Here is a 72,089-nt window from a genome sequence, read left to right on the forward strand (position 1 = left end):
GCCCATGTCCTCCCTTCAGCCAGTTATTGTTCTGGACCATTTCCCTAGGAGTGGTATATCCTTGGGTGAGGCAGATCTCTGAAGTCGAGAGTAGTTCTCAGTGAAGGACACAGCTGTGAGCCGTCAGCAGCTGATAGTCCTAGACACTGGGGAATGGCACATTGTCACTAAACAGGGCATTGGGGCAGTGCACGACAGCACTCAGGACTCTACACCCCTTGTACTGCTCAGATCTACTTGCTTCTTTTAAGTTTGTCCCATGTGGGAACAGCTGCTCTAGAATTTTGGTTGGTCTGGTTTTGAGGGAAATTTACATAAGATGGTTCTCTTATGGTTCTTTTATGTGGGTTGCTCTTGAGGTTGTAACTAATAGTCATGATAGCATCATCCCCTCCTCCCCAACCCATTCTAGATTCAACTCATCTTTGGCTGGGGCCTTTTGGGTTGACCCCGACCTTTATTTCTGAGGGTTGTGAGACCCTGGTTACCATGACCTTCTCAGACCATCATTGTTGATGTTCATTTACCACTAAAACTGGACACAGAAGCACCAGCAGACTCCCTGTAGATCACTCAGACACTAAATGTATTTTTCCCTGCTCTCTTGTGCAACATTAGTCCTAACCCTTCCTGATGGTGAGATCAATAATCCCTGCAGGGATGGTGACCCTTTTCCTTGCTCTCACACCCTGAAGTAATGGAGATGGGAACCCCAAACTCCCAAAGTGAGCCATTGAGAGTATTGGTAAGTGTGGCCACTCCTACTCAGCCTCATGGGACACATCAGCATGTAATGGTGATTGATTGAGGCTGTATATTCTCCCCGGAGAATGACAACCCATCCTCACAGGGGATCATCTACAAAAACCATCTTTGAGAGGCATGCTCTCTCAGACTGTCAGCTGCTACGGGGCGCAGTATATAACAGGACGTGTGGGTTATTTGTGACCACTTGACCTTACTTCCTTTTCTATAAAGTAAGTCCCTTGGCCTGCAATAATGTTGATAGAATTCTTTGTAGACAGATGAAATAAATACTTTACAAGTCCTCAGGTCATGGCCAAGGCCTGTGGACGGGACAGACAAACTCATATTGAGAATGTGTGTTGTTCCAGTCAAATCAACTGTACCAAGTGAACAGTGTTCTCTTCAAGGGATAATGCCATGTCAGAGCTTAGTGCAGATCTATTGCTGGCAGGCTGGACATGTGGCAGCAGTGGCAGCTAAGTGAGGATTGGTGAGAGGAAGCTCTTGCTCTTGGGCCCATATATGACCTCCATCTCTGCCTTGGAGCTACTCTGTTCATATATCACTTATACCAGCTCTGGAGTGGTTGACACGAACTTGCTGAGTCATTCCGTCTAGCTTGTTGTTCAAAGCCTCTTTCCACAGTGGACACTATTTGGTGGGCATTAAGGTGTGATATTCTTTTGTCATTCTTTCCTGATCTCCTTGTCCCTGCCTTTCCAATCCTTCTCCTTCCAAGCCCTCACTAACCAGCTGGACCACTCATGATTGCTCATGGATCTTTACATATTCTTGCCTTGGGCCTCTTCTTTTCCCATAATTGGGTGACCAGCTATGCTGCCTGGATCTCTACCTGTGAGAGAATTTTCCTTCCCTGCCATTTCAGGGCTGCTCCCAAAGAGTGCAGCTGCCATCTGTTTTTGATAAACTGACAAAAGCTGAGCCATCCACGAACCAAGGTTGGCCCTTTCCTTTCCCCTGATCATAAGGGAACCTCCCAAACAGCCATTACTATGAGGTAGAGGAAAGCCAATGCAAAAGTGATGGATACCAGGTGATATGGACCACCTGTTCACACAGTCTACTTGTACCTTCTGACCCTATTGTGCTTAATCTAGATGTATAATTTCTACCCTTTGATGGATTGCTGCTGGGCCACTTGACCTAATGACTTGATGAGACTACAGAATCCAGTTCAGGATGGGCAGCTGTGGCCATGTGGTTACTTGATTTCCATGACCAGATGTTCCATTTGCCAAGATCCAGTCTTGGACAAGATCCAAGTCTTGTCTCTTTGTTCCTCAAATGGTATAACATTCTCTGCTACATGGGACATAGCCTTGTTCCAGAATCTTCAAAGTCTACTTTATAATTCTCCTACTAAAGACTAGCATAAACTACACAAAGCTACCATTCCCACTGTGAATAACTTTAGCATCTGGGTCTTCTGAATCACATGGTCCACAGAGCAGAGCTACATTCACGATTGCCTGGACCTGCTGCTGAGCCCTTTTCTGCCTTGGGCCCCACTCAAATCCCATGGCCTGCCATATCGCCCTGCAAATGTGTCAAAGTGTAGAATTTTCTCAAGTGTGGTATATGCTGCCAAAAGAATACCAAAAGGCCTACCAGGCATTGTACTTCATTAATAGTGGGAGGTATGAGATGCAATAAATCATCCTTTACTTTGGAGGGCACCTATAGGTGGGAAGGGACTGAATCTCCACATAATTCTTCTCCCACTCTTTGGAATGAATGTGCTACTGAGTCCTCCCCTGCCCCTTCTCCTCATCTGGTCTAATTAACATTATGCCATCAATATAGTGGACTAATGAGATATTTCATGGAATATCCAGACTTAACTTCCATTAAGTCCAGATCCCTTTGGACTGCATCTGACAGAGACTAAGGAAGTTAACACAATGCTGGGGCAAGACCAGACATGTGAACTGTTATCTATCCCATGTGAAGGTGAGCCATTTCTGATCCTTTGCCTTAATAGGGGTGGATGAGAACTGACTCATCAGGTCAATGGCCACATACTACATGCTGGAGGTTAATCTAACAAAGATACTGCAGTCAACATGGTAGCTGTACTTGGTGTGGCTACTTGGTTAGGCTTGTGGTTATTCACTACTGATTTTTCTGGAGGCCAGACTGGTGAATTATAGCATTACACAACCATCATGCCTGCATTCATTACATTTTTAAAGTTTGCACTATTCTCTGGCATTCTCCATGGAGTGGATCATTGTTTTTTACTTCCTTCTTGAAATAGGGTGGGAGTCATTTACAGTTTCTTGGTCTTTCCTACCTTATAACCTTTTAGCTTGGGTTTTGTCACCTACCAAGGTCCCCAAATATCAGTGTCAATCTAAACCCTGTGACCAACATCCTTAAGAGGACTGGGAACTCTCTTTTACCTCAATGCACAATCACTTCAGTAAATGGCAGTAGATCCCATTGGGGAAAATCTGCTATCATGGTCAATTTCACGTATCCCTTGTTGAGGCCATGGTGCTCAGGTGTTTGGTCAACCACCAGTCTAAATACTGTGAAGGTATTTTTAAGACATGATTAACATTTAATTCAGTAGACTCTTAGTAAAGTAGATTCTCTCTATAATGTGAGTGGGCCTCATCCAATCAGTTGAAGACTAAGATTGAGAACTAAGACTGGTTTTCCCGAAGAAGAAATTCACCTTAAGATTACTATTTCAACTTGTTCCTGAATCCTCAGGCTGCTTGCCTGCCCTATGGTTTTCAGACTTGCCAGCCACCACAACTGCATGAGTGAATTCCTTAAAATCTCTCCCTCTCTTTCTCTCCTCCCAAATGAAGATAGCAGGATGGGCAGAGGGAGAAGTCACCTACCCTGAAGTTGCAACTGACACCTCAGGAGATCCTTTAAGGAAATCTGAGTCAGCCAGTCATTGGCTGCAGGGTATCCCTGCGAGGAAACAGAACTCTGGGGGGAGCTCTTTCCTGTAGCTGGGAGAGATGCAGCTATGAGCTGTCAGCAGCTGACATTCCCAGATTCTCAGAGATAAATGGACGAGCCCTGAAGTGGGGATCTGGGGTGGAAAGCACAGTATCCCCCATACTACTGTTCCATGAAAGGGTGCTTGGCATAGAAAACAAATAGACATCCACTCTAACCCAAAGAAGTGGATACAATCTGTCTAGGTGTAGCAGATGGTGAGGTCATTTCAGCTGGGAAAAGGCCTGGACATGGGAATGAGCATGGAATATTCTGATGTGCAAGTAACCCAGTGAGTAGAAAGAGCAGGGAAAAACCAAAAGTCAGTTTAGGGTATCTGTAATAAGAGAAAAGGCATCATTTTGTCAGCCTCCGATTGGGAAAATTTTCCTCATATCTAGGTTGTTATGAAGATCCAGTGAAATTGTAACTTATGAAACCAAAGGAATAAAAAGAATAAAGCAAGGGGAGCCTGGGTGGCTCAGTAAGTCAAGCGTCTGAGTCTTGATTTTGGCTCAGGTTATGGTCTCAAGGTCGTGGAATCAGGCCCCACATCAGGCTCTGCCCTCAGTGTGGAGCCTGCTTAAGATTCTCTCTCTCCTTCTCCCTCTGCCCCTCCTCCCTCCTCTTTAAAAAAAAAAAAAAAAAAGGTCGTGGGGACACTAAAACAAGGATTGCAAATTGTAATGTCTACAGGAGCTGGCCAGGCAACATAAATAAGTAAAGCAGGATGAATTTTATTTTTTCAACACAGACACACGCGTATAAACTATGCCCCACCTCTGCTAGCCCATATAAAGGCTTTGAGCAAAGGAGAACACGACTGCCTCTCTGGGCTGTCACAGCCCAGTGCCAGGGGCATGGCTCGCAAGCAAGCCGAGCAGGAGCTGTTTCAGCTGTTTCACACCTGCTGTGCAGGGCAGATGCCACAATTGTTAGGCAGCCCCGCTAAGGTGTCCTATTCCATTTTTCTTCAAACAAGTTGTCTTTTCTACCTTTTATTTCAGGAAGAACAGCAGACACAGCAGGTAGACACCAGGGACATTGAGCCTCAGCACCAGGGTGACAACAGGGAATGCTGAGGACTGAGGTAAAGTGGCAACATCATGCTCCACTGTGCCCTGCAGGATGTGGGTTTTGTGTGGCCACATCCCTTGGTTTGTGACAATGTCAAGAATCTGGATTCTCTTTTCTTCTTGTGAAATCTCCTGCTTTCTCATTGCTTGCCAAGTTGTTTAAAAAGAAAAAAAGAATGGTTCAGTCTAAGCACAACATCACTGCTGGCTGCTGTTTCCCATCTGCGGACCATCCATTTGCAACTCGTCAGTTCAATAATCACGACCAGCACCACCCCCCAGCTACATTTGGGGACATGCTCAGAGAAAGAGTGGGGAGTTTGTGGAGCTGCTCTTGGTAAGAGCATCCTCTTGGTTTAAATTGGAGCTGGAAGTGTTTTCCTCAGTTCAAAGCCAAGTAAGTGAGAAAAAAGTCAAAAAAGATAAAGATGCTGCAGAACAAAGTGTTCAGGGCGGAGATACTGAGAGCGGAGTGCATCAGTATCAGAGGAAAGCACTTTCCTGGAAACTGCTAAATGGGTGGCAGGCCTCCTGTTGAGTCCATCGAAGCAAAGCAAAACCTTCTGGGGAATAAAATGATGAGCACTTCTTTATTTTTATTTTTTTAAATTTTTATTTATTTATGAGAGTCACAGAGAGAGAGAGAGAGGCAGAGACACAGGCAGAGGGAGAAGCAGGCTCCATGCACCGGGAGCCCGATGTGGGATTCGATCCCGGGTCTCCAGGATCGCGCCCTGGGCCAAAGGCAGGCGCCAAACCGCTGCGCCACCCAGGGATCCCACTTCTTTATTTTTAAAAATCTGAACCCCATACCCGAGAGGTCTCAATGATTATTAGTAAGGGTTCTCCAATTAGGGGGACCCACTGACAACCTCTCCCATTTTCTGCTATCAAAATGAGAATTGGAAACCAGCACATTGTCTTCTCTCTGGATGGGGAAGGGGCGTGCATCCATCAGCCTAGGACTCAAAGGCCAGTGTCCTGGAAATGCATTAATCAGAGTTCTTTATTGCAACCAACAGAAAACAAGTCTGGCTACTTAAAGGAAAAGAGGATTTATTGGAAATATGATAGGGGAGCACGGAGTCCACCCGGGGGCCAGAGGGTAAGGGAAAAGAGCCAAGATAAAGAAAGCCCTGGGGCCAGGCACCCAGAAACCCCACTAAGCTTATGACTGGAGCATCCAGACTGCTATTTAAAGTAAGATTCCTTATAAACAGTGCATAGTTTTTTAAAAAATACAAAACCTGAAGTTGATCCAATCTTTATTTTTTTTAGATTGTTTTTATATTTAATATAATTGCTGATATGTTTGGGATTAAACTTATTACAAATTTTGTTTCACTTTTTAATAATTCTTTTCCTCTATTCTCTTACGTTCTTTTTCTTCCAGCTTTCTAATTTTTATGAATGTACCAAGTATAATATGAGGTCTATGGTTATTTTACTTCACATTTCTCTAGTTATTATGTTCTGAGCATCCTTAATATGATTCTTGGTCTTTCAGATTTCCTTCAATGAACTGCCTCCTCACATTTTTTTTAAAGTTTTATTTATTTGAGGGAGAGAAGGAGAGGGTGTGAATGGGGGGTGCAGAGAATGAGAGAGAATCTCAAGCAGACTCCTCCACTGAGCATAGAGCTCAACATGGGGCTCGATGTCCCGACCCTGAGATCATGACCTGAGCTTAAAATCGAGAGTCAAACACTTAACTGACTGAGCCATCCAGGCACCTCCTGCTTGTTCACATTCTTTGCTGAACTTTCAACCAGGCTCTTTCTTTTTCCTTGCTCATTTGCCAGAGCCCCTGGTTTAAGGTGGACATCCATCCCTTGTTGGTTCTAAATATTGCATGTATCTTCTCCTAATCTGCTAATTTTGTCCATGGTATCCTTTGTTGACTAGGAATTGTTTTTTGGAGGAGCAATCATATCCACCTATCTTTTCTGCTTTCCACCTTTCTTATTATTAGACCACTAATATTGTCTTCCATTAAGTTGGTACATAGGGGAGTCCTTCTTTATAATATTAACTGGAGCCCAGGGTTTTTTTTCCCATATCAATAGTGAGTTAGTCTGTCCTTTTCTGACTGGTCTGTAACAGTTTTCTTGAAATACGAAGTTCACAAAGATCTGTCCCTGAGTGCTGCCTTCTGCGCCATTGATCTATTGTTTTTGCTGCAGGCCAGCAACAGACTGCAGCTCTTATCATGGCTTTTTAGGGGACATTAATATCTAGCAATATCTAGGGAGGCAAGGCTCCCTTCTTTTCTTATTCAAAATCAGCTGTGCTATTTGTGGTCCTTTTTTCCTCCATGTAAATTTTAGAATAAGTCTAGTGAATCTGAAAAAAATTGTCCTAAATTTTGAGTTAGAGTTGCAACCAATTTACTGATTTGGGGAATAGGATTGAGCTTTCATGTATTCACAAGAGCATAGGATATCTTTCTGTGTATTCATGTAATCTTTTCCATCTTTTTTTTTAAAGATTTTATTTATTTATTCATGAGAGACACAGAGAGAGGCAGAGACATAGGCAGAGGGAGAAGCAGGCTCCCTAAGGAGAGCCTGAGGCAGGACTCAATCCCAGGACCCTGGGATCATGACCTGAGCCAAAGGCAGACCTTCAACCACTGAGCCACCTGGGTGCCCTTCCACTTTTATTATAGTTTCAAGGTTTTCTCTATAGCAGTTTTGCCAGTTCTTTGTTACGTTAATCACCAGGTAGTTTATATTTGCTGTTCATGGTTCTTGATTTGTATTATACTTCTTAACTTCTTTTTAACCAAGTACTTTTATAATCCATTGATTCTCATTTAATAGCATATTGGGTATACATTCTTTTACTATTTTTTAATGGTTATCCTAAATTAATACACACCCTTAACTTATTAAAGTCTACCATAAATTATTAATCTGCCCCTTCCTCGAGTGCAAGGACCTTAAGATATTTGAGCTACATTTATCCCTCTTTTGCTTTTCGTGCTATTGTTATTGAGTATTTTGTTTCTTAAATCCCACAAGATATTATTATTGTTAGAATTAGTGTTCATATTTATTTATCTACATTCTTTTTCCATTGTTAACCTCTACCTGGGACCATTTGCTTTCTGCCCAGACTCCCTGTAGTATATCCTTCAGTGTAGGTCAGTAGCTGACAAATTCTCTCAGTACCTGTATAGATGTGAATGTGTGCTTAAAATGTCTTTATTTCACCTTTATTTTTTAAGGCTAACTTCTCTGGGCATAGGCTTCTAGCTTGGCAGTGTTTGCTTTCAGTGATTTGAGAATAACACTGTCTTCTACTTCCATTGATATGTGGTTAAAAAAAAAAGCTGTTGGTCTTACTATTGTTTTTTTCAAGAAAATCTTTTTTTTTTTTTTTTTTTTTTTTTACGTGCTTTAGGACTTTTTTCCTTTTTTTTTTCCCCTAGCAATTTCAGCAGTATGATTTGCCTATGCCTGGCTTTCTTTGTATTCATCCTGCTTGGGATACACAGAGCTTAGTAACTCTGAGATCTGACATTATTCATTAGTTTGAAAAACCCTTGGTCATTATCTCTTCAAATATTTTTTGTAGATCCATTCCCTCCTCTTCTTCAGTGACTGAATTTATGTATAATTTATGTGAACCATAACACTTTTGTGTTCTTTCTTGTATTTTTAAAATCCACCTGTTTAGAGGCACCTGGGTGGCACAGTCAGTTAAGCATTGGACTCCTGGTTTTGAGTCAGGTTGTGATCTCAGTATCATGAGATCAAGTTCTGCATCAGGCTCTGAGCTTAGTGAGCTCTCTCTTTCTCTCTCTCCCTCTGCCCCTCCTCACATGCTCTCTCTCTCTCTCTCCCTAAAATAAATAAATAAATCTTAAAAAAATAAAACCCACTTGTCTTTTCATATTCCTATCTGATTACTTTCTTCTGATTTGACTTCCAATTCACTATTTCTCTTTTCAGTTTTGTCTAATCTGCTGTTAAGCTTATTCCTGAGTCCTTAATTTTAGTTATCATGATTTTTACTGATAAATTTTCCATTTTATTCTTGTAGCTTGCATTTCTTTGGACTAAATTTTCCATGTTGTTTTTAAACATTTTGAATATATAAATCATAGTTAAAATCTAATTCTAATCATTTTAATATCTGGATTGCCCATGAGAATATTTCTATTATGTGATTTTTTTTCTCTTGGTTTTTGGTCTAGTGTACTTTTGAATGCCTAGTTATATTTTTTTTTTGAAGATTTTAATTTATTTGAGAGAGAGAGAGAGAGAATGAGCAAGGGGAGGGGTAGGGGAGAAGCAGATTTCCCACCTAGCAGGGAGTCAGATGTGGGGCTTGATCCCAGGACCCCGGGATCATGACCTGACCCGAAGGCAGATGCTTAACCAACTGAGCCACCCAGGCACCCCAAGGTCATTTTTAATTGAATGTCCGCATTTTATATGACAAATGTTTTGTGACTCAATATACTATCTTCCATTTTACTTGTGTTTGGGGTAAGCAGTTGCATGAGGGGCAGATGACTTTAAAATGACTTGGGACTGAACTGATCTGAAGTTGAATTTTAGCACTTTGGAGAGCTGGTCTATTTCTGATTCACTCCTACTTCAGGGTATCATGTGAAAGTTTGGGGTGTTTGCTGGGATCTCTCTTTCTTGGTGGTTATTAAACATCAACTTTTTTTTAATTTTTATTTATTTATGATGGTCACACAGAGAGAGAGAGAGAGAGAGAGAGGCAGAGACATAGGCAGAGGGAGAAGCAGGCTCCATGCACCGGGAGCCCGACGTGGGATTCGATCCCGGGTCTCCAGGATCACGCCCTGGGCCAAAGGCAGGCGCCAAACTGCTGCGCCACCCAGGGATCCCTAAACATCAACTTTTGTCCCCAGCTTCATGTATATGACAAAAGTTCTGCTCAGCTTTCCAGGCTCTAAGTCACTGCTTTCACTTAATTAATAATTAATTGCCTCAATGGAAGGTGCAGCACTAAACAGGGCTCATCTTTCTGGATTTCCTTTCTCTCTGGAATTTTGACTCCTCAAGTCCTCACTATTTCAATATTTCTAACATTGGCAAACCAACATTTCTTTTTTTCTTAAGATTTTTTATTTATTTATTCATAGAGACAGAGAGAGAGAGAGAGAGAGAGGCAGAGACACAGGCAGAGGGAGAAGCAGGCTCCATGCAAAGATCCTGACGTTAGGACTCGATCCAGGGTCTCCAGGATCACACCCTAGGCTACAAGGCGGCACTAAACCGCTGCACCACCAGGGCTGCCCCAAACATTTTCTTTCTGGCTTTTTTGGTCTTTCTCAGTAAGGAGGTAGGTTTGAAACAAACTACTCATTCACATTCATTTATGTATCATATATCAGGTAGAGATGTACAACATAATCCTTATTGTGGGTCTTCATCAAGACAAACGGAAACACACTGTTTTAAGCCACACTCTACTGTAGGCTCTGTGCTTTATAGTCAGTATGATACACAAGAAAACACACTGGCTTTGGAATAAAAGACTAGGGTTTATATCCTGTCTCTGTCTTTACCGAGTTGTGTTAAACAGGCAAGACACTTACGCTTCACCCTCTGTCTGATTATCTGCAAACTGAAGAATTTGGGTAAAACGTTCTGTGATGTCCTTACCATTGTTTTTTTCTCACCTTCTCTAATTCAAAAATTGCTTAGACTTCTGTTTGTCACTTTCGCACATAGAAGTAATGGAAATAATAATAGCACACAAAGATGCATATTTCTCACATTTTGATGCCTCTGTAGTCAGTGTGCCTTACAGTTGACAGCATCTTATAAATACTACCAGTTGGTCGTGACTCTGTGGTCATGACCTGTGAATGTGGAAACTTGGTCATAGCCACACACAGTCATCACTTTGCTTAACTGGGTCCATCGTCAGTACTACCATATTGAATTTAGTTGCCACTTAAAAACTCCTCAGAAAGATAACAATCTGTTTTAGGATTGCAATGAAAAGTCATCATGAATGGAGAAAGACCCAGAAAAGAGCACTGGAGCATAAACTGGATATTAGTGTATGCAGCAGTTGGCTGAATCAAAATAAGCTACACGTATGTTTCTCAGAATCTCTAGCCCTGTGAGATTTCAGGTTAGAAATGACCAAAAGAGGAATCTGCACAACATTTAAGAGATGGAAATGAGGGATGTTTGGGTGGCTCAGTGGGTTAAGCATCTGCCTTTGGCTCAGATCATGATCCTAGGACCCTGGGCTTGAACTCCATACCAGGGCTCCCTCCCTGCTCAGCAAGGAGTCTGCTTCTCCCTCCCCCTGCTAGTGTGTATGTGCTATCTCTCTCTATCTCAAGTAAATATATAATTTTTTTTTTTTAAAGGGTGGAAATGAAGCAGTTGCCATTACTGTCAGATGGCCCTTATGGTCAGATGCAGTGAAAGGGCCTACAGATTCCAGCTCTTTCTTTGTTTTCTCCGCTCCATTCATATTTATCCCTGCTGCTGACCTTGCTGATCAACAATGGCCTCAGTCCACCACCAGACACTTAGCTGCAGAAGCAGTGAGTATGCAGAAGTGATAGCTTCTCGCAGATGTCTCCACAAGCTCCTATCTGGGGTGACCTAGAAGCTTTGACTTGTCCCTCTGTGCCAGCATGTCAGGTGGGTTGGCTGCTGAATCCTCTCTATGATACGTTGTGGACTCTTACTTCCTAATGTCTTCCAGAACCATACATGGTCGTATTCCATGCAACTTACTGGCTCTATTCTCGTGACTGAACCCTGACTCCTACTATGTAGCAATCCCGTCATTGCATTAGTGTTCAAAATTCTTTATTGTCTTGGAAAGCAATAACCAAGTGCTTTACAGATTCTAAGAAATGAAGATTACTATGGTAGATAGAGCTATTTACATTTTGTACTGTGATTCATGCAAAATCCTTGCCTTTCACCCATGAAGCAATAAATGGAAAGTGGGAGACATTACCAAATCCTTTTGAGTAGATGAAAGATATGAGCAGTGAGAGGCTGCCATGACCCATGTTGTATCTCATGGTTCAACCTTCAAGGTAGTGACTATGGTAGTTAGAGATGGCCAAGTCCTTTGTCCTTGTGTGTGCATGCTGCTCCATTAAGAAGGGAGTCTAGGGCACCTGGGTGGCTCAGTCTGTTAAGCGTCTGACTCTTGATTTCAGCTCAGATCATGATCTCAGGGTTGTGGGATCAAGACCCATAACAGGCTCCGCACTGAGCATGGATCCTGCTTGAGATTCTCTCTCCCTCTGCCTCCCCCCGCCCCCCCCAAAAGAAAAACAAATAAGAGAAAGAGAGAGCAGTCTAATTTCTCTTCTCTTGAATCTGGGCTTGAGCAACAGAAGGCAGCAGAAATGTTCTGGGATTTCTAAGGCTACATTATAAGAAGCCTACTCTTCCTGGATGCTTCCAAACACTCTCAGGACACTCCTGTAAATAGCCACCATGCTGTGACAATGTCCAAGTCATATTTGGAGGCCACTTGCTGTGCTCCAGCCAATGGTTCAGCTGATCTCCCTGTCAACAGCCCACATCAACTTCCAGGCATGTGAGGCAGCCATCTTGGATGCCTACCAAATGTCTGATGGCTACAGCCTCAGTTAAACCCTTACCCCAGCTACACCACATGAGAGACCCCGAGGGAGAGCCACTTAGAGGAATCTAGTCAACCCACAGAACTGTGAGATATCATCAAACAGAGATTGGATTAAGCCACTAACTTTTGTGATAATTTGCTTATTTGCTTTGCAGCAATTGATATGCAGAACACTGTCAACGTTTAATTGGCATTTTTTCCTTTTTTTAATACTAAAAATTATACGTGTTTAAAATTTTTGGCATCTCACATTTGATGACACGCAGTAATGATTTTCTCACGTATTTCACAGGGTTGCTTTGAGAATCCAATATTTTTACTAAGCTGGATCATAATGTAGCTGTTCGTGTAGTTCTGTGGAATTCCTGTTGCTCCACATCCTCGCCAGCATCTATTGTCAGTTCTTGGGATTGGGCACCAATTCCAAACACAGAACTACTTTCAAAAGACCTTTCTGTTCCTTGACCCTTATGAAATGCACACACACCACAGAAATTGATGTGTGCATTGGATGTGGAATGCAGGTTATTCTGAGGCTGTGGGAGCGCTCAGAACAGTGGCACCAGCTTCACAGGGGCCAACTACCAGGCAGAAATTCCTGTTTGCAGGGATCTCTATCCACACTAAGCCATCCCTCAAGTAGGAAACAAAGACAGTGATTTAATGTTTCCCAAACCCCAGGCTGACCCCATTGAGGAGTTTCTTCATGTGGAGCCACTTCTACTTCTTAGAAGAGTGTGCTGATGTTGTGACCTCAGGGATAGCCATCAGCTAAGAGGACTACTTCACTACCATCCTGCAGAGCCACAAATGCATTTGTAAACACTGGAGTGGTTTATCACAATATATGGAACTAAGATGCCTGAAGGGAAAAGACAAGCTTTTCCTTTGCTCTGGCTTCTCCCTCCTGTGAATCAAGTTCTCAAATGTTGACCACATCTAATATGAGTCACTTGCTTGCCCTTCTCACTGGTTATCCTGTAAAGGACTTGAAATTAGGATACAAATTATATTAGTTGACTCAATTAGTCAAAAGATTTTGGTGGTGAGGAAAATGCACCAATTTTGCTTCATTTTTTTTGAATCGAGTCACATTACAGGAAGCGTCTTTTGTAAGCCGTCTTTTGTAAGACGCCAAAGCCTATTTTTTAATCGCCCCACCCCCACCTGCTTTGAGCTGCCAGGGAGAAGTGTTCTCCTGCCATTTCACGATTATTCTCTTCCCCCTCCTGACTCCCCCGGGGAGGCTGCCTGGCTGGGTCTGTCTCCAGCTGCTACTCAGTTTGGCACAACTCAGCCAGCGCAGTACAGGCAGCTAGAGGTCAGCAGAGGAAGGGTGAGGGGACGTGGGCCATGGTGGTGGTGGAGGGGGTGGTGTCCAAACCTAGGTGGCCAAGGTGGGCTGGGAATGTGGGAATATAGTCATCCTGTCCATGCTGTTCCTGCCCACAGCCAGGCTCGCTGAGCACCAGCTCCCTGTGAAGCACATTTTAGGTCTTGGAAGGAGAGATTAAACAAACTCACACACACGCAACACACACAAACACACACACGTAATATTAATTTGCCCATGCTGCCATAACACGGTACTACAGACCAGGTGACTTAAACAACATTTATTTCCTCTTTGTTCTGGAGGCCAGAAGTCTAAGATTAAGGTATCAGCAGGGTTGGCTTCTCCTGAGGTCTTCATTCTTGGCTTGCAAATGGCTGCCTTCTCCCTGTGTTTTCATACTGTCTTCCCTCTGCACATAAGTGTGTCCTAATCTCCTCTTCTTATAAGGATACCAGCCATGCTGGATTAGGGTCCACCTTCATGACTTCATTTTAACTTTATTACCGCTTTAAAGAACCTATCTCCAAATACAGCCACATTCTGAAGCAGTGAGGGTTAGATATTTGTCATATGAATTTTGGGGGAACACAATTCAGCTCATATCACATTCATGTACATATAGACACGCACATGCACAGAGTTTCTTTCTTCAAGGATGGTGATATTACTGAGTCCATGCAAGGAAATATAAATTTTGAACTGTAGTCTAAGTCTATCTGTGGCACTACTCTAGACATTGTACCAAAGGGTCACAAAATTGTTCCTAACTTCAGTTAACTTAAAAGCTGAACCTGGCTCTTGTTTTCGAGCAACTATTTTTCATTTTTCTGCACTTGTGATCCTGAGACTGTTGGAATGGAGCAGGGTAGCTGTGTAGCTGTGTTGACTGGGTAACTCTCAAAATGAGGCCTGGGACCATTTGCCTTGGGGTCACCAAAGTTGCTTGTTAAAAATGCTTTCATTTTTACAGCAATAAAAGTGAACAAAGTATTGCCATACTTAGCAATAACTGACAAATCTCTCCAGCATAATGTTGAGCAAAAAAAACCAGTCACACAATAATGCATTCTGTATGATTCCATTTTTAGTTGGTATTTTTAAAGCAGTGCGTAACTAATCTATGATATTGAAGGGTATGGATATAACTGTGACGAAGGTCAAGCAGGTTCATGGTGGTAACAGTTTACTTGGATTGTCGTTACATGACAACTTCTCAAAACACATACTTCTGACTTGTGTGCTTTGCTTTGTGCATGTTTTTCTTGAGTTTTAGAAAGCTATATAAGAAAATAACTCAGGGGCACCTGAGAGGTTCAACTGGTTAAGCATCTGACTCTTGATTTCGGCTCAGGTCATGATCTCAGGGCTGTGAGACTGAGCCCCAGATTCTGGGCAAGGAGCCTACTCAAGATTCTCTCTTCCTCTGCCTCTCCCCCTTCCTCCTCCTCATGCATGCATGCTCTCTCCCTCTCTTGTTCTCTATCTCTATCTAAAAAGAAAAGAAGATAAAAGAAAGAAAGAGAAAGAAAATATCTCCAACATTTTCCATTTGATTTTCCAAGCCACCATTTCTTTTACTTTGAATCTTATTATCATCATGCCATGGGTAAATCACTTCTCTTTTCCTTCAGTAAGTTGAAAACTCCTGAAATTTCAAAAAAAAAAAAAAAAAAAAAAAGGTTTCATTAAGGACTATGTCATGCCAAACAAATATCAGCAAAGAAAATTTAGAAAGGAAAAAAACCCAGGTTTATTTAGAATGATATGGCTTTTAGCACAGTTTAGGGGTCTCCTGCCCATTCATTTACTCTGCCTGGGGAGGGAAGAGAAGGGGAAAAGAGAGAGAGAGCAGGAGGACAAAGAAGAGGAGAGGGATGGAGGGAGAAGAAGGAGGAAGGAAGAAAACAACCTTTGGTGAATTCTTCCATAAAGAGGAAGAGCCTCCTGTCATGATACAACAGTGCAACACCTCACCAAGTTTATCCAAGCTGGATTTCAGGGGATAATTCACTTTGGGGGTATACCCCTTTGTCTTGTAAGTCTCTAAAATTCCTGTTTTCCCTTAAACTTGGCCAAATCTTGCATTTTGCAGACCCCTCCTGGGGAACAGATGGCAGAGCGCAGGGCTCTGAAGGGTGGCTCCTGGGGGAGCAGCCCAGGTGGGGTGAGGGCCCAGGTCACACAGCTCTCTCTCCTCTCCCGACCTGGGATTCTGCAGTCTTGGGGACACAGGTGTGGGAAGGTCAAGTGTGACATTTTCCTATCTCCCCCAAACAACCTGTATTTATCACCATTAGGAATGTTCTAAGTTCTATGTCATTGAACTGAATGAAAGTACTAAAAATGTGTATGGACCCATGAAAGAAATTGAAGATGGCACAAAGAAATCAGAAGATATTCTATGCTGATGGACTGAAAGAACAAATATTGTTAAAACGTCTATATTACCCAAAGCAATTTACACATTTAATGCAATCCCTGTCAAAATACCAACAGCATTTTTCACAGGACTAGAACAAGCAATTATAAAAATCTAAGGGGATCCCTGGGTGGCGCAGCGGTTTGGCGCCTGCCTTTGGCCCAGGGCGCGATCCTGGAGACCCGGGATCGAGTCCCACGTCGGGCTCCCGGTGCATGGAGCCTGCTTCTCTCTCTGCCTGTATCTCTGCCTCTCTCTCTCTCTCTTTCTCTCTGTGATTATCATAAATAAAGAAAGAAAGAAAAAAATATTAAAAAAAAAAATCTAAAATTTGTATAGAACCACTTTAAAAGACCTGGAACGGCCAAAGCAATCTTGAAAAAGCAAAGCAAAACTGGAGGCATCACAATTCTGGACTTCAAGTTATAGTATAAAGCTGTAGTGATCAAAACAGTATGGCAGTGGCACAAAAATAAACACACGGATCAATAGAACAGAATAGAAAACCCAGAAATAAGCCCACAACTATATGGTCAATTAATCCTTGACAAAGCAGGAAAGAATATCCAGTGCGGAAAAGACAGCCTGTTCAACAAATGGTGTTGAAAAAACTGGACAGCAACATGCAAAAGCATGAAACTGGACCACTTTCTGACACTATACCCAAAAATAAATTCAAAAGGAAATAAAGACCAAAATGTGAGGCCTAAAACCATAAGAATCCTAGAAGAGAGCACAGGCAGTAACCTCTTTGACACTGACCATAGCAACTCTTTTCTAGATATGTCCCCTGAGGCAAGGGAAACAAAAGCAAAAATAAACTATTGGGACTTAATCAAAATAAAAAGCTTCTGCACGGGAAAGGAAACAATCAACAAAAACCAAAGGCAACCTACAGAATGGGAGATTTTTGCAAAGGACACATTTTATAAGGAACTTATAAAACTCAACACTCAAAAAATAAATAATCCAACTAAAAAATGGCCAGAATACAAAAAAGAGATATTTCTCCAAAGAAGACATCCAGATGGCCAACAGACACATGAAAAGATGCTCGTCATCACTTATCTAATCAGGGAAATGTAAATCAAAACCTCAATGAGCTATCACAACTCTCAGGATGGTTAGAACCAACAAAACCAATAAATGGTTAAAATAAAAAGAAACAAGTGTTGGCGAGGATGTGGAGAAAAAGGAATCCTCGTACACTGTTGATGGGAATGCAAACTGGTGCAGCCACTGTGGAAAACAGCGTAGAGTTTCCCCAAAAAGTTAAAAATAGAACTACAGTAGGATCCAGCAATCACACTACTGAGTACCCAAAGAAAACAAAAACACTAATTCAAAGGGATACATGGCACCCGTATGTTTATAGCAGCATTATCCATAATAGCCAAGACATGGAAGCAGCCTGAGCATCCATCAATTGATGAATGGATAAGGAAGCTGTGGTATATGTGCACATGTATATGAATGTTATTCAGCCATAAAAAAATGAAATCTTTTTGCAACAACATGCATATGATGAGGAGAACAAAGGCAAGAGAAGAGTAGCCAAAATGAAATCTGACGGCTTGCAGCCCAGTGATAGATACCTGAACATGCAGAGCATAATCTTCCTCAAGGAACTCATGGATGCCTTAGTGATGATGTTTTGCCAAAAACTAAGAGTAACTTTATCTTAACAACAACTAGTCCCTCAAGATCCTGAAAGCCTTCCTTTCAAATTCCTTAGAGACTTATGTCATCCCTAACCCCAACTAATTAAAAAGTATATAATCAGTCACTCCTCAAAATCCCAGTGCAGCTCTTTCTGCCCATGGGTCCTGTCCCCGTGCAATAATAAAATCACCTTTTTGCACCATAAAATGTCTCAAGAATTCTTTCTTGACCATTGGGCTCAATGGTCCTGAGTCAGATGGAGCTGTGGAGTATTACACTAAGTGAAAGAAGTCAGTCAGAGAAAGACAAATACCGTATGATTTCACTCATCTATGGAATTTAAGAAACAAGAAAAACAGGAGAAAGAGAGAAACAAACCAAGAAACAGACCTTAACTACAGAGAACACACTGATGGTTTCTGGAGTGGAGGTTGAGGGGGAGAGGATTTTTTTCTCATATAAGTCATGCTTTCTGATGTTTAGACATGATCCCTCACAGATTCCCAAGTCCAGAAGTTTTTCTCCTTATCTTCTAAAAGTTCTATAATTACATGTTTTTCATTGAACCTATTTAAAATTAATTTTTGTGCAAAGTGAGGATTAGGTTGAGGTTGTTATATTTGGGGCTATGGTTATCCAATTGCTCTAATATCATTTGTTAAAAAGTGATCTTTCCTCCATTGTACTTCTTTTGAATCTTTGTCAGATTAGTTCCCTTACCTGTGTGGGTCTATTTCTGACTTCTCTATTTTGTTCCATTAATCTATGTGCCTATCCCTCCACCAACACCACTGAGTAACTATAACTGGCTGTACAGTAGTCCTTAATATTCAGTAGTGTAATTCTACTTTATTCTTTCTAAAAATTTCTTCAGCTCTAGGGACATGATATTTTTCTCCATTTATTTAGCTCTTCTTTTATTTCTTCTATTAGTATTGTGTGGGTTTGTTTGTTTTTTTAAGATTTTATCTCTTTATTCATGAGAGACACAGAGAGAGAGGCAGAGATATATGCAGAAGGAGAAGCAGGCTCTCTGCGGGGAGCCTGATGCAGGGCTTGATCGCAGGACCCCAGGATCATAACCTGAGCCAAAGGCAGATGCTCAATCATTAAGCCACCCAGGCTTCCCTATTGTGTGGTTTGGGCATAAACTGTAGGCATAGTTCCTTAGATTTACACCTAAGTCAACTTTTTGAGAAGTTGTAAATGATATTGAAAATGTAATTTTAATGAATCACAGTTTCATTGCAAGTATGTAAAAATACCACTGATTTTTATATAATTATCTTAGATCCTGTTGCCTTGCTAAACTCAATATTTTTAAAATATGTTTTAAGGAAATTCTTTGGAATGATTTAAGTAGACCATCATATCACCTGCACTTATGACAGGCTTATTCCTTCCTTTCCAATATGTATGCTTGTCTTTTCATTCCTTATTATTTTAACTAGAACTTTTGGCATTATTTTGACTAACAGTGTTGAGAGCAAACACTCATTTTATATTTGACTATCAGAGGAATGCATTCAGTATTTCTTTTTCTTTTTCTTTTTTTTTTTTTAATCCAGATTGAGAGAGAGAGAGAGAGAGAGAGAGGCAGAGACACAGGCAGAGGGAGAAGCAGGCTCCATGCAGGGAGACCGACGTGGGACTCCATCCCGGGTCTCCAGGATCACATCCTGGGCTGCAGGCGGCGCTAAACCGCTGAGCCACCCGGGCTGCCCTGCATTCAGTATTTCAACATCCGATGTTAGTTGTAGGTATTTGTTTTTGTTTTTTTTTTTTTTTTTTTTTGCTTTGTAGGTATTTGTTATGGAAGAAATTAACTTTCCTCTTAATTAGTACCTTGAATAACTACATTGATTATTCATGGAAGACAAAAGTGCTTCTTAATTATATTAATTTTCTTTTTCTTTTTCAGAGAAGCCACGCTTTTGACTCTGATAATTTTGTTTTTAAATTTTTATTATCAAAGTATATATACAAATATACAATGTTATATTAGTTTCAGGTATATAGCATAGTGATTCAACAATTCTATACATTATTCAGTGCTCAGCGTGATAAACGTAGGCCCCATCTGTCATCCTACAATGCTATTATAACCTTGAATCTATTCCCCGTGCTGTACTTAAATCTATCTTTACATAAGTGGCTTTTTTTCCCTAACCTTTGGTGACATACTTAGAAAGCTATTCCTCATCTTAAATTTGTTCTATAATTCATCTAAATGACTTGTTACATAATTTTTAAAAAGCATTTCTGTGACCTAGGGGATAGTATGCTAAGTGAAATAAGACAGACACAGAAAGACAATTACCATATGATTTCACTTACACGTAGAATCTAGAAAATCAGAACAGATGAACAAACCAGAAATGGAAGTGATCTCATAAAGACAGAGCACAAACGGGATGGCCAGGGAGGAAGGGGCGGAGGATGGGTAAAATAAACGAAAGGTATTAAGAGGCACAAACTTTCAGTTATAAAATGACAAGTCACGGGTTTAAAAAGAACAGTATAAGGAATATAGCCAGTAATACTGTAATCACATGGTATGGTGACAGATGGTAACCACACTCATCACGATGAGCACTGAGTCATGCACAAAACCACTACGTTGCACACCTGAAACTAATATAGTATTGTATGTCACCTATAGTTCAATTTTTAAACAGTGGATTTCCGATTAAAAAACAAAGTACTACTCTTTCAGGATTGTTTTTATTAAATGATGGGGAGATCAGTCATCTTCACCCATTCCCTGATGCCCCTCCCCCAAACAAGTCTTGTCAGAGGAGAGGACACTGGGGAGGGGTGAATGCCAAAGTTGTCTGTTGCGATTATTACTAAGATTTTTTTAATGCGCTCCACATAGTATCTCTGACCCTTAGTATTCCTTGTGTAAAAAAAAAAAAAAAACAGCCTTGGATAATGTAATGTTTAGGGCACTTCTAGCTTTAAAATTCCATAAATTACATTCAGATTCTAGTTTAAAGAATATAAAATCTGTTGCAGCCACTGATTAATTCACTTACACACAAAATGATGAAACCCACACAAAATATGCCTTAGCTGGAGTTTGAAATCTTACTAACAATAACAAAAAATGTGTTTTATATTTTGTAATGGCCATTTAATTAAAATGGTTGCATGAAAGTGTCCTGCCTCTGTCTATCGTGCTTCCAAACAGCAGTCACCAAATGACAGCTAGAGGCCCTGGAGAGCGCACCTAGGCCATGCCACACGGCAATAGGTACAGTGGCCGAGCTGTGACTTCATCCTGGACATGCTCTTTCTCTCATTTCCCCTCTGCCAACATTCTCTAGGATGCCTCCATACCCTCTCTAAAAAAATGTTCTATACTCCCACCCATATTAACGTTGTCTTTTATTTTTTGTTTTCTGATGCCTTGACCCCTGGGGTCCTGTTGACCCTGGAGGGACTGTCCCCACAGAGGCTAATCGATCCCATCCAGATAGTAAACAACTAGCCTGAGAGCAAGCGTTTCACATACAGCCAACCTATCCAATGTTTCACATACACCCCCAGCCACCTTCTCCAAAAGGATCTCACTGTCCCTCTGCCCTGATCATCCAGGGCCAGGTATCGGGGCACCAGGTAAAGCCAGCCAGTTGGCCTTCCAATACCTAGAGAATAATAAAATTCACATGAAAACACCCCACTTCCTTCCTATTCCCTGAAGGGCCTACATGGGATGGATGCCAAAGGCATGCTCTGTCTCCACATCCATGAAAGATTTTTGACGCTGACCTCTACACTTGCCATGGTGTTGGCTGGGTCTGCCTAGGCATCGAACTCAGTCCTTAGTGGCTGTGCATGAGCTCCATGGATCTCATCCTGGATTGCAGCTGTCCGTTCTGCATCCACAGGAAAACCAGAGCCCTTTCTCAAGCCTTGAGTAGGATTTTGCCTGCACATTGTTTATTAAATGGAACAATGAGGCAATGCCTTCACCCACCTTCCTCCCTTTGCACTTGGCCTTGGGGGTGTGCAGGTCTGGTCCTTCTATCGGAGCAGCTAATCCCTGCCCAGCCCCTCTCACAGGCTCACAAGGTGCCTCCTTGCAGGTCCCACCATGTGCTCTGTGGCCGGGCAAACAGCACCCAGCACCCAACAAGGTGAGGCGAGGAGGCCACACAGGTGATCAGCTTCCCCATGCATCTTGAGACCTTCAGGTTGCCAGCAGGACTGAGAACTTGACTTGACAGGACATCTGGGAGTCAAAATCCCTCACAGAAACTCAAAGCACTAAGCACAGATCCTAGAAACATGGGCTGCTTGACACCCTACAGTTGAAGGACTTGCTCACCGTTTCCATGGCCAAAGGAACTCACACCTACTCCAAGCCTCAAGACAATCTCTGCTCCTGCCTGTTGAGGGCGGGGGGCGGGGGGGGGGGGTGCGGTCAGTGCACTGAGTTACTAAAATTCCAGCATAATGTGTACAGCCCTTTCCAGTCTACAGATTTTTCCTATACCCTGTCTCATTTCATCCATAGAAACAAGTAGAAAACAATCATGCAGCAACACAAAGCAATGGTTGATGACACTACTATAAAAGTTAAGTCTTCTGATGAGTTCGGCAAAATATTGAGGAAGAGAAAGACTTTATTTAGTTTTAATATTTTTTACCTTTGTTTTTATTTAAGTTCAATTTGCCAACATATAGTATAACACTCAGTGCTCATTCCATCAAGTGCCTTCCTCAGTGCCCGTCACCCAGTTACCCCAACCCCCCACCCACCTCCCTTCTGCAACCCTTTGTTTCCCAGAGTTAGGAGTTTCTCATGGTTTGTCTCCCTAATTTTTCTCAGTTCCCCTCTTTTCACTTATAATCCCTTTCACTATTTCTTATAATCCTCATATGAGTGGAACCATATGATGATTGTCCTTCTCCAATTGACTTATTTTACTCAGCATAATACCCTCTAGATCCACCCACATCGAAGCAAATGGTGGGTATTTGTCGTTTCTAATGGCTGAGGAATATTCCATTGTATACATAGACCACATCTTCTTTATCCATTCATCTTTCGATGGACACCGAGGCTCCCTCCACAGTTTGGCTATTGTGGACATTGCTGCTATAAATATTAGGGTACAGGTGTCCTGCCATTTCACTGCATCTGTATCTTTGGGGTAAATCCCCAGCAGTGCAATTGCTGGGTCATAGGGTAGCTCTATTTTTAACTCTTTGAGGAACCTCCACACAGTTTTCCAGAGTGGCTGCACCAGTTCACATTCCCACCAACAGTGCAAGAGGGTTCCCCGTTCTCCACATCCTCTCCAACATTTGTTGTTTCCCGTCTTGTTAATTCTCTCCATTCTCACTGGTGTGAGGTGGGATCTCATTGTGGTTTTGATTTGTATCTCCCTGATGGCAAGTGATGCGGAGCATTCTCTCATGTGCTTGTTTGGCCATGTCTATGTCTTCTTTGGAGAAATTTCTGTTCGTGTCTTCTCCCCATTTCATGGTTGGATTGTTTGTTTCTTGGGTATTGAGTTTGATAAGTTCTTTTTTTTTTTTTTTTTTTTTTATTTATGATAGGCACACAGTGAGAGAGAGAGAGGCAGAGACACAGGCAGAGGGAGAAGCAGGCTCCATGCACCGGGAGCCCGACGTGGGACTCGATCCCGGGTCTCCAGGATCGCACCCTGGGCCAAAGGCAGGCGCCAAACCGCTGCGACACCCAGGGATCCCCCTGATAAGTTCTTTATAGATCTTGGATACTAGCCCTTTATCTGATATCTCCTCTCATTCTGTAGGTTGTCTTTTAGTTTTGTTGACTGTTTCTTTTGCTGTGCAGAAGCTTTTTATCTCGATGAAGTCCCAACAGTTCATTTTTGCTTTTGTTTCCCTTGCCTTCATAGATGTATCTTGCAAGAAGTTACTGTGCCCAAGTTCAAAAAGGTTGCTTCTCTAGGATTTTGATGGATCTTTGTCTCACATTTAGATCTTTCATCCATTTTGAGTTTATCTTTGTGTATGGTGTACGAGAATGGTCTAGTTTCATCCTTCTGCACATGGCTGTCCAATTTTCCCAACACAATTTATTGAAGAGATTGTTCTTTTTCCAGTGGATATTCTTTCCTGCTTTGTCGAATATTAGTTGACCATAGAGTTGACTGGTTCAACACTCAAAAAACAATCAACATGATAGATCACATCAACAAGAGAAAAAACAAGAACTATATGATCCTCTCAATAGATGCAAAGAAGGCATTTGACAAAATACAGCATCCATTCCTGATTAAAACTTTATTTAGTTTTTAAAAAAACAATTCATGTGGGGGCTCCTGGGTGGCACAGTCGGTTCAGCGTCCGACCCTTGATCTCACCTCAGGTCTTGATCTCAGGTTTGTGAGTTCAAGCACCGCATTGGACTCCGTGCTGGGTATGGACCCTACTTAAAAAAGAATCAATTCAAGATACAAAGGTCACTTTCCTCCTGTGTACCCCAAATTTTTCTCAAGATCAAAAGAATTCTTTAATAATGATGACTATTGTTTATATTTGCATAATGATTTATAGTTTACAAGTATTTCCAAGTATATTTCTTAATTAGTTCTTGCCAAAAAATAAATAAAACCTAACACAAGATTTGTGTTTTATCCCAGTATTATAAATGAGGAAATTGAGGCTCAGGGAGTCGACATTCTCCAGCTGAGCATTCACTATGTTTAATTAAAGCAGCTGCTATAAAGTGTTGAAATGAAAAAGCAAGCTCATGTATGACCTCATTACAAAGTTCCACTTTGGCTTCCTGTTCTTCATCACTCCTCTGACTCCGGTGAATTCTGTTCCTGGGACCCCTTCTCCACTGCAGTGGACCAAGCACAATCTTGGGACACTCTGTCTGAAAAGATGGAGACAGGACCCGGATGGGAGGGGGCTCAGGAGAAGTGGTGCCCCAGGGAGCAGGGATGCGGCTCAGGCAGCAGGGGTACCATACAAAGCATTCCCTCGCTGAAGTGCAGATCTTTGGGGGAAACCACACAGACAACACACAAAACAAACCCAAGCTTCCAATAAAGCTGAGTGAGAAAATAAGTCTAGTCTCGCATGGGGGTATGCTTAGAGTATTATGTTGTTTCCCCTGGCTAAGGGCTTGGATCCAGAGCAACTCAAAGATTTGTTCATGATTGTTCCATGCACTCTCCCATGGCCAGCATCGTGCTGAAGATTGACGAGTGAACACACTCACCCTGCAGTCACTGTGAGTGGGGGTGACAGACCCCACAGTGACCCCCCCCCCCAGGGAAGACACATGCCTCCCTTGATCCTTCTGCACCCCAAGGGGAGTGGCCCACCAGGGTAGGAGCAAAGGGAAAGGCTGAGAACTTTCACTCCCTAGAGGTTCACTCTCCTTTTCCTCCGCAGAACTGCTCAGTTCAGCATTGGGAAAGATTCTGTGCTTTGGCTTATTCTAGTGGACCGTGGCATCACACGTTGAGAGCATTTCAATAGGTGGGTGGGCCTTCAGGTGTTTGGCCCTTTGCGTTTGTTCTCTCCACGCCATGGGCCAGGTCCATTCCCCTCCACACCTTTGGCTACACCAGAACCTGGGTTCTTAGAGAAACTGAGGCCAGGCTGAACCCGAGGATAAAAATCAATCCCACGTTCACATTCCCACATGCCCCCCACCCTGCCCCGGGGAGAAGGGAACCCATAATTGGGGATTTTTTTTTTTTTAACAAGGCTGCTTTCACACATCACACACAGCCTGAGGCCATGTGGGAAAGGTGGTTAGAACCTGGAAAAATTACCCAGCCAGGGCTGCTGAGTCTGCCAGCCCTCCCTCGCCACCAGCCCTGGGAGAGCAGCTGAGCCTTGGGAAGCGACATTGCTCTAAATAGACAGAAAATTTCACACATAAGCTCGGCAGATTTTCAAAAGAAGAAGTAATAAAGTACTTGTGATAGCAAGTAGCCTTCCTTGGATTATTTCGCAAAATCCAGTGGATTTAACCCCCTGTGGCTTCCGGGCTACACTAGTAAACTCATAACCAATGCCATCATTCTACCCTTAAGAGGCTGTTGACCATCTCTGCCATTGGTAAGGTTAGAAAAATACTCTGAGGGGATGTTGAGGGCTTTAGCGACCCCTGGTTCAATTTAAGTGTAAATGATTAGAGCAATTGTATGGGAGCAATTGTATGGTGGGAGCTATGCTAGTTCGTTGGGATGGCCACAACCAGGTACCAGAGCCCTGGCTTGAACAACAGGGTATCATTATCTCCCGCATCTGGAGGCCGAAGTCTAAGACCAAGGTGTCGGTTCCTTCTGAGGTCTCTCTCCGTGGCTTGTAAATGACTGTCTTCTTCTCACATGGTCTCCTATGTGTGTCTGTGTCCTCAACCCCTCTTCTTAGAGGGACACCGATTGTGTTCGACTAGGGCCCACCCTAATGACCCCATTTTCACTTAATCACTTCTTTCACAACCTTATGTCCAAATACGGTCACATTCAGAGGTGCTGGGAACTGGAACGTCAGCATATATACCTGGGGAAGGGCCACATGTTAGCCCTTATCACCAACAATAAGCTACGCTTCACACGAAAGAAACAATTTATGTGTTTCTCCTTCCAAACACACGCAGACCCACATAGAATTCTGTGGTTCTCCTTCTTCAACAACATTCTTTTGTATTATCATGAGTGTCATTTGCACCTGCAAGGACTTCAAGTTTATCTTTGGAACTTACTGGACTTTTTTTTAAATCTATAAAAGTGGCAGACCATAACATACTCAATTCCTCAAACTTGCATACAAGGCAAGAGCAGAGCCCCACAAATGGGCATGCAGTCTGACGGGGAGGGAAAACACAAGCCTTGCAGTTGCCAGGCCCGATGCCCGCAGGGCTCTGCCAAGTGTTACTGTGCAAGCTTGCGCAACTGGGCTGACCTTCCTAAGAGTTGGCTCCCCTCTTCAAAATCGCCCTACCCAATGAGGTCTGTAGGACAATCTAATGAGATATTGTAAAGCAATTAAAGCATAAGGGGTGAGAGTAACATCTTTTTCAATTGAATTTTTCTGTGATTCTTCAAAGTACTGCCAAAATTCCCTCCAGCTCCAAAAATGCTAAGCCCAGCTGTCCAGCTACTGCCCAGGGAGTCTTACCTTGAGACCTGCCCCAGCTGCTACTGCTCCTAGCCAGTCCTCCCAAAACATAAGGTTGTCAAACACCAGTGCTTGATGCTACTGATGCTGTGAGTCAGGGAGGCCACAGGACACAGCAGGGATGACTAGTCTCTGTTCTCTGACGTCTGGGCCACAGCTGGGGAGACTTTGTGGCTGCGAATGGAAATATCCACAGATGTCTTCCCTTACTGAAAGTTTCCCTGCTGGAAACTTCCCACACATCTGGTCCCTAGACTGTGTAGACTACAAAGTTTGGGTCAATGGGGCCTGTTGACATAGGTACCTAGGCATGGACTCCCCATGGGGCCTGGGCTTCCAAAAGCCAGTGTCCCAGTGAAGGAAGTGGAAACAGCCTCGCTCCTCATCATTCAGCCACTCCTGTCACTCTATAGGTTATAAAAAATAGTCGCCAACCACTCAAATTCAGGAGAAGGGGACATAGACCTGAAGTGTCCTTGAAGGGAGTATTTGCAGCAATATGTAATAAGCCCCCACAAGATTCTTGGGCAGAAGGAGGGAGACAGGGACCAGGCAGCCTGGAGAGGAAAACTGCCCTCATCTGGCTTGGGGTAGAGGTGAGGAGAACAATCAGCCGTCAGTGACTTTTGCCCTACTTTAATGGAAACTAAAGCATTATTTTATTTCCTTCCAAAGATATACAGGGTCCTCCGCCATTCTGGGCCTCAGTTTCTCCATCGGCAAAATGAAGAGATTAAAATGGATGATCTTAAGACTATTTTTACTTTAAAAATCTAAGAGTCTATCATGACTCCACCCCTGCAATCTGCCCAATGAACATCTCTACCAAACTGTACTTCAAGACTAGCTGAACTAGAGAAGCAGCATGGGGCCAGCTACTCACACCTCCTCTGGGATTCCTTTCAGCGCCACATACCCCAGGGTCCCCTTCTAGAGCTCCTCCCCTTACCACAGCTTCTTGCAGTTCAATCACAGCTAGATCTCCATGTCTATATGGCCCCTGTGCTTCTCTGAGGTTCTCCACACAACCCCTGGCCCAGATGAAAGGCTCCCTCTTCTCTGGTCTTCCAGGACCAGCCCTCCTGGAAAGTGTCTAACAGAGCTTTTGTGACAAAGAGGAGAGGGATGTAAAGGCACATTCCCCTACCTCCCAGGCAGATGAGCTACCTGGCGTCGGGAAAGACCATCACTAGGACCCCGTCCCCCCAACTTGTTCCTCCTAGACTTCCCTGGTGGTACCAACCACTGAGGTGCACACCCGAGGAAGTGGATGGCTTTGGTTAAAAAGCACCTGGGGAAATACATTTTCTTTTATGCCTAGATGGCACATAAAGTACGTTAAATAACATATCATATTTTATTATTTGATTTGAACATTGTTATTTTATTGGTCAGTATCATAATCTCAAAAGCAAGATTCTAAGATACCATTCTAGCTGACTCTTTCTGAGAAGGAGATTCCAGAAAGTTGTTCACTTTGGCATGTTTTCCCACAGAAGCAGCACCACCTGTGAGCAACTACTGCCTACTTCACGAAGGCAACAAGTACAAAACTTTGAGGTCCATTATAAGTACTGTCATTTACAGGCCATTTCCCCCAGTAGGTAGGTTTGGGGGAGGCGGGAGGGTCAAGCACAATGACTTACACAGCTTTTCACTCCCCCCTTCCTTTGCTTTCAGTGATCCTCCCACCCCACCATTAGCATCATATTTATAGAAGGAGAGAGACAAATGTATATTGGGTGATGCTGTGGCACCTCCTCCTCAGTGACTTGTGTCCCTTGTCACTCTACACTTCCTCTCCTTCTTTGAGGCTTACCCAGCCCAGCCTCCTGCCCTCTTGTTCTCAGGATGCAAACACCAACCACAATTCCTAGGACCTGGGCTCTCAGCAGCAGCGAGAAGAGGCAGAGAGAAGCATGTGTACGTCCCCACCACCTCGCAGCATCCCTCGCCCTGTCTGGGTCTTCCTTCACTCTGCTGGCCGCTCCTGTTTACACAGGATAACACAGCCAAACAGTTTTTGGCACGATCCCAACACAATCACCATAATTCCTCCAGCTCCCAATATGGATCAGCGTTGCTTGATTAAACACATCCGTTTAAAGTAAAAGCCTCATTAATATCCAGGGTTGTAAGCCCATTTCACTTGGATAACTGCTTGCCTTATTATTTGATTTGATTTATTCCTCTGCCCAGCTGCCATCCTAAGTCTCCTCTCCACTTAATTTAGCATCCAAAGTAGATGTGTCCGTCTCGCCGGACATTCAGTCTAGAGGAGCACCAAGACTGGAGGCCCTCCCAGTCTTGTTTTTGCCATCTTTCAAAAGTCTCTCCTTTCTCTCTGGAGTGGAGGATATCCAGGACGTCTTAACCCTGGAAAGAGGAGGAAAATAAAACCAGGCACAATAGAACAAATAGAGGCTCGTTTCCACATGGGCCATGAGGGATTGTCTTCAATGCATGGAACTCAAGTTAAGTCTACACTGGTCCTGGCTTCCTCCAGGGACCTTCACTGACACTTCATGGGATTGTTGGGATAGTCTTCCCACAGAGAGATGGGGATGGGGATGGCGGCTCTCTAGTCCCATCCATGCCATTGAAATCATCTCTGCAAGGTCACAGCTCACACCTGTCATCTAGGCTGGATTCTGTCCACCTCCCCCTGGATGTCTCCCAGTCTTGAACTTCTTTGGAGAACAGCCCCGTGCTAGGCACTCTCCTGATTGACTTTCTCCATGTAATCCCGGGTTCCACAGTTTTCCAGATAAGAACACAGTGGGGGGAAAAGTCACTCCCATGCTGCCCCTCTGCTTGTCCCTGGACCAGTAACTCTCAAAATTATGGAGTGGTGGAGACAGAGTGCTATCTCCGGCTAGCCGGTTCTGATTCACCTCCCCTGAAGTTTTCTCCCTCCCCTCCAATCTCCTAAAGGCCCATTCCAGGGAGAACCAGACATGTCCTTTCAGGTGTGTTGAGAATGTTTGGGAAGATTTTGCAGGTGGTGGGGGGTGTAGTGTGGAAGGGCCTATCTTCCCCCTTCCCCTGAACTCTGAGATGTATTGGGGGAAATGTGTAGGAAACTAATGTCCATACATCTCAATTCTTCTGATGCAGATCATGGGCACTAAAAGTCAACTTTCCACAAGAAACGGTGCCTCTCCTCCATATCTTTGAAATATGAAAAATTTATGTGACATGGAACTGAGGACAGATAGCAAACTAAGGTGGCCCAAAAGATTGTAGGGATGATAAATGGGTTTCAGTGAGTGGTGGGAGCTGCTGAGAGTTTATACTGATTATCAGTCATCACTATGATTTGTGGAGGATTTCATTTTACAAAAGGAATTAGAGATGATTTGAGATTACTTCAAGATAAATTCACATTACCTTACTTGACTTCAAAACACGTCATGAGTGGGAGGGAAGGAATGGAGTGATGGCTTGCACCTGTAGTCCCTGCCCCACGCTAAGTAGACTGTCCCCCGCAAGGCACCCAGGATGGGGCTAATGATGATGCATCACCACAGAGCTTTCTTTCTTCACACAAGTTTTTGCTGTTTCATCAAAATCGAAGTGCATCCATTGAACCTCATCACGCGTGAAGACTCCATCCATCAGGTATGACAGAGCAGGGAAAATGATGGTGGGATGTGCTAGTGGGGTATTTTCTGAAAGCTGCCTTCTGACCTGCAGTTGGGGAGAGGGGCTAGCCTTGGAGCCAGGTGGAGAGAAAGATGGTGGTGTGCCACCTACCCTCACTTGCATGAACAAGTTGAAAACTAAAACAAAAGGAAGCCCCTTCATCTCCTCACAGAACAGCCTCTGAAAAACACTGACAAGCTGCCAAAATGTTTTTCCAGTGGTGAGGTGGAAAGAAACGCTGTGTTTGGGATGGAAATGAGTAAGGGAGGCTGAGACATAGCCCTGTGCTCTGTCAGAGATGATCCTGTGTATTTTCCACGAGGTTGCGAGATCTCTAAACTCTAAGCTATGTCTTGTTGATGTTTCACAAAAGATTTAGGTCAATTGTCCATGCTACTAAATGAAGCTGGATGCTGATGGAAGTTATGGGAAAGCTAAAGCCCCAAAGCTACTCTTGCTGCTCCCAAAACTATATGGTTCCAAAGCCAGAAGGCAATTTGGGGTTCTTCTCTTACTGCCACCATGATATGTCTTTTATTTGGCAAACATGCACTTTATTTTTTTTTAAGTTTTTATTTATTTATTTATTTTTAATATTTTATTTATTATTTATTTAAGTCACAGACAGAGAGAGAGAGAGGCAGAGACACAGGCAGAGAGAGAAGCAGGCTCCATGCACCAGGAGCCCGACGTGGGACTCGATCCCGGGTCTCCAGGATCGCGCCCTGGGCCAAAGGCAGGCGCCAAACCGCTGCGCCACCCAGGGATCCCTAAGTTTTTATTTAAATTCCAGTTAGTTAACAGAGAGTGTACTGTTAGTTTCAGGTGTGTAATACAGTGATTGGACATTTCCATACATCACCCAGTGCTCACCATGACAAGTGCATTCCTTAATCCCCGTCACCTATTTCCTCCATCCCCCCCCACCTCCCCTCTGGTGACCATCAATTTGTTCTCTATAGTTGAGTCTAGACACACATGTACTTTAAATGTACTGTGCCCAAGGATCCATGCTCAGCTTTAGCTGAGTGCCAGGAAGATTTCAGATTTTGCCCCATAGGAAGTATGATCCCAATGGGCTGACAGCAAACCTATGCACCTGTCAGATTACCCTCTGCCTACAACCTTTCCACCCCTTGGCACTTGCAGTGGCTACCAGTGTATCCCATCTGTTCCAACACTTGCCTTTGGTCCTGAACAGGGCTTCCTGGACTGACCTCCATCATGTAACCAGCAGGAATTCTTCATTAATGACCCAGCATTGTCTAGCATCATTGTTGCTATGGTGATAGTCACTTATGAATATATTAGGAGAAAAATAGCCACATTCTAGCAGGTGTACAGTCCTGGTATGGCATACAGCACTGGCTTATAAAGTTCTCTAATTTTCCCCAAGACTTCTCTTTTCCCCAAGACTTAAATTAGGAACCGATATGTAACTGCTAAGAACACGATTTCCCTAGCAACAGGAGAAATGCTATTCCCTCCTGTTGGGGAGGCTAAAAATAACATTGCATGTACCACTGTAACCAGCTGGAATCTACGAATCATCTCCTGTAACATCCCTCTGGTCATAGCAGATGCCTAACTCCCTGTCCCATCCAGCATCAAGGTGACCTTTCTAAGGCACAAATGTCATTCCTGCATAGAATCCTTCAGGCTTCCCTTTTGACAAGGGGGGGAAAGGTCCTAGTCAACTTGATCCTTGTGAGCAGGGCAGAGCTCTCTTCCTCCCCCTTCCCCAGCACACCAATGTTCTAGGCATAAGCAATCACTCAGGATTCTCTGAACAGACCGTGTGTCTGCCTGCCTGGCTGCCTGCCCTCTCTCCATCCCTCCTCCCTCCCTCCCTTCTTTTTGATATAATTAACATACAATAAAATAACAAACATCCTAAGGGATCAGTTCAACGAGTTTTGACAGCTGTATCTGCAGGGTGAGATACCGAACATTTTCAGTGCTCTAGAAAGTTTTCCCATATCCTTTTCCAGTCGATCCACCATCCCCCTACCTAGAGGCAACCATTTTCTGAACTTCACTGCCGCAAATTAGTTTTGTCTATTCTGGAACTTCATAAATGGAATCATATAGACAATATTATTTTGTGCATTCCATTGTGTGCATATGCCACAATTGGTTTTATTAGTTTCAGAGGTAGAATTTAGAGACTCATCAGTTGTATACAACACCCAGTGCTCATTACATCTCGTGCCCTCCCTGATGCCCATCACCCAGCTACCCCATCCCCCACCACCTTCCCTCCAGCGACCCGCAGTTCGTATCCTAGAGTTCAGTGTCTCTAATGTTTTGCCTCCCTCTGCTTTCATCTTATTTTATTTTTCCTTCCCTTCCCCTACATTCATTTGTTTTGTTTCTTAAATTCCACATATGAGTGAAATCATATAGTATTTCTCTTTTTCTGACTTATTTCTCTTAGCACAATACCCTCTATTTCCACCCATGTCATTGCAAATGGCAAGATTTCATTCTTTTTTTTTTCTTTAAAGATTTTATTTATTTATTCATGAGACACAGAGAGAAAGAGAGAGAGAGAGAGGCAGAGACACAGGCAGAGGGAGCAGGCCCCATGCAGGGAGCCCCACATGGGACCCGATCCTGGGTCTCCAGGATCAGGCCCTGGGCTGAAGGCGGCGCTAAACCACTGAGCCACCTGGGCTGCCCGATTTCATTCTTTTTGATGGCTGAGTAATATTCCTCTATGTATGTATGTTTGTGTGTGTGTACACATTTTCTTTATCAAAAAAATATGGAATGCTTCACAAATTTGCACATCATCCTTGTACTGGGGCCATGCTAATCTTCTCTATATCATTCCAATCTTAGTATATCCGCCGCTGAAGTGAGCACTATGCCACTATTTTAAAATCTACTTTTCTGTTGATGGACCTTTGAGCTGTTTTCAGTTTGAGATTATTATGAAGAAGGCTCTTAAGAATATTTTCATGCAAAAAAAAGATAATATTTTTATGCTAGTCTTTTGGTGAACAATCATTTATTTCTCTTGGGCAAATGCCTAGAATTGGAACTGCAGGGCCATGGAGTAGCTGTATGGTCATCTTTACTAGAGCCTGCCAGATGGTTCTCCAAACTGCACGTGTCTTTTGACTCTTCTATCTACATCCCCGCTGACATTTGGTATTTTTTTTTTTAATTTTACTGTTCTGGGTAGGTGTGTCATAGTGTCTTATTGTGGTTTTAACTTGCATTTTTCTAACAATTAATGATGTGAGTATATTTTCATGTACTTACTGGCCCCTTGCATATTGTCTTTTGTGAAGTGGCTGTCCAAGTATTTTGTCCATTAAAAAAATTGATAGTTTATCTTCTTATTAATTTATTAATACTATGTTCTGGATGTAAGTATTTATCAGATATATGTTCTGCAAATAGTTTTTCCCTATCTGTGCTTTGTCTGCTCATTTTCTTAATGGTAACATTGATGACCAAAAACTTTTAATTTTGATGAAGTCCAATTTATCAGTTATTTTTGTCATGATTTGTCCTTTTTATGTCTTGTTTCAACAATCTGTATCTAAGTGAAAGTTGCAAAGAATTTCTCTTATATTTTCTTCTAGAAGATTTATAATTTTTTTTCATACAGGCTTTTGATTCATCTCAAATTACTTTATTTGTGCTGTGAGACAGGAGTTGACATTACTATTTTTCCCCAATGAAAATATTCAGTATTTCTAGCACTATTTGTTGAAAGATTTTCCTGTCACCATTGAATTATTTTGGCACCCTTGTCTAAAAATAAGTTGACTGTAAAAGTAGGGGTCTATTTCTTGTCTTCTATTGACCTATGCTTTTACCCCTACACAATACCACATTGACTTGATTATTGTGTTTATAGAAAGACTTGGAATCATGTAATGTAAGTTCTTTAACACTTTTCTACATCAAGATAATTTTGGCACTTCTAGGTGCTCTGAATTTCCATAAAAGCTTTAGAATTAGATTTTCTATTTATTCCCCCAAAAACTTGCTGTTAATTTTGGTAGGCATTCCTTTGGAACTATTAGATTAATTTAAAGCAGATAAACATTTTAAGACATTGATCCTTCCAATCCATGAATATGGTGTATTTCTCCACTTGTTTATATCTTCTTTAATTCCTCTCAAAAATGCTTACAGTTTCCAGTGCAAAATTCTTTTTAAAAATATTTTATTTAAATTCAATTTGCCAACATATAGTATAACATCCAGTGCTCATGTCATTATGTGCCCTCTTTAGTGGCAGGGTAAAATTTGTGCACATCTTTCATAATTTTATGAAATTTATTGAATATATAGGAGTGAATTTACACTCTTAGATATTTGACTTTTTAATGCTATTGTAAAGAGTATTGTTTTATTGTTCAATAAAATAAAATCATTTATTACTTCATCTGCGTACTTTGGCATGTGCAGTTCCAGACATAGGGCATGGCTTTATGTACCTGTCACCCCTCATTCTGAGCATCACTCTCTGTAGGAAGCCCCTCTCTCTTTTCCTGGCCTGATTTAGTAATCTCATTTCTGTGTTATGATAAAAGTCTGTGTGGGTTCTATAATGAAACCCACAGTGCAAAGATCCTGTCATATTCAACTATGTGTTTATTGCCTTCTCCTAACTAGACTTGGAGAGCAGCAACTGTGTCTCTAGTCTCTGTTAACAATATTGAGTGAAATAGTCAGCATATAGACTCACAAGTCAAACAAGGACATCTTAAAGTCGTAAAGAATTTCAGCTGTCATCAAGTGCAATTCTCTGCATGAATCTCCATTTTATCATTGCATGTCCAGAATGCAGCTAACCTGTCTAGTTTGGGCTATGGCCAGATATAATGCCCTTTATGCTGTTCTTTGTGTCCATTAAAAGTAGACCTGTGGAAGAGGCTTCCATTGGAATTGAAGAACATTCTGGATTTCCTGATTGAATACTAAAGATCTCGTGCCACGTCTACTTGAATAATATTTTCTCCCCTTTGTTTTTTGGTTTTAGGCATAGTTAAAACATTCTAATTCCTTCCCTCTTAAGCATATTCATTTGGTACCATTTTATGTTTTAGAAAGTTTATCTTTACATTTCCCCAATTAGTACATAATAATTACCTGATTGTTGGTATTCATGCCAATTCTAGGCAGTATTACACAGTGAGAAATTGTAGCTCCTTGAAACTTTTTGTTCTGCCCCTCATTAGGTGTGTAATTTTGTCTCTACATGTATGAGAAGAACTGTATGATTGTGTTCATTGTACAAATTTATTATGTTGATGGAAATGTGGTTGTTCATCTCTAGGAAACTGGAAAGGTATAGTGTATTAAATGCCTTTTATGATGTATCACACAACAATTAGAAATGGTGAACCACGGATGCCTGGGTGGCTCAGAGGTTGAGTGTCTGCCTTTGGCTCAGGGTGTGATCCTGGAGTCCCGGGATCGAATCCCTCATCTGGATCCCTGCAGGGAGCTTGCTTCTTCCTCTGTGTGTGTTTCTGTCTCTCTCTCTCTCTCTCTTTGTCTCTCATGAATAAATAAATAAAATCTTAAAAAAAAAAAAGAAGTGGTGAATCAGATACATACATAACAATATAGATGGATCTTAAGAACTATGCCATTGGGTTCAGAAAAAGAAATATGTAACACAAAAACATTTATGTAAATTAAAAACTCATCAAACATCAATAAAAATGCATCAAACAACAAACCTCATTTTTGAAAAATATATCGAAACAAATATACACCAGAATTCTTTCCGAGGTAGAAGGGTGCATTTTAAGAGTGGGGAATAAGGGATAAAAGTGGACCAAGGAAGCATCCAGCAGACCTCTAGTGATAATATGCTCTGAAATGAGGAACTTGAGAAATTCAGGCTTCTGATTATAAGATCTGAAAGAAGAGAATAAAGTAAAAGATTTTGAGAGGATTAAATGAAGTAATTCATGAAAAACTCTTAGCAAGTGCCTAGCACATAGTAAATATTGACTAATTCCATTAAATTAATATTAGTAGACTAATATGTGCTTTAAAAGCACTGTTTATGGGGAAAGGGACCTTCATTTTGCTCATTCTGGCATCTCTAGCACCAGAACAGTGCCTCGCTCATTATAGGTGCTTGAATGAATACCAGGCATTGAGATACAATGATGAGCAAAAGCAATATTATTTCTGCTCTGAAGGAGCTAACAGTTTGGAAGAGAGACAAATACCAATAAAAATTTATTTAAATAAATACAAAATCGCAACCGTTTCTAAATGCAAGTGCTCATGGTTCTATCAGAGTCCATAATGGGAACATTTAAACTGGTCAGAGATATCAGAAAAAGCTTCCTTAAGCAAGTGACCTATGAGTCATTGTGAGTAAGAATTAACTAGATAAAAACAGGATGGTCATTCCAGACAGGATATACAGCATGTGCAATGTCCCTGTGGCAGAGGAGAGCTTGGCAAATACAGGAGCCTGAAAGGCAGGGTGAAGGGACCCAGCAGGGCAGTGAGGCTGGAGAGGGGGTGGGGCTAGACCATGCAAGGCCTCACCAACCATGTCAAGGGACTTGTCTTTATCTTCTGAGCAGTGAAAAGTTGATGAAAGGCTTTAAGAGCAGAGGCACACAAACACAATCAGATATTCTTTTTTATTTTGTTTGTTTGTTTGTTTGTTTGTAGAAGTAGGGAGGGGCAGAGGGAGAGGGAATCTTAAGCAGGCTCCACACCCAGCAGGGAGCCCGACGACATGAGGCTTGATCTCAGGACCCTGAGATAATGACCTGAGCCAAAATCAGGAGTCAGATGCTTAACCAAATGAGCCACCCAGGTGCCCCCAGATTTCTTTTGTAGAAGATCATTCAGGCATCAGTTTTTAGTGTATGTGGCACCGGGCTAGTAGTGACAGGATAGAGAGAAGTGAGTGGATAGCAAATATTGGCTGGAATTATTATCATGTCTGAACCATTGATATAAGACCATCTTCAGGGAATCCCTGGGTGGTTCAGTGGTTTAGCGTTGCCTTCAGCCCAGGGTGTGATCCTGGAGACCCGGGATTGAGTCCACACATGGAGCCTGCTTCTCCCTCTGCCTGTGTCTCTGCCTCTCTCTCTCTCTCTGTCTTTCATGATTAAATGAATTTAAAAATCTTAAAAAAAAAAAAAAAAAGACCATCTTCAATATAGTTGATTCCTAGATATTAAGAAAAGTCTGAATCTATCTGAAATAATTTTGGTGCTCATAGGAGGGACTTATGGATTATAAGATGCCCAAGGCTCACAATGAGATGACATCTCTAAACAAACTGAGGGCAAAGGCCATTCCTCCATCTCTCCTCATACTGTTGCTCTACTTGACAACTGGAAGGATTTGGGCTCTATAAATGTTTTACTCCAAATGTATACATTCAAACTAGTTGATGATGGCCCTGGCCTCATTAATATGCAAATTCAACACATTTATCAACTAACCTTGAAGTCTGGTGCTGCCAACAGGCCTCTGCCTGCCCATTTCCTGGACCATACTGGTCCAGCCCACAGGCTACACACTTGCCTGCCTGGAGGAAAGAGAACACATGTTCTGCAATCTGTTTGTCACTCACCTACAGAGCCACGTCAAGGGACACACTAAGTCAACAGACTCCTACAACCATCCCCACCCACCCTGGCTATCCCTACCCTGAAGCAGGACCACAGCTAGCCTCTGGAACAAAGCTCAACTCGAAACTCTCAAAAATCAAGTTGAGTACATAAACTTGTGTTCTCAGTTTCCTTTCTAAGGTAGCTCACCCACCCTAACTTACCCTCAAATTGCATCCCATGCAAAAAGCTGTCACTGTGAAGCAAGTCATTGCTTCTCACCTTCCAAATCACTCCATAAATTTTAGTTCCTTTGTACACTTATGCAGGGGAGCCCCTCACAACTTGCCACATGATGATTCAGTATTCATTTCTCATGGGAGGCATCTTATGATCCCTTCAGATTCTAAGAATCAAAAATACAGGGGCGCCTGGGTGGCTCAGTCAGTTAAGTGTCCAACCCTTGATTTCAGCTCAGGTCTTGATCTCAGGGTTGTGAATTCAAGATCCTCGTTAAAAAGCATTCCAGTGAATGCTGGTAAGCATATAGAAAATATCAGTACCTGGGAGAGGGGTCACCTGAATGCTGAATTGTCCATCAGATACTTCTTTTTCTTCTGCTAAGTATCAACTAAGGGTTCCTCCAGTATGGAATCCAGCTTGCACATTAATGCATTCATACCCTGAAACCTCCCAGGGTGTTGCCCTGGTCATTCACTGACTATAGCAGTCATTTACTATATCACTTGACAAATTTCCTAAGTACATACTGTACACAAAGCCGCCTTTGTGGACACAAATTTCTGCAGGAAGGAAGAGCATATGCTTGAAAGCACAAGCATTAGGAGACCCATATTTCTGCATAGTGTCTTCAAATGCAGAGAGAAACATGTTCTTACATGTTCTTACATGTGTAGGACAAGTGTCAGCCAGAGCTGCCCTCAGAGCTGCCCTTCAGCTCACTCACCTGGACTCTGAAGTCAGCCATGCAGTCAGGGAGCAAGTTCTCTGCCAAGCCAAATTAGTGGTATAGCCTGGCCTGAGACGCCAGGGGGATGCAAGCAGCTCCTGTCCCATTGTTATCCACATCTCATGCTCCTACATTACTCTCCCTTGTATTCCATATTTGTCGATTTAAAGGTGTTTAAAGTTCATCACAGTACTCTTCACAGTCAAAAGGCAGAGAAACCCAAATGTCCATCAACATATCAATGGATAAACAAATGTGGTCTATCCATACAATGGAATATTATTCAATCTTAAAAAGGAAGGAATTTCTTGGGGAGCCTGGGTGGCTCAGTCAGTTAAGCATTCAACTCTTGATTTTGGCTCAGGTCATGCGATGGTGGTGCGATCAAGCACTGTGTTGGGCTTTGCACCCAGCAAGGAGTTTGCCTGGGATTCTCTCTCCCTCTGCCCCTCCCCCTCCTCATGCTCTTTCTCTGAATAAATAAAATCTTTTTTATTTTTTTAAAGGGAACGTAATTCTGACAAATGCTACAACATGAACTTTGAGGACATCATGCTACATGAAATAAGCCAGTCCAAGTACTGAATAATCTCACATAGATGAGGTCCCTAGAATAGTCAGATTCCTAGATACAGAAAGCAGAATGCTGGGGGCCAAGGAGCAGTAGAAAGGGGGAAGGGGGAGTTAGTGTTCAATGGGCACAGAATTTCAGTTTTGCAAGATGAAAGAGTTCTGGAGCTAGTTGATGGTGATGGTTGCAAAATGGTGTGTATGTACTTTATGTCTCTGAACTGTATACTTAAAAATGGTTAATTTGATAAATATCATGTAATGTATAGTTAACTACCATTCCTAAGTAAAAAGAGATGTTTAAGGGGCGAAATAACAGCAGATGAGGTCAGTAGGAGTAATATGTTTACTGACCAAAAATATTTGGTCAGACTGTGGAAGGTCATCTACCTGGCTGATCCAAGCAAGCCAGCCTCTGCAGAAAAGGAGCAGTTGTGGAGGGAACTAGTGTTCTGGCCACCTGCCCCATCACCACCTACGCACACCATCTGGTATTCCAGGTGTAGACAGAGCTTGATTATTAACCCAGGCCAGGACTAGATGGATGGGTGCATAAAGGATGGGGCATGTTGGAAAGATCAAGAACTATTGAAGTTTCAGAGTTGTCCAATAGGAAAGATGGTGGAAAGAACCTCAGGCACCAACAATTCATCACTAAATACTCCACTGGATGCAAATTCCAAGCCACTTGCTGGGGTGAACCTTCAGAACGCTCTCATTAAAGATGAGGTGAAGTGATTTTTCCCCAAGCTACACAGATTGATGGAAGGGGCCCCCCTCCCCTCCTGACTCTGGTGCTCTTTCTATTCTTTCATGAAATAAACCCACATTCTGAAGGAGGTTCAGCCCCTCTATAATCCTTATTATGGGGGACAGACACCCTCAAATCCACCCCAGAGTCTCTGCAATGGCCATAGTTACCTTTCCTTTCCAGCCTCCCCTAAATTTCAGCTGGCCAGGAAGGATTTAGGCTGCCCCTGCTCCAGTGAACCTCATCCATGGACTGTGTATCAAGTCTGTCCTTCTGCTAAGTGGTTGGGCTCCGCTGGACAATGTTTGGGGAGCATGCAGACCTGTTCCTTTGTACAGCACATCCTCAGTGAGGCCCCTTGATTGTCCACAGTGACAGCTCCAACTGCCGTTCCCCTCTCCTTAAGCTCCTGAGACACCCACACCTCACCCATCCAGACTCTGCCTCTAACTTGTCCCTGACTTCATCCAGAAAGTTGAAGCCAACAGGTCTAAATTTGCTCTTTGTCCATCCTGCCCTGCCCCCTCATCCCCTGCAGGTCAGACTACAAGGGTCCTTCCTCCTGCCCAAGACCTTTCTTTTCCTAGAGGATTAGATTCCCTTTTGCCTACCTCCAGTGGGTTCTCCATCCATAAATTATTTCCTCTTCATGTCCTTAGGCGCATTGTCACTGGATCCTTTGTCTCAGGTTAAAGCTTTCTCCAAAGATCTCTTGATCCTCCAGATCCTCACCTCCCATTCGCACTCTGGTCCCTCAGCAAGCTACATATCGTTTAGATCCGAGAACTGTGCATAGGCGTATTTATTCTCTAAATTATTTTGTCTTAAAAAATAAATAAATAAATAAATAAATAAATAAATAAATAAATAAATGATTTTGTCTTTTGGCACCATTTGACTTTGCTGACCCCTCTATTCTTATGGAAATCCTCTCCTTCCTGCCTCCTACTGCTTTGACTATTGCTTCTTGGTGTCCTCGGTTTCCTTTTTCTTCACTTGCCTTTTAAACATTAGTGTTTAAAGGGAGGTGGTCGGTTTGGTCCACTCTCCTCCTCCTTCTCTTGGGCATTTAGATTCATTTGTTTGCTCTCAACCCCTCATCTAAATTTGGATCCAGCTCTGACCTTTCCCTCAAGCTTTAGACCAGCCTACGGAGCTGCCTTCTGGGCATCTCCACCGGAGAGTCTCAAACCACCTCACAGGAAGCCTGTCTGAAAAGGGACTCATCCATCACCTGCTCCTCCACAAGACGCTGCTCCTTCCACATTCTGATGTCAGTTCTGCCTGCTTGCCAAGGTCACAAAGCTGATGCTCCCTGGGACCTTTTCCCTCCACACCTTCTATCAATTACCGGATCCTGCTGAACATTCCTCATCCTTTATGCACAACTGCTCAAATTCAGCCCTTATCTCCTCTTGCCTGGATGCTGACAGTAGTCTCTCAGCTGGTCATCCTGCCTTCAGCCCGGTCTCCTTCATCTTCATCTCAGTGAAGCTGACACAGAGCTCTACCTAACACATAAATATGTCCCTGTTGATACCTGGATTCTAGCCCCCCTTTTTATCCCCCAATTGTATTTATCTATTTATTTATTATTGACTAGGCATGTGAGTGGGGGGAGGGGAAAGGGAGAGAGAGGATCTCAAACAGACTCCACATTGAGTGCAGAGCCCAACGTGGGCCTCAATCTCATGACCCTGAGATCATGACCTGAGCCAAAATGAAGAATTGGTTGCTCAACCAACTGAGTCAACCACACCCCAAACCTATTTTTAGTGATTTCTTATCATCAACATAATAACATTCAAGCTCTGTAGCTTAGCATATAAAGACTTTCATAAACAGTTTTTATGTTTCAGTTATATCAAACCATTGTTTAATATATTATACCACTTTATTATAGAATTATTAAAGGATACATTTTCAAGTGGATAAGCAGGATTCTCATACCAATATAAAATGAACACATGTCAAAGAGTTTATTTTGTTCACTATTTAATCTGAGAAACAGTCATAGGGTACAACTGATTATAAGGAAGATCCCAGAAACAGACAAATATGGAGACAATAAGGAATACTAATATGAATTTGTTTAACAGATGCAAACCTGTGTTTTGTGTGTGTGTGTGTGTGTGTGTGTGTGGCAGTAAGGAAATCCATTGTCCTTCCATTGGGAAAAACTCATTTTCATGTCAACAGTCATTTGCATGGAAATCATTGCAGTATATGAACTAGCACCCCACAGTTCCTCCCTAATATTAACATCTTACATTAGGATGGTACATTTGTTTCAATTAATGGACCAGCATGGATCTCCTGGTATTAACAAAAGTCCATTCTTTATTCAGATTTCCTTAGCTTTTATCTAACATCCTTTTTCTATTAGAAGAATCTGGTATACGTGTCACACTTAGTCACCAGGTCACCTTAGGCTCCCCTTGGCTGTGGCTGTGACAGTTTCTCAGACTTTGTCTTTGATTAATTAGACAGTTTTGAGGACTGGTCAAGTATATTGTAGGATGCACATCTACTGGAATTTGTGTGATTTTTTTCTTTTCTTTATTTATTCATGAGAGACAGAGAGAGAGAGGCAGAGACACAGGCAGAGGGAAAAGCAGGCTCCATGCAGGGAGCCCAACATGGGACTCAATCCCAGTCTCCAGGATCACACCCTGGCTGAAGGCAGCACTAAACCGCTGAGCCACCCCGGCTGCCCTGTGTGATGTTTTTCTTATGACTAGAGTTCTAGGCTCTTAGGAGGAAGACCACAGAAGTAAAGTACCTTTCTCATCACATTATATCATGAATCAATGCTGGCAATATGACTCACTCCTTTGATGTTGACCTTAATCAACTGCCTTAGGTAGTACCTGTCAGATTTTTCTACTGTAAAGCTGCTCTTTTTTCCTTCTTCCATACTTTGCTCTTTGGAAGGATCTCACAATGTGCAGCTCTCACTTAAGGAATGGGAAGTTATACTAGTCCTCCTGTAGGGTAAAATAACTACATAACTCACTTGAAGTTATTCTGCATAGAAGATTTATCAAAGATTTGTCCCTTCTTTCTTATTTATCAACTTACTCATCCTTTATAAATATCAATGTGTTGTCATTTGTTAATTGTTGTTTCCAGCACTTTCTTATTTTCTGGCACTACAGACTTCTCCAGGCTCATCCTGTTTATTTCCTGCCCCAGTCCTAGAATCAGCCATTCTATTCTATTCCATTCTATTCTATTCTATTCTACTCTACTCTATTTCCTTTGATTGGAACCCAAGGTCTGGGTACTAGGTGCACTCACTGATACTGTGGTGTCATTGCTTCTAACTTTTTTTTTTAGCATATAATAGAAGACTTAGCATTTATTCACTAAAGCATACAGGAAATCTATGTATTTCAAATAATCTTACAAGTAATAGATTCTCTGTGTCCTGAATCTAACTAGAATTGGTGCAATTTGTCCATCTCCTTATGGTTCTCTAGATACATCTAAGGATGGTACTAAATATTCAGGGAAGCTGGGTGTTCTAGAGTTCTATCCATTTAGACTAACGGCAAAAGCCATCACCCCCCACAACCAGTAACCTTTAGACCTCTCGTGTCTACTCTCTTAACCCCATCCTTTAGCTTCTTTGATTGTGATCAGCATTTTGTTTTTCACTGTCCACTGGCAAAGGAATGTATGTGACATATGTGTGTATATTGACTGATACCTATATCTGTATCTCAATATATGGATCTCACATACACACACATATAAAAATGTGTAGAGCTCTCTATAAAGATATGGCTATATATATCATTTATTTATCATATATCATGATATATATATATGAATATATATCTAGCCTCCGCCCCTTCCTAGTCTGTAACTTTCCATTCCAACAGTGAGAAGCCTAGCTCCCATTATCTGCCATCCACTCACTTAGTTGTTTGATTCTAGTATACATGTATAGTGGTATCAGAAATGTTAACCTGTACCCCTATGGAAAATAACTTTTTCAACTAGAGTATGGTGTATACATGCTGTTCCCTCTGCTGTTATCTTACAGATTCCATCCATTTGCCAAGTTTTCAAAGATCAGCACCTTTTCCCCAATCCCTTCAAGTACCCTTATTTCACACATTTATAATACAGTGATCATTTGCATTCTTTCCTGGAATCCACCAAGCCACTAAATGGTTTTTTAAATGTGCATGCAGGGATCCCTGGGTGGCGCAGCGGTTTGGCGCCTGCCTTTGGCCCAGGGCGCGATCCTGGAGACCCTGGATCGAATCCCACGTCAGGCTCCCGGTGCATGGAGCCTGCTTCTCCCTCTGCCTATGTCTCTGCCTCTCTCTCTCTCTCTATGTGACTATCATAAATAAATAAAATTTAAAAAAAAAAATTAAAAAAAAAAAAATAAATGTGCATGCAATAAGGTTCACCGAGGTATAAAGTTCTGTGAGTTTTGACAAATGTCATGTGTCTATCATTATAGTATTATACAGAAATAGTTTCCCTGCCCTACAAATCCCCTGTGCTTCACCTATTCATCCCTCCCTACCTTAAACCCTAGCAACCACTGATCCTTTTACTGTCTCCTTAGTTTCACCTTTTTCAGTATGTCATATAATTGAAATCACATACAGATCTTTCTTGGCTTATGATGGGTTATGTCTCAACACACCCATTGTTATTTGAAAATACTGTAAATTGAAAAGGCATTTATACACTATTGTATGAAACATCACAGCTCAGTCTAGCCTAACTTAAACATGTTCAGAACATTTACATCAGCCTATAGTTGGGAAAAATCATCTAACACAAAGCTTATTTTGTAATAAAGTGTTGAATATCTACAGTATTCATCAAATACTGTACTGAAAGTAAAAAGCGAAATGGTTATATGGGTATAGAATTGTTTAAGTGTGTCGCTTATTGATCCTCATGGTTACCTGGCTGCCTGGGTCTACAGATGCTGACACTGCCCAGGACCATGAGAGAGGATCCTACTGAATATCATTAGCCTCAGAAAAAATCCAAATTCAAAACTTCAAGTAGGAGGACACCTGGGGGGCTCAGTAGTTGAGCATCTGCCTTTGGCTCAGGTCATGATCCTGGGGTCCTGGGATTGAGTCTCACATCGGGCTCCCCTTAGGGAGCCTCCTTCTCCCTATACCTATGTCTCTACCTCTCTCTGTGTCTTCATGAATAAGCAAATAAATAAAATATTTAGAAAAAAACTTCAAGTATGGTTTCTACTGAACATACATCGCTTTCATGTCATTGTAAAGTTAAAGAATCATAAGTTGAACCATAGTACAACAGAGACCCTCTGTAATACCGGCACATTTCAAGGATATTGTGGGTTCAGTCCCAGACCATCACAATAAAGCAAATATCACAATTGAGGCAAATAAACTTTTGGTTTCCCAGTACAGATAAAAGTTATGTTTAACTATATTGTAGTCTATTAAGTGTGAAAAGGCATTATGTCTAAAAAAAAAAAACCAGGGATCCCTGGGTGGCGCAGCGGTTTAGCGCCTGCCTTTGGCCCAGGGCGCGATCCTGGAGACCCGGGATCGAATCCCACATCGGGCTCCCGGTGCATGGAGCCTGCTTCTCCCTCTGCCTGTGTCTCTGCCTCTCTCTCTCTCTCTCTCTGTATGACTATCATAAATAAATAAAAATTAAAAAAAAAAAACAATGTGCGCCTACCTTAATTTAAAAATACTTTATCACAGGGGTGCCTGGGTGGTTTAGTCAGATAAGCATCAGACTCTTGGTTTCTGCTCAGGTCATGATCTCAAGATCATGAGATCAAGCCCCATGTTAAGATCTGTGCTTAGTGGGAGTCTGTTTGAGATTCCATCTCCCTTTTCCTCTGTCCCTCCTGCTCGTGCTCTCTCTCTAAAATAAATAAATAAATCTTTAAAAAAATACTTTATTGCTGAAAAACTAACCATCACCTGAGCTTTTGGGGAGTTGTAATCTTTTTCCTGCTGGAGGGTTTTGCCTCGATGTTGATGGGTGCTATCAGCGTGGTGGCTGCTGAGGGTTGGGGTGGCTGTGGTCATTTCTTAAAATAAGACAACAATCAGGTTTGCCACATAGCTTGACCCTTCCTTTCATGAACAATTTCTCTGTAGCATGTGATGCTGTTTGACAGCATTTTACCCATAGGAGAACTTCTTTCAAAATTCGAGTCAATCCTCTCAACCCTGCTGCTGCTTTATTGACCAAGCTTATGTAATATTCTAAATCCTTTGTTGTCATTTCAACAATCTTCACAGCATCTTCCCCAGGAGTAGATTTCATCTCAAGAAGCCATTTTCTTTGCTTATCCATAAGAAGCAACTCTTCATCCATTAAAGTTTGATCATGAAATTGCAGTCATTCAGCCACATCTAATTCCAGTTCTCTTGCTGTTTCCACCACATCTGCAGTGACTTCCTCCACTGAAGCCTTGAACCCCTCAAGTCCTCATGAGAATTGGAATCAACTTCTTCCAAACTCTCGCTAATGTTGATGTTTTCACCTCTCCTCATGAGTCATGAATGTTCTTAATGGCATCTAGAATGGTGAAGACTTTCTAGAGGTTTTCAATTTACTCTGCCCAGATACATCAGAGTAATCACTATTTATGGCAGCTATAGCCTTCTGAAATGTATTTTTTGAATAAAAAAACTTGAAAGTCAAAATGACCACTTGATCCATGGGTTGCAAAATGAATGATGTGTCAATGGGCATGAAAACAACATTAATCCTGCTGTACATCTCCAACAGAGCTCTTGGGTTACCAGGCACATTGTCAATAACTAGTAAGGTTTTGAAAGGAATCTTTTTTCCAAGCAATAGTTCTCAACAGTGAGCTTAAAATCCTCAGTAAACAATGTGGTAAACAGGTGTACTGTCATCCAGGCTTTGTTGTTCCATTTATAGAGCACAGGCAGAGTAGTTTTGGGATAATTCTTAAGGGCCTTTGGATTTTCAGAATAATAAATGAGCTTTGGCTTCAACTTCAATTCACTGGCTGCATTAGCTCCCAACAAGAGAATCAGCCTATCTTTTGAAGCTTTGAAGCCAAGCATCGACTTCTCTAGCTACGTAAGTCTTAGGCATCTTCTTCCAATATAAGGCTGTTTTGTCCACACTGAAAATCTGTTGTTTGGTGTAGCCACGTTCATGCATGATCTCAGCTAAATCTTGTGAATAGCTTGCTATAGCCTCTACATCAGTACTTGCTGCTTCACCTTGTACTTTTATGTTATGAAGATGACTTATATTTTCCTTAAACCTCATCAATTAACATCTGTTGGCTTCAAACTTTTCTTCTACAGCTTCCTCACCTCTCTAAGCCTTCACAGAATTAAAGAGAGATAGGGCCTTTCTCTGGATTAGGCTTTGGTTTAAGGGAACACTGTGGCCAGTTTGATCTTCTATCTAGATCAGTAGAATTGTCTCTGTATCAGCAATAAGGCTGTTTCGCTTTCTTATCACTTGTGTGCTCACTGGAGCAGCACTTTGAATTTCCTTCAAGAACCTCTTTGCATTGACAACTTGACTAAGGGTTTGGTGCAAGAGGCCTAGGTTCTGTTTTATCTCAGCCTTGGACATGCCTTCCTCACTAAACTTAATCATTTCGAGCTTTTGATTTAATGTGAGAGATGTGTGACTCTTCCTTTCACTTGAACACTTAGAAGCCATCGTAAGGATATTCATTGGCCTGATGTCAATTTTGTGTCTCAGAGGGAGAGAGGGAACAGCCAGTTGGTGGAACAGTCAGACACATATAACATTTGTCAGTTAAGTTTGCCCTCTCACAGGGGCTTGGTTGAGGTATGCCTGTACACAGCCCTTTCAGACTGACTTCTTTCAGCTAGTAATATGCATTAAAGTTCTCTCTGTGTCTTTTCATGGCTTTTCTGTGTCTTTTCATTTCTTTTTATCTTTGAATAATACTCCATCGCCTAGATATAACACAGTTTGTTTATTCGTCTTAAAGGACATCTTGGTTGCTTCCAGTTTTTAGTGCTTACACATAAAGATGCTAGAAACATTCATGTACAGGTTTTTGTAGGACATAAGTTGTCGACTCAGTTGGGTAAATTGGCAGTGGGATTGGTGGGTTGCATGGTAAAAATACGTTTAGCTTTGTAAAAACTACCAAAGTGTCTCCCCAAGTAGCTTTACCGAATTTTGCCTTACCCACTACAGACAGCAATGTATGGGAGTTCCTCATTCTCCCTAGAATTTGGTACCATCGCTTTTCTGGATTTTTAGCTATCCTACTCAGTGTGTAGTGGTATCTCCTTGTTGTTTGAATTTGCAGTATCCTAACAACAAATGATGCTGAGAATCTTTCCATATGCTTTTTTTGCCATCTGTATATCTTCTTTGGCGAAGGGTCTGTCCACATCTTTTTTTTCTTTCATAATTGCGATTTTGTTGGTTGTTCCAGAGATCAATACACAAGCGTCATGAATAATTCGTACACAATTCTCAACACATGTACCCAAAATACAAGAAGCCATGTTGTTTTTTTTCTAAACATTCTAGTGAAATTCCAGCTTAACATTTTCAGGCAAGTTTTTCCTAAGAAGATACTAGGTAACAGTATCTTCAGAGGTTGATAAGCTGTTACATTGCAAGTCTCAGTAATTCACATTTCACAGCCATGTATCCTCCATACTCCAAATTTCAATCTTTCACAGCACAGTGACAAAGTTATTAGGAAAACTGGACTTCCATGACTAAAGGTCTTAAAGAATGCACACAGTCTGAGAGGCAAGGAAAAACCACAATCATCAGACAGCAGTTTCCCTGAAGAAGTAATTCTCCTGAAAACAACATGGGAATAGAAGAGTAATTTCAAATGTTCAAGAATTGATGTGCTGTTTCAGGTCAGCAGTGGCTTCCACAGCCTGCCAGCAGCCCTGGGGATGACAGTCTTCCACTGTTCCCTTCCTCTCTCCCTCGAAGGTGAATCACTTCACCTCCATCGCTTTTCCTGCTTCTGCTGCTGTCTATAGTGGGCTTTTCATGTCTATCTCATATTCAGAAGCCCTGAGAGAGGATGTGATGGGTTCAGTTAGTGCCCATCATTCAAGCTGGATCGAGTTGTCTGATACCCCTGATTTCATAGGTCACAGGCTAGCTTATACGCTTCCTGCCTTTGGGAAAGGCACCATCCACCCCACCCCACCCCACCACCATCCCAGTCTAATTACCTGTAATAAGGTGTTGGGGTCACATATATTAGGCAGGGAGACATAAGGTAGGGGTGGGTCCCCTGACCCTCGGGAAAGCGGGGTGCACAGTACTTATACAGGCTAATTCAGATTTTTCTTGGGCAAAGTTGGTCATAGAGTTTTCCCCAGGGGCAGCCTCTTCTCCTCATCATCCCTGCTGACAAATGTCCATCCCTCCCCAACACATGAACATTAGAATTAAGGGTGCCCCTAAAGGAGAAGGCCACCTGAATCGGAATGAGCTTCTGTCCCCTGCCATAAAGGCAACAGTCCATCCCAGAATTCAATACCCCAACTGAGCAAAGACATTTGTGCTGTTCCCCTTCCACTCTTGGTCAGGATGGAACGTGGACACTGTAACTGGCAAAAGTATTTGTCAACAAAGTCAAGAGTAAAAGAGGAGGAGGGGCTTTCTGTGGACCCATTCATTCTGTGCATGGGATATAGGTAGATATAGATATAGATATAGATGTAGATATAGATATATATGCTTTCTGTTTATTTTTTTTATATGCTTTCTGTTTAATGATAATCTCATGACATTTGTATAGGCTTTATTTTCACATGCATTCAACCTTAGAATATAACATGATGTAGATATCATTATGTCCATTGTGTAGAAGAGTAAACTAACAAGAAGAAAAATTAAGTAGTTTGCTGCAAGCTGTCACAGCAGGTAGGTTAAACCAAAATTTAAATCACCGTGTTATGGAAGGTCCCAGGGAAAAGTGGTGCTATTATGCCCTCCTAAAGCTATTTCTAACGATTGATGTTTTTGGTTTGGGTTTTGGTTGTTTGTGGTGTGTGTGTGTGTCTCAGAAATGATCTCTGACAAGTGTATGATGTGAGATGTAATCTGTATGTGGATGTGAGTGCCGAGAATGACATAGGATGCAATTGCATCTTTGGTATCTTATTTAAATAGCTCATGTTTCCCAAAAAGGAGCTGTGGCATTATCCCTAAAGCAAATGCCATTTTCCATGAATTGTAGCTAGTTTTGTGCCTCTAAGAAGCCTTCAGAAATATTCACCAGCTTCCTCTAGTCTCTCGAACAAGACACTGTCTACAGAATAATTAATATGTCCCCTTTTCTTTCTCTACCTGTGGTCATGAGGAACATACCTTCCCGGGGTCTGAAGCAAGGTACTTATCAAAGGGGAGAAAATTATGTTAGCCAAGTTTGCTCCTGGGATGTTTCCCCTTTTTCTTTTTGTGTATTTTCAAACTCACTTCAGTCTTGGGCCAAAATATTTCATTGCTCTTGTAGCCCAGATCTTTCTAATTTCCACTTGAAGGCTTGTGCTTCACAGTAAAAATCACAGGGGCAATTGTAATTAAAGTGCAGTCACATCTGCATTTCAAATGAACTCAATCCATTTTGGTTCTCATAATATTGGGGGATGAATAAATCATGCTCTCGAAGTTGTGAATGGCTGCAAAACTGAGTCTCAGGAGAGAGAGAAACTGTAAGCTTCCAAATGCTCTGAGCTATTCTGGGCAGCTAAGGTGTTGCTTTGAGGACTTATTATAAACCTGGATATTATTCTCTTTGGAAAATTTTGAATGGTCCTGAAAAGTTCATCATTGACCTAGAGGAGTTGTATCAGATTATCTTAACCTTCACGCAGGAGCGATTCACTCTTTCCTCACTTAGAAAAATACATTCTTCGCTGTGACAGGCAACATGCCAGAAATGCCACCTTTGGTGATTTATTATAAATTGGTAATTTATTGTTTTGATTTTCATCTAAAGGACCTGTCATGGAGGAAAGATGGAACATGAGTAGTTTTCTATGGGCCATTATAGGATTGTTTGTGTTTAGTTGATGGGTCACCAAAGAGTTTCTGTCAAAACCAAAAGCCAAACTTCTGTTTCTGGCAGTATGCCAGTTTGGGCACCTTGTCCAACCCTTTAGATTGAAATGACTATATTACATTGTTCCTCTTAAATGCATTGTTGGATGGCACCTAAATAAGAAATCCACAGAGACTCAGGCAGCCCAGGTGGCTCAGCAGTTTAGCGGAGCCTTCAGCCTAGGGCCTGATCCTGGAGACCCAGGATCGAGTCCCACATCGGGCTCTCTGCATGGAGCCTGCTTCTCCCTCTGCCTGTGCCTCTGCCTCTCTTCCTTTCTGTGTCTCTCATAAATAAATAAATAAATAAACAAATAAATAAATAAATAAATAAATAAAATCTTAAAAAAAAGAAAAGAAATCCACAGAGACTCAAAGCAAAGCAAAATCACAAACCTTAGGAGTTAAGCAGGTGGAGATCTAGCTTTCATTTAGAGGGTTTCTGTTAAACAATGGAAAACTTGAGCTTCTGCTTTAATAAGTAAGTAGGTATGAGAGGCCAGATTAAAATCTTAGAGACCACCTCAAGTAAGGAAGCTGATGCAAAATATCTACATAAGGCTGGAAATCCAAAGGCTACTATAATATTTAGTGTTAGGTGAACCAGAAAGAAACCCTAATTGCAGATGATTAAAGTAAGGAAATTACCTGTCTAGACTTAATGCTGGGGAAAAGAAAAATCATTGCCCTCAGAATACATAGCCATAGATAAAATATTGTACAAGTTTTCAGACTAAATTCAGATGACCTCTTAGCTTCTAAAAACCACCAATAAATGATTTTATTTAAAGTAGTCCCAGGTTGGCAGCACCTCCACACTACTGTGAAAAGCAAATGTGAATCGTCTTTGAAAGAATTCAGCATTAACCCAGGACTCAAAGAATTCCCAGAGATAACAGTCCAAGGAAATAAGTTGCTCATGGCACAAATCACAAAACCCATGAGGAAATAAAGCAGTATGTGTGACAACCAGCATAGCCAACAGACAGAAAAAAAAAATCCTCAAAGAGATATGAGCTAGAAACAGTAGATCATACAAAATGACTATGAAGGTATTTTTTAAAAGAATGATTAAAATTAAAAAGCAATAAGTGAAATGAAAATTCAATGAATGGATTAGCCAGCAGATTAGAGATGGCTAAAGAGAAATTCAGTGAACTTGAAGATAGGTCAAAAACATGTTTTAGAATGTAGCTTAGTGACACAAGGGAAACAAAACATGAAAAAGGAGATAGGAAACGGAGAGGCTATCATGACAGGGTGTAACATATGTCTAACAGATTGTCAGCATGAGGTTAAGAAAGGTAGATGATATTTTAAGAATGTATCAAGAATAGTAGAAGGACACCAATTTTCAGATCCAAGGAATCAGGTGAATTCCAAAGTGCTAGCAGGTAGAAGACCTATTATAACAAGAAAAGAAATTCATGAATGTGTCAATAAATCTAATGTACATTTATACTACAAAAGGTTTCAATAATATTAGACTTGGGATCCCTGGGTGGCGCAGCGGTTTGGCGCCTGCCTTTGGCCCAGGGCACGATCCTGGAGACCTGGGATCGAGTCCCACATCGGGCTCCCGGTGCATGGAGCCTGCTTCTCCCTCTGCCTGTGTCTCTGCCTCTCTCTCTCTCTGTAACTATCATAAATAAATAAAAAAATTAAAAAAAAATAATATTAGACTTATAGGTCAAAAAGTAATATAGTATTAAAATTCTAGACTGCATAAAATGCACATTGGAAGGGTATTGGTCATTAAAGTTTTTGAAAGTCCTTGTGTATTTCAAGAGGAGGTTAAAGATGCTTTTTACTTTTAGTCTTTATAAGCAACATACATGTACTTGAAGATCTAGAGTAGTTTTCATAATACTAGAAACTACTCTAAAAATGTAGAAATGGAGAAAAACCATGAGAGACTCTTAAGTATAGGAAACAAACTAAGGGTTGCTGGAGGGGAGGTGGGTAGGGAGATGGGGTAACTGGGTAATGGGCATTAAGGAGGGCATGTGTTGTTATGAGCACTGGGTGTTATATGCAACTTATAAATTGTTGAACACTAAACAATAAAGGAAAAGATAAAGAAGATGTGATATATAAAAAATTAAACATTTTTTAAAAGTAGAAATGGTAAAAGGCTATTTACTGCAGTGCTATGTATAATAGCAAAAAGCTGAAAACAACACATATATTCATCAGTAGGTGACTGGTTGAATAAATTATGATATATCCATGCGGGGGGGGCGTTCTATGAAAAGAATGAAAATATAATTTCCAAACAAAGTACACAGAAAAAATAAAATGAGTGGGGAGAAAACTCTCAATCATTCCAAAAGAAGGCAGAAAAAGGAGGAAAATATAAATAGAAAAAGTGGACAAACGTAAGCATATAATATTATAGTAATGACTAGAAATCTGGCACATCAGTAACTATAATAAATTTAAAATGACTAACCTCTATAGTTAGAAGTAGCGAGTGTAAGTCAGAGTTAAAATAATCCCATGCAAGGCTGATTACAAGAGATGTACCTGAAGATATTATCTCAAGTGATTAAAAGTCAATGAATGGGAAAATACATACCAGCTGAATATTAACCCCCTAAAAGCTGACATGAAGAATTCAAAGAAAATACATTTCCCTGGAGATTCACTAGAGATAAAGATAATGAGGAAAAGTTCAATACATAAGAATGAATGTGGGGATGCCTGAGTGGCTCAGTGGGTTAAGCATCTGACTCTTGGTTTCAGCTCAGGTCATGATCTCATGGGTTGTGAGATCAAGCCCCACATTGAGATCTGAATTGAGCAGGGAATCTGCTTAAAGATTCTCTCCCTCTGCCCCTCCTTCACTTGCATTCTCTTTTGCTCTCTCTCTCTAAAATTAATAAATCTTTTAAAAAAGAAAAAGAGGGCAGCCCGGGTGGCTCAGCAGTTTGGCACCGTCTTCTGCCCAGGGCCTGATCTTGATGACCCGGGATTGAGTCCCACATCAGGCTCTCTGCATGGAGCCTGCTTCTCCCTCTGCCTCTGTCTCTGCCTCTCTCTCTCTCTCTGTCTCTCATGCATAAATAAATAAAATATTTTTTTAAAAATAAAAAATAAGAGAATTAATATGTAGGAAATTCATATTTAATTTCAAAATGCATAAATCAAAAATTGACCATTGAAAGAAGAAATATAAAACTTCATGGTAATAGTGGGAGTTTTTAATATATCTCTCTGTAGATAATCATAGTAAACAAGCTATAACTGATAAATCAAGCAAACCAAATATTAATAAGTATGTAAACAATATACAACATCACTCTTCAAATTGAGAGAAAACACATTCTTTTCAGGCACATATGGGATGGCCATGAAAACTGACCATCTTCTAGGTCATAAAGCTTCCCACATCAAATTTAGAATTCAGGATTGGCATCACATATGTATTAGACCACAATGCAATTATGCTAGAGCATATACACAACAGCAACTACAATACCTGGAGAAAAATCGTACATCTAGACATTAAAAATAGACTTTTAAACTGCTCATTGGTCCAAAAAGAATTATAATGGAAGTGGGAAAATAGTTGAATGTAATAAAAATATTAGGTATCAAACTTACAGGACAGCCAAAACAATACTCTATTAGACTAGGTATTAACATTACTTTTACAATAATGAAGTGGTTCAACAACTTCACTTTAAGAACACAGTAGAATTAAATCAGAGAGATTAGGAGGATAGAATGATGAAGTAGATGGTAATTATAAAGGAAACAAAGTTGCTTTAGAAAGAGAATATCAACTAAACCAAAAGTTGGTTCTTTGAAAAAGTTAAATGAATAGAAAACTTTTGTTGAAATTTATTAAGAAAAAGAGAGGACAGGGGCGCCTGTGTAGCACAGCAGTTTGAGCATCAGACTCTTGATTTCAGCGCAGGTCGTGATCTCTGGGTCACGAGATCAAGCCTCGCATCAGGCTCTGTGCTCAGTGTGGAGCCTGCTTGTAATTCTATCTCTCCCTCTGCCCCTCCCTCCACCTGTCCTCTCTCTAAAATAAATAAATAAATTAATTAATCTTAAAAAGAAAAAAAAAAGAGGACAAAGGCCCCAGCAATTCTACTGGAAGAGTAAACAAGAATACATGCCTGCTGAGACAAAATGGGTAAGAATATATGATACACTTCTTTATGTGAATACATTATAACAATTAATGGATTGGACAAATTCCTTTTAAGTGCAGTTGATCAAGAGGACTTAGAAAAGAGGAATAGTCTTCAAACGACTAAGACTGAATCAGTAGTTTAAAAATATTGTCTCAAAGAAATATTGAGTCCCAATTGGCTTTACCACCAGTTTTACCAAACATTCAGGAACAAATAAGTGCTATAACTTCCAGATAATATATTTTTTTAAAAAGGATAATATCTCCAATTCACTTTTTGAAGTTAGCATGACTATGATATCAAAAACCCGATAAGAACAATAAAAAGTAAAATTGTAGGTCAATCTCACTTGTGAGTGTAAATGCAAAAAACCTCTGCAGAACAACGAAAGCCAGCAATACATAAATGATGAATGCATCATGACCAAGAAGTTCTAGCCCTGGGATTGGAAGACAAATTAAGACCACAATGAGATATCACTTTACACTTGTCAGAATGGCTACAATAAAAAACACAAGAAACAAAAAATGTTGGCAAAGATCAGGGTTAGAAAGAAATCCTCATGCACTGTTAGTGGGAATGCAAACTTGTGCAGCCACTGTGGAAGACAGTATGGAGGTTCCTCAAAAAAGTTAAAAACAGGGATCCCTGGGTGGCGCAGCGGTTTGGCGCCTGCCTTTGGCCCAGGGCGCGTTCCTGGAGACCTGGGATCAAATCCCACATCGGGCTCCCGGTGCATGGAGCCTGCTTCTCCCTCTGCCTGTGTCTCTGCCTCTCTCTCTCTCTCTCTCTCTCTCTCTGTGACTATCATAAATAAATAAAAATTTTTTAAAAAAAGTTAAAAATAGAATCATCATATAAGATAGTAATCCCACTACTGGGTATTTACCCAAAGAAAATAATAGTACTAATTGGAAAAGATACATACACCTTTATGTTTATTGCAGCATTATTTACAATAGGCAAGATACAGAAGCAACCCAAGTGTCCATTGATGGATGAATGGATAAAGACGATGTGGTATGTATACAGGATGGAATATTACTCAGCCATAAAAAGAAAGAGCTCTGCAATGACATGGATGGATTTAGAGGGTATAATGATAAGTGAATTAAGTCAGATAGATAAAGACAAATACCACATAATTTCACTTATATGTGTAATTTAAGAAACAAAACAAATGAACAAAGAAAAAAGGAGACAAACAAACAGCAGGCTCTTAAAATACAGAGAACAAACTGGAGGTTTCCAGAGGGGAGTGGGTATATGTGAAATAGATAAAGGGAATTAAGAGTACACTAAACCATGATGAGCAGAGAGTAACATATAGAATTGTTGAATCACCATATTGTACACCTGAAACTAATATAATATTGTATATTTATTTTACTTGAATTTTTTAAAAGGCTGGTTTAACATCAGGAAAGTGATTTATAAAATTCTTCACAATAATATGTGATGATTATCTTGGTAGATGCAGAAAGAACATTTGATAAAATTTCACTTCTAATCATGACAAAATCTCCTAACAAACTGTAATGAGGAAGGAACTTCCACAACCTAATGAAGGGCATAAAAAATATATAACAAACATTATACCTAATGGGTATAACTTCTGAGTTGACTCAAGCCACTTGAAGAGATTCCCAGGGGCCAAAGTTTAGGACAGTTTGAACATTACTAAAAATAATAATAGCTATGGATGTAAACACATCACAATAGGTAAGCCCAGGAGTTATTCATGATAAAACAAATGAAGATAATAAAAATTTCTTAATTGGAGGGGATCCCTGGATAGCTCAGTGGTTTAGCACCTGCCTTTGGCCCAGGGCACGATCCTGGAGTCCCGGAATTGAGTCCCGTGTCAGGCTCCCAGCATGGAGCCTGCTTCTCCCTCCTCCTATGTCTGTGCCTCTCTCTCTCTCTCTCTCTGTCTATCATGAATAAAAAATAAATAAAAAAAAAATCTGTTTCTTAAAAAAAAAAATTCTTAATTGGAGGTGCCTCAGTGGCTTGGTGGGTTAAGCAGCTGACTTGTGATTTAGGCTCAGTTCATGATCTCACAGTCATGAGATCAAGACCCATGTGGCCTTCAGTGCTCAGTGGAGAATCTTCTTGAGATTCTCTCTCCTTCTCCCTTGCCCCTCCCCCACTCACATGTGTTTTCTGTCTTTCTCTCAAATAAATAAATAAACCTTTATAAAAAATCTCTTAATAATTGCATTTAAAGATAGTAGGATATCAGCTTCTTAGTTTGAAAAGTAATAAGTAGGGGCATCTGGATGGTTCAGTCTGTCAAGCATCTGCCTTCAGCTCAGGTCATGATCCCAGGGTCCTGGAACCGAGCCTCAATAGGGCTCTCCACTCAGCAAGGGGTCTGCCCTTCCCCCTGCACCTCTCTCTGCCCCTGTTCGCCATACTCCCTCTCAAATAATTAAATAAATAATTTTTTAAAGTAATGAATAATGAAAAAGAATCAAGAATTTACATCATCTCAAAAAAAAAAAAAAAGAATTTACATCATCTCTTTTGTATGGACTGTTCCTCAGAGCAACCAAATAGTTGATGAGAAAAACTTTCCCCGTGGGATGCCTGGGTGGCTCAGCAATTGAGCGTCTACCTTTGGCTCAGGGCATGATCCTGGGCTCTGGGATCGAGTCCCACATCAGGCTCCCTGCGAGGAGCCTGCTTCTCCCTCTGCCTATGTTTCTGTCTCTCTCTGTATGTCTCTCATGAATAAATAAAAATCTTTTTTAAAAAAAGATACTTTCCCTTTATCACTGCTGATGAATGAAATAATAGTAAAATTAGAATATCATATCTTTGGAACCCGTGATGATCATCGGTGGTTGTGAACATCACATAAAGACAGGTAAGTAGACACTGTGTCTCATGATGGAAGTGTTCTACTCTTAAGTTCCTCCTCCCACCCTGCCCAAGAATCAAAGGTGAATCAGAGTAGGCTGGTAGAGCTATCAATTTATAGGAAACACAGGAGGAAGAACAGACTGTTAGCACAGAGATGCAATTAGCAAAATCCCAAATGTGGCAAATACTAAAGGCCAAGTGCTCTAGTTTTTTTCAAGAAATAAAACTGCAAGAAAGTGGGGAGGAGAAAAAGAGGGTGAGCATCAGCAGCCCCATGAATCCATCATGTCCCGGATTTCTTCTCTCTGTTCCACTCACCTGAGAGTGAGAGCTGCTAAGTCACGGTCAAGAGATGGCTGCCAAACCTGCAAATACGGTGTCCATGAAGAGGGAGAAAGAATTCTGGAGAGCCTTTCTTTGATTTGAGAAGGGCAGCCCTTTTCAGGGACTTCCAATTTTGACTCAAGCACAATTAGGTCTCCAAGAACCCCCAGCTACAGGGGAGTTGAGACATGACTGGCCTTAAGGAGGCACAGTGTCTCAAAGAAAAGTGGGGTTAGGCTAGTTAGGAAGAGATGGGGAGTAGAGACTGAGCAGCAGGTGGCCACTGGTCTCTAGCACAGACAGATTTGTGTTGTCCTGGAGACACTGCTTTGTCTGATGAGATTAGAGAAATGACTGGGGACCAGATCACTGCTCATGGCTTGGAACAGAGGGACATTTCTGACTTGTGAGGTGTGTTCTTATTCATGCTGTATTCCAACCAAGGTAGCTAACCAGCCAGTGTACCATGCAATGATGTATGCAGTCACGAACAGGGCTCCTCTCTTCCCTCAATCCTGACTTCTTTGCCCAAATGCCATTAACAAAAGGAATTGTCTTAAAAATTCTACAAGTTGGGGATCCCTGGGTGGCTCAGGGGTTTGGCGCCTGCCTTTGGCCCAGGGTGTGATCCTGGAGTCCCAGGATCGAGTCCCGCATCGGGGTCCTGACATGGAGCCTGCTTCTCCCTCCTCCTGTGTCTCTGCTTCTCTGTGTGTGTGTGTGTGTCTATCATGAATAATAAATAAATAAATAAATAAATAAATAAATAAATAAATAAATCTTTAAAAAATATATTCTACAAGTTTTGGGGTGCCTGGGTGGCTCAGTGGCTAAGCATCTGCCCTCTGCTCAGGTAGTGATCTGGAGTCCTGGAATCAAGCCCTGCATTGGGCTCCAAGTTCAGCAGGGAGTCTGCTTCTCCCTCAGCCCCTCCCCCTGTTTTCTCTTTCTCTCAAATAAATGAATAAAATCTTAAGAAAAAACAAAACAAAACAACTTTACAAGCTTTATTTGCTGCTTCCTAGACATTGCTATCCATTATAGCCTATATTTGGGTGCCCTCTTCATTTTTTAGATATGTCATATAAAAGAAGAATTAGATCATTTTTCTTTTGACAAAACTATTTTCCCTCTACTTCAATAGAATACTGAAAATGATATAAAATCCTGTTATTGATACCATCGAGTCTTAGTCTATAAGTATCACTAGTCACATACCTATGCCAGAGAGTTACGCCACAGCCAGGAAAGTGCCTTCTTCCTGTCTCTCCCTATCTTCTTTCTATTCAGAGAAGGAAAGATAATTTTTAAAAAATTAACAGACTGTAATTTTTAGGGAATGTTATGGTTTGCATTGTGTCCCCCCAAAAGATCCATATCTGTAAATGTGACCTTATTTGGAAAAAAAATTAAGATAAGGTCATTAGGGTGGGCCCTAAGCCAATGTGACCAGCACCCTTATGAAAAGGGGAACTTTGGGCCTAAACAGCACATGGGCAGAGAGAAGATAATAGGGAACAAAGATGTGATGTTGGAGGCAGATTGGTACTGGCGCAGCTATAAGCCAAGAACCCAAGAACCGCTAGCTTTCCAGCAGGACCTCCCAGAAGCTAGGAAGAGGCAAGGAAGGAGCCCTCCCAGTCTTAGGGGGAGCATGGCCCTACGAACACCATCATTTTGGACTTCCAGGCTCCAGAATTGTGACACAATAAATTTCTGTTGTTTTAAGTCACCCAGTTTGTGGTCCTTGGTTACAGCTGCCCTAATTAACTAATATATAGGACAATTTTTGGTTTACAGAAAAATGGATCAGAAAGCGGAAGATTCTCATATAGTCCCTTATAATATGCCCTCCCCCAACAAGATTTCCCCTATTACTAACCTCTTGTGTGGTATATTTGTCACAATTGATGAGCCAATATTGATACATTATTATGAATTGAAATCCACAGGTTACATTAAGGTTTCACTTGCTCTGTAGTACCTGGTATGGTTTTTGTTTAGACGTAAGTTTTCAGCTTAACTGGGTAAATACCAAGGAGCACAATTGCTGGATCATATGGTAAGAGTATGTTTTATTTTGTGAAAACTGCCAAACCATCTTCCAAAGTGGTTGTACTGTTTTGAATTCCTACCGGCAATGAATGAGAAATTATGTTGATCCTCATCCTTGCCAGGATTCGGTGATGTAGGTATGTGGCGGTATGTCATTGTCATTTTAATTTGCAATTCCCTGAGGGCATATGACGTGAAGCATCTTTTCACATGCATATTTGCCATCACTGTGAAGCTCAGATCTTTTGAAGTTCAGATCTTCTGCTTATTTTTAAGTTGGGTTGTTTGTTTTCTTGTTGTTGAGTTTGTGTTTTGGATACCATGCCTTTTCAGATATGTGTTTTGCAAATATTTTCCCCTACTCTGTAGCTTGTCTTTCATTTGTTAAACAGTGTCTTTCACAGAGCAGAAGCTTTTAATTTTAATGAAGTACAACTTACCAATTTTTTCTTTCACGGTGTTTTTTGATCTAAAAAGCCATTGCCCGAACCCTCGGTCAACTAGATTTTCTCCTGTTATCTTTTGTGAGTTATATAGTTTTGCATTTTGCACTTAGGTCCAAGATCCATCTTGTGTTAATTTCTGTGAAAAATGTGAGATTTGTGTCTACTTTCATTCACTTGCATTGACACATCCAGCTGTTCCAGCAGTATTTGTTAAAAAAGATTATCATTTCTCCAATGGATTGTCTTTGTTCCTTTGTCAAAGATGAGTTGACTATGTGTGGGTCTATTTTATAAAAAGCCCACTATCTGTGGGCTTTTTATTCTCATCCACGGGTCTAGTCATCTATTCTTTTGCCAGAACTACACTGTCTTGATTGCTGTAGCTTCTTTTAAGTCTTAAAATCAAATAGCATCAGTCCTCCAACTTTGTTCAGTATTGTGTTGGCTATTATGGGTCTTTGCCTTCTCGTATCAATTTGAAACTTTAGAGTTGGTCAATATCCACAAAATAACTTGCTGGGATTGTGACTGGGATTGTAGTGAATGTATCGATTAATTTGGGAAGAACTGACATCTTTACACTGTTGAGTCTTCCAATCCATATACATGGAGTCTCTCTCCATGAATTTAATTCTTGTCTCATTTCTTTCATCAGAGCTTTGTAGTTGTCCTTACATAGATCCTGTACATATTTTGTTAGATTTACACCTAAATTGTGTGTGGGGGGGGGGGGGAGGAAAGAGGATTTTTTAAAAATATGTTTTTTATTTATTTATTTATTTATTTATTTATTTGAGAGACAGAGACAGAGATAGCTAGAGAGAGCATGAGCAGGAAGGAGAGGGAGAAGTAGGCTCAGCACTGAGCAGGGAGCATGATGTGGCTCCCTGGATCTGGCACCATGACCCGAGCTGAAAGCAGATGCCCAACTGACTAAGTCACCCAGGTGCCCCAGAAAAGAGGATTTTTAAAAGGTATTTTAAAAGAGAAAATAAAATTAGAAACCTTGGCAGTTACAGAGAAGTAAAGTAAAAGAAGAACAATTAAGCTGCAATTCAAGGCATAATTCCAAATACAAAATACCAAAGGAACAGTATATAGTTTGCTAAAAGGCATAAAGAAAACCCTGAAGACTTCTTTAGTGAAATAAACATGTAAAAAAAACAAGCTAAGAGCCTGAAAACACAGTCCAGAGATGAAGCCAGCTTTCTGCAAGTCAGAGAAAATTCACCTTAGCTAGCATGTCTCCTTAGCAACCCCCTGCCCCCTACCGTGCCCTGAAGTTCATCCCTGCAAGGCAAGGAGAAGAGAGAGAAAGTTCTGAGCAGGGCCACAAAAACCTCCCAAAGCTCTCTTCCACTGGTCAGAAAACCAAGTCAAGCCTTTGAGACATCACCTTTTCTGAGAAAGCACAGGCTTTCAGACAGACTATGGGGAAATGCCAATCCCTATCCAAAATTAGACATCTCATCTCACACAGGAGGATAATGAGGACTTAGAGAGATATCATTTGTCAAATGTTGTTTGTCAAGCACAACTGCTGGAAAATTTTCCCCTGAAAAAGAAGGAGTCTTTGTTGATAACAAGCTTGGTGGCAGAGATTGGACTCTGAGAGCAGGGCTTTCAGAAAGCAAGAAAACAAAGGAGACAATTGAACTGCTTTCTGGAGAAATGAACAGGAATTCTAGGGTGTGAGGAATGCTGAGAACAGAGGGGAGAAGAGAAATTGGGAGAAAATCACCAGAGGATGACTGAGCAGAATGGTTCAGTGTCTAAAGGACTAGCCTCCAGTGTGGAATATCCAATTTCATGGTGCAGGGGGCCAGTTCAAGGATTTTTAGGGAGCTACCATATAGATTGACTCCTTCCTCACCCTCCCATCCATCCATTATGTCTGCTCTACTTCACTGCTTTTTGTGAAATGAAGATGTTGGGGGGAATCGAGGAAAGCAGGCTGGATTCCACACAGGCTCAGCACAGAGAAGAGAAAGAAACAAGCTTTAGGGGGAGAACACAAGTGATCTCAAAGCAGCAATTCAAAGGCTGATATGACCACCAGAAGACAAAGTTCAGGGAATACACAGACATCTTGGAGAAAAATAGGACATGACGTTCAAATGCTCAACTAGGCTGCACAACAAAGAAAAAGGTCTCCTCTTTAAAAATGGTGACAACCAACTTTCATCAACTGTTTCTTCCGTTTTAGTTTTTGTGTCCAAACAATTTACAAGCATTATCTCCTTTGACCTTATAATCCTATGAGGTTAGGGCTCTTCTCATTGCCTTTATCTGCAAATAAGGAAATTGAGACTTAGAGAAAGTAAAAACTTGTCCAAGGGCACTCAGCAAGTGACCAAACCAGGAGTTGAGCCCCCACTGCCCAACTCCAGAGCCCAAAGCTCACCTATGATGGTTTAAAGCTGTTCCTTTGGTTCACAAACAAGAATGACTCACATCTAAAAGGTCTTATGATTCACTGGAACCCTTCTTGCCAAGGTCACCAAACTACCTTCTGGCTGCAAAATCCAATGAGCTGACTTCTGGGTCACAAAAGAAACAGAATCCAGTTTTTGCTTTTTTTATTTTTTTCAATGACGATCACTAATGTGAATCTTGCCCAAACCAGATGCTTCTTCCTCCCTCCTTGGAACTTTATTTTTCTCTACAGCACTCATCCATATTTGACATTTTATATTTCACTGCTTTGTCCATTGTGTTCTCCACAACTAGCTGTCCCAACAGCAGAGGCTTTTGTCCATTTTATTAGTACTCAGTCAATATTTGTTCAATGGGCCTTAGTATTTATTAAGACTACAACATTCTGGAGATGTGTTGGCAGTTCTTTGAAAAGTTAAACAAGCATCTACCCTATGTCCTGGCAATTCTACTCCTAGGCATTTACCTAAAAGAAGTGAAAATATATGTCCCTGTCCCTCCCCCACTGAAGTCCTATGTAAGACTGTTCATAATAAATAAGTCAGACAGAGAAAAACAAATGCCATAGGATTTCAGTTGTATGTGGACTCTAAAAACAAAACAAACCAACAAATGAACACAGACTCCTAAATACAGAGAACAGAGTGGTGGTTGCCAGGGAGAGGTAGGTGAGGGAATGGGAGGAATAAAGAAGATTAAGAGATACAAACTTTGACTTATATAATAATAAATAAGTCACAGAGATGAAAAGTACAGCGTAGGGAATATAGTCAATAATACTTTAATGTTGTGTAGTGACAGATGGTGACTACACTTGCCACGATGAGCACTGAGTAATGTAGAGGGTTGTCAAACCACTCTGCTGTACACTTGAAACTAATATAAAGTTGTATGTTAATTATACTTCAGTAAAATTTTTTTTTAATTAGGAAAAAAAAGTGTTCAGAAGAACCTTATTCCTACCAACCAACCCAGATGTCAATCAACAAAAGAATGGATAAGCTATGGTACCTTCTTTAAATGAACTAGCTAGCACTCAGCAATGAAGAACAAACCACTGGTTTAAAAAGCAATATGATGTGGGGTGCTTGGGTGGCTCAGTAGGTTAACGTCTGCCTTGGGCTTAGGTCACGATCCTGGGGTCCTGGGACTAAGACCCAAGTTGGTGGGGGAGGGTCCCTGCTCAGTGGGGAGCTTGCTTGCTTCTCCCTCTCTCTCTTTGCTCCTCCGCCCCCCCCCCCCCGCTTGTGCTCTCTCTGTCTCTCTGCCAAATAAATAAATAAAATCTTAAAAAAAAACAGTATGCATGAATCTCAAACCCATATGTTATATGAAAGATGTCAGACACAAAAGACACAGAAAGATAATGGAATATATTATTTCATTTTATATGACTTTACTTTTTTTTAAGATTTTATTTATTTGACAGAGAGAGAGAGAGAGAGAGAACTCGCAGGAGGAGCAGCAGGCAGAGGGAGAGGGAGAAGCAGGCTCTCCGCTGAGCAGGGAGCGGGATGTGGGGCTCTATTCCAGGACCCTGAGATCATGACCTGAGCTGAAAGCAGATGCTTAACCGACTCAGCCACCCAGGTGCCCCATTTTATATGACTTTGAAGAACAGGCACAGCTAATCTCTGGTAGTAAATGTTAGAGCAGCGGTTACCTGGGGAGTGAGTTCTGGCATTGACCTGCAGGGGTTGGAGGGAGCTTTCTGGACTTACAGAGGGTTGTTCTCAATTTAGTTCTGGGCAGTGGTTACAGAAATGTAAACAAGTGTCAAAATGTATCAAATGGATCACTTAAAATGCATATGTACATGTTATGGGTGTAAATTATGCCTCAACTTTTAAAAAACTTGTTTTTAAAAGGTTAGTCAAGGACACCTGCGTGGCTCAGCAATTGAGCATCTGCCTTTGGCTCAGGGCATGATCCCGCTGTCCCGGGATCGAGTCCCACATGGGGCTCCCTGCAAGGAGCTTGCTTCTCCCTTTGCCTGGGTCTCTGCCTCTCTCTGAGGGTCTCTCATGAATACATAAATAAAAAAATATTTTTTTAAGTTGGAGAATTGGTTTTTTTCTTCCTCTTGAAAAGCAAGGGGATCTGGTGAAAGAGACTCCCATTTACTAGCTGGGAGATTTCTTTGCCTCTGTTCACTCACAGGAAGAATGCAACACTTGCCGGATGGAATTTTTGTCAAGATTAAGCAAGACAAGGTATATATAGTATGCTCAGCATCTTATTAACTGGCACAAAATAAGTGCTCCAAATATGTTAATCCTCTGTCTTGCTTTTAAAAATAAAAGATGGTTTTATAGCCTGATTGCTTTGCTCCAACTAATTCAAGATTTCGGCTATCTTTTTTTGCCCACTGACAATTTTCTGAGCATGCCTATGTTCTTTAGAAATTGGAAAATTCAGTCCATAAGACCACAAGTGCTTTTGACCTTGACACAATGCAAAACTGGGTCAAATTGAATCAATCTAGATAATGGTGAGGTTAAATGTCATTTCTGAAGTGTATTCCCTAAACTTCAGATCTTTATATTTTTTTAAGGCAGTGAAATGATAGAAGGGGCTTATTGACAAAAGCCTTTAATAACTGTCATTTTGATTCTCAAAGTAAATGTCTGCTAAAGGTCATGAATTTGGTTGGTGCTGTCGTCTTATTATCATGGAAAATAAAAGCGATTATTGCTTGATTTTGCATTATTGACCTGTGTAATGATTTCTGTCACTGTGAAGTCGTGCTCCAGGGATCCTGCACGATCGTCACATCGCTGATGCGGCTCCCTTCCTCTGTTTCCCTGAGGGGCACCATGACAGCCAGGTTAGCAGGATGTCAGTTCTAAGTCAGGCAGTGAGAATGGGCCCCTCTGCCCTGCAGGAACTGCAATGACAGCCGTGGGCAGCAGGCAGATCCAAGGACTTTAAACCCAGTCTGAGAACCTGCAGAATCTATGAGGTGGGAGGACCTGTGACAGCTCAGAATCTGGTGGCCCCCAGGCTGACTGGACGTGCCCTGATAACCTGGCTTCTATGGACACATAAAAGTGACAGGTCCACCCTCCAAGCCCTTGACCATCCTTGCACCTGGAAATCCCTGTCCACCGCCCTGAGGGTGACCATCCACCTGGAACAGTGCATTGTCTGCTTTCTTTTCTTTTCTTTTCTTTCTTTTCTTTTCTTTTCTTTTCTTTCTTTTATAAACTTTTTTTTTTTTTAAGATTTTATTTATTTATTCATCAGAGACACAGAGAGGGGTAGAGACACAGGCAGAAGGAGAAGCAGGCTCCATGCAGGGAGCCTGATGTGGGACTCAGTCCTGGGACTCCGGGATCATGACCCGAGCAGAAGGCAGACGCTCAACCTCTGAGCCACCCAGGTGTCCCTGTCCCTTCTTTCCATGATTACACTTGACCAGAGGTCAGGCACAGTTGCACACATCCGGAACCAGCAAGAAACAGCTAATGGTAAACTCTACCCCTTCCAGTATTGACTGCTGGTGTCCCCTGCCACCCAAATCAGCAGTCCCAGGACACTTGGCCAGCCAGAGTCTCAAGGTCTACCTTCTACCTTCAGGTTTTCCTTGTAGACTGGCATCATGGGGCTTTACTGGAATAAGGAGTTAGAAATGTGGGACCCTCCTTTCTTCTCATCCCAGCAGTGCCACATGGGGTATTTTACGGATTAAGATGAATATTACGAAGCCTCTGTGGCCCTGGGCAAGTTTTTCTTTCTAAGTCTGATTTCCTTTTCTCTAAAGTGGGGATGCCACCTCACAGGGTTGTCCTGGGGATTGAATGAAGAAAGAATATAGCTCCTGGCTCACTGCCTTCAGAGTAAGTGCTCAACAGATGGCAGCTATTGCTGAGTGTAATTAATTTCATAACAACATCCTAAAGCCTTGCTCTCTCCTGCTCATCATCCCAAGTTAGCATTTTCTCCAGGCTTCACTACTGCATTGGGTCTCTCCATCATGTGGCTTCGCCCAAGTTGTTTTGCTGGGACACTTCTGCACCTGCTGTATTAGAGAAGCTCACCTTTTCTTAGGTTTCCTCTCCCTTCCAAAGAGATGAGAAAAATGGGTCCGAGAAGGTAAGATGCCTAAGAAAATTCTTCTGAAATCCTGAAAAGTCTTTTTCTCCTATGGCTCAGTATCCCTTCATAAGCAGGAAATACAGAACCACTTAGGACCCATCAGATAAACAGAGATGGAACCAACAGATTAACGGTAGTGAACTCCCTTGATGTCATCTTACAAAAATGTTCCAAGATGATACACGCAAGGCGTTTCATGGTCTTCCACTTTTGCTCGTTGTTTTCTTATTCCTTAAGCAGAATGAGCGTCACAGAATGATGACCTCTTCTTGCTGGAAGACTCCATAGAGATCTGGTCTGTGGTGTCCTAACTGAGGGCCAAGGAAGGCCTTCAAAGCAGGGGCTGTGACTCTGAAACCGCACCTGATTTTTATGGATATGCATGTTTTTGGGGAGAGGTCCACCGCTTGCATGGCTTCTCAAGGATTCAGTGTCCCAACCTCCTGATTTTACATATGAAGAAGCTAAGGCCTGGGATCCCTGGGTGGCTCAGCGGTTTGGTGCCTGCCTTTGGCCCAGGGCGCGATCTTGGGGTCCCGGGATCGAGTCCCATGTCGGGCTCCCAGCATGGAGCCTGCTTCTTCTCTGCCTGTGTCTCTGCCTCTCTCTCTCTCTCTCTCTCTCTCTCCCTATGTCTATCATGAGTGAATAAAAAAAAAAGAAGAAGAAGAAGAAGCTAAGGCCAGGGCACCTGGGTGGCTCAGTGGTGGAGTGTCTGCCTTTGGCTCAGGTCATGACCCGGGGGTCCTGGGATGGAGTCCCGCATCGGTATCCCTGCAGGGAGCCTGCTTCTCCCTCTGCCTATGTCTCTGCCTCTCTCTGTGACTCTCATGAATGTATAGATAAAATTAAAAAAAAAAAAAAAAAAAAACAACTAAGGCCTGTAGAGAACACGTGGGTTTTTTTCAAACTAATTTAAACATGATTATGACTAAAAGAGGACTACTGTTAAGAAGAGCTGTGGGACAACTGTATCTTTGTAGCCCATCTGTCAGACCACCTCTCTCAAAATCTAGCAGGCTTACCTAGAATTTCTAAAGCCTCCTGGCTACCCGTATACTGTGCTCTACCCTGCAGAGAGGGTTGCAGATTTATCAACAAACCAGCAGCAGCAATAACAACAAAAGAATGCCTCGTTAAATTTGAATCTCACATAAACCACAAATAACGTTCTAGTATAAGTAGGTCCCATCTGAAATCCGCTTTTGACCAAGCAGCCCTCTATGGAGATGACAAAGCCAGGTAGGCTGTGCCTCTGACCTATAGCACATTTTAGGAATGTTCTTGTTTAATTGCTAAGTAAGAATAGGGTCATCTGGGAGCAGAGACCAGGGCCCCCAAATTGGCTGAAAGGTCCAGAAGGAGCCCAAGGAAAGCACATAAATCCATGACCCAGCGGTAAGTAGTATTTCCTAGGTTAAGCCTACTCAGTTTAGCCCACTTAGTGAGGGAAGCCTCTCTAAACTGAGGAAGGCTGAAACTAGGAGTCAGAAACAGTCCCCTCCTGACCTAAAAGCTGTAAAGAGGTATGGCAAGGGTTCCCTCTCTCCTGTGAAGCGAAGCTGGCAGGGCTCACCCAGGACACAAGGCTAGTAGGGACTCCTATGCCACCCTGCAGGGAATGAAAAGAACGTCCCTTCCATAAGTAAAAAGCCAGAATTACTAAATTACTGTTTCTCAATAATCATAATTAGCAAAATAACGTCAATCTGTAGAAATTTTTGCAAATCTAATTAATTTAAAAATTATAGGAAATGGAAAACTAAACCACAAATAATTTAGAAACTCAGAGTCACTAGCCTATAAAATAACCACACCTCAACACTTGACGTTCATGGCGATGTTGCCGCAATAGTTCTATGGCTTAGCTGTCCCAATATCTTGCTTTCTGTAAAAATCATTGCTAGATTTGACTGCCTTACTTGTGGTATTTTAGGCCTTACATCTTTGAAAATAAGCTTGAATTCTGAGGAACTACATTGGCAATGTTAAATATATCCTGAGAGCTACAGAAGTATGCAGAAAGGCATCTGATAAGCTACAGTTGCAAATACATTAAAAGACACTAACAGATGACACACTGGAGTTCAGAAAGTAGCCTGAGGCTTTTAGCTCCTCATATGTTGATGTTATACCATGTATTTATTTTATAAATTATACCATTAAGTACTACTACATGTTCATTTTAATTCTCAGATACATGGCATCTAAATCACTGAGAAGGTCATGATGCTGAGTATCTAAACCTGTCTTTTTATTATTATTATTTTAGAAAAAGAAGGAGAGCATGCATGCATGAGTGGGAGAGGAGCGGAGGGAAAGGCCCAAGTAGACTCTGCTGAGTGTGGAGCCCCAGCTGGGGCTCAGTCTCATGACCCTGAGATCATGATCTGCGCCAAAATCAAGGGTCAGACACTTATTCAACTGAGCCACTCAGGTGCCCCTAAACCTGCCTTCAAAAAATGATACTGTTGTAAGAAATATTTAAAAAAGAAATTTTGAATGAATTTTGTATTAGAGTTGGATGATCATGGGATTCAGAGACAAAATGGGTTTTCATTATCCTTTCTCTTATATTTTGTACATGAGAGAAATTGGCTTCAATGTAAGAGATTGCAATTGGTTTAGCACCAATAATATCTATTTTATAAATATTGCCTCTCTTTTTCTTCAAAAAACTTCTGAATCCCTTCAATGCTTTTGGAATCATTATGTACACTTGGTTCCTATAATTCTTTGCTAATAATATTAATTTTACTTAATATGCTATGCCAAATTAGTCCTGAACAAATAAATATAAAAGTGGATTTTTATTAAACTTTATTTTCATTCAAATGTAGTTAACATATAGTGTTATATTGGTTCCAAGTATGCAGTATTGTGATTCAGTAATTCCGTATATTACACAGTGCTCATCAAGATGAGTGTCTTCTTAATCCCCCCCATCTATTTCACTCATCCTCCCCCCCTCCCCAACCTGCCAGATTGTTTCTATATGTAAGAATCTGGGTTTTGTTTTTTTGTGTGTGTGTTTTTTGTTAGGAAGATTGTCTCTTTTTTATTTTCCCACCTTTTATTTATTATTTTGTTTTTAAAATTCCACATATGAATGAAATCATATTATATTTGTCTTTCTCTGACTGACATATTTCACTTAGCATTATACTCTCTAGCTCTATCCATATTGCTGCAAATGGCAAGATTTCATTGTTTTTATGGCTGAATAATATTCCATTATATATATATATATATATATATATATATATATATATATATTCTTCTATTGAAGAAGGCACAAAGATATGGAAAAATGTTCTACACTCATGTATTAGAAGAACAAATATTGTTAAAATGTCTATGCTATCTAGAATAATCCCTATCAAAATATCATCAACTTATTTCACAGAGCTGGACAAGATAATCCTAAAATTTGTATGGGACCAGAAAAGATCCCAAATAGCCAAATGAATGTTGAAAAAGAAAACCAAAGCTGGTGGCATCACAATTCCAGACTTCAAGCTCTATTACAAAGCTGTAATCATCAAGACAGTGTGGTACTGACACAAAAACAGACAGATCAATGGAACAGAATGGAGAACCCAGAAGTGGACCCTCAACTCTATGTTCAAGTAATCTTTGACAAAGCAGGAAAGAATATCCAATGGAAAAAAGAGTCTCTTCAACAAATGGTATTGGGAAATTGAACAGCCACATGCAGAAGAATGAAACTAGACCATTTCCTCATGCCATACACAAAAATAGACTCAAAATGGATGAAAGCACCAAATGTGAGACAGGAATCTATCAAAAACCTAAAGGAGAACACAGACCGCAACCTCTGTGACCTCAGCTGCAGCAACTTCTTGCTAGACACATCTCCAAAGGCACGGAAAACAAAAGCAAAAATGAACTATTGGGAATTCATCAAGATAAGAAGCTTTTGCACAGCAAAGGAAAGAGTCGACAAAACCAAAAGACAATCCACAGAATGGGAGAAGATATTTGCAAATGACATATAAGACAAGGGGTTAGTCCCCAAAATCTATAAAGAACTTATCAAACTTAATACCTAAGGAAATAATTCAATCGAGAAATGAGCAGAAGATATGAACAGATATTTCTCCAAAGAAGACATACAAATGGCC

At 41.4% G+C, this 72,089-nt stretch overlaps 3 long non-coding RNA genes and 1 other non-coding gene across 5 annotated transcripts in view; 1 reads left to right on the forward strand and 3 right to left on the reverse strand.

Annotated features, from left to right (window-relative positions):
* LOC140631471 (uncharacterized) overlaps positions 1 to 5,403 on the forward strand; it is a 12,254-nt gene extending 6,851 nt beyond the window's left edge. The window contains exon 3 of the long non-coding RNA XR_012029020.1: positions 4,734 to 5,403. This is a non-coding gene — a long non-coding RNA (uncharacterized lncRNA). The remainder of the gene's footprint in view (positions 1 to 4,733) is intronic.
* A 9,893-nt stretch (positions 5,404 to 15,296) lies between these two features.
* Positions 15,297 to 32,360, reverse strand: LOC140631829 (uncharacterized). Its single transcript, XR_012029333.1, has 2 exons — positions 31,811 to 32,360; positions 15,297 to 15,400 (listed from the first exon to the last, which is right to left on the reverse strand). It is a non-coding gene; the product is annotated as an uncharacterized lncRNA (long non-coding RNA).
* A 1,026-nt stretch (positions 32,361 to 33,386) lies between these two features.
* LOC140632759 (U6 spliceosomal RNA) lies at positions 33,387 to 33,489 on the reverse strand. The gene has a single exon (XR_012030452.1). It is a non-coding gene; the product is annotated as a U6 spliceosomal RNA (small nuclear RNA).
* A 2,870-nt stretch (positions 33,490 to 36,359) lies between these two features.
* On the reverse strand, positions 36,360 to 43,678 carry LOC140631472 (uncharacterized). 2 transcript variants are annotated; one of them, XR_012029021.1, is made up of 4 exons: positions 43,563 to 43,678; positions 43,352 to 43,484; positions 41,093 to 41,304; positions 36,360 to 36,517 (listed from the first exon to the last, which is right to left on the reverse strand). It is a non-coding gene; the product is annotated as an uncharacterized lncRNA (long non-coding RNA). The 2 variants fall into 2 exon arrangements; XR_012029022.1 differs by lacking the exon at positions 43,352 to 43,484 and having other exon boundaries at positions 43,563 to 43,670.
* Positions 43,679 to 72,089: the final 28,411 nt, after the last annotated feature.

This window comes from Canis lupus, chromosome 4 (assembly GCF_048164855.1).
Source record: "Canis lupus baileyi chromosome 4, mCanLup2.hap1, whole genome shotgun sequence".
NCBI classification, from domain to species: domain Eukaryota; kingdom Metazoa; phylum Chordata; class Mammalia; order Carnivora; family Canidae; genus Canis; species Canis lupus.